Source organism: Heliconius melpomene, chromosome 4 (genome assembly GCF_056956725.1).
Source record: "Heliconius melpomene rosina isolate 202511_hmr_F chromosome 4, ASM5695672v1, whole genome shotgun sequence".
In the NCBI taxonomy this organism is placed as follows: Eukaryota; Metazoa; Arthropoda; class Insecta; order Lepidoptera; family Nymphalidae; genus Heliconius; species Heliconius melpomene.
Window position 1 is genome coordinate 9,231,492 of NC_140392.1, and position 72,089 is coordinate 9,303,580.

General features: G+C 33.8%; 1 protein-coding gene across 1 annotated transcript; it reads left to right on the forward strand.

The window, feature by feature from the left end:
• Positions 1-39,374: 39,374 nt before the first annotated feature.
• On the forward strand, positions 39,375-41,223 carry LOC146539675 (epithelial serine protease-like). Its single transcript, XM_085208223.1, has 5 exons — positions 39,375-39,638; positions 39,981-40,248; positions 40,380-40,478; positions 40,620-40,816; positions 41,056-41,223. Exons 1-5 carry the CDS (start codon positions 39,441-39,443, stop codon positions 41,158-41,160), a joined length of 867 nt encoding a protein of 288 aa, XP_085064349.1. The 5' UTR covers positions 39,375-39,440; the 3' UTR covers positions 41,161-41,223.
• The last annotated feature ends 30,866 nt before the right edge of the window (positions 41,224-72,089 follow it).

Here is a 72,089-nt window from a genome sequence, read left to right on the forward strand (position 1 = left end):
AACATATCGATGTGCCTTAATCTAGGTAAAAAAAGGATAACAAATTATCACAGCCTTCTTAGTTATATAAGTTTTAAAATATTACACTCAACGTAAACTGGATTTACTTAGCATTATCTTAGTAAATTCATTACGAGCTAGATAAGCCTTTCTGTGATAAATTACCACGGCTTAGGTTTTAAAGCATAAAGTGAATTTATTCTACAAGTATTTGGCAGTTTCCAGTAGTAAGTTGTAGTACACTGTTAAATTTACGAGGCCATATTATTTAGGTATTTTTTTTACAGTTTTACGGTTTATTTTGCACAGAGTAGGCAGTGGGAACCTAATATTAAGACACTCTGTTCCCTATTCTCAGTCTATTTTTCTAGATATTACATGTTGAGTGACGGAACTTAACGTGCTTTGTGTTGTTATTAGAGCAAGGAAATGAAAAAAAATCTCGTGTGGCGCTACGCCATGACAACCTTTGTCAATTTTATTATTTTATATTTTGCAAATTGTCTAATATATAAGTAAATACGATTATTATTATTATTATACGCTTGCATTATTATATAATTGCCTACTGAAAAGAAACGATTTAGAACATCTACTGACCATTATTTACCCTAAGTTCAATCTTTACCAATTTAATTTTCATATTCCTGCTTCGGAAGCACCAAACTCTACGCCGTGAGATTCGCTACCCAATACGCACATCTTGAATCCCAGAAAAATAAAAAGCATAGAATGAAGTGTTTTAACATATAATATTGAAGAACAGAGTAATTACTCTGCTATGCGAGATGCTAAAGATGCTAAAAGCGAGAAGCCACGGAGAAAAGAAAAAAGTTATAGCTAGATATAGCGGCGGGGTAAATGAAGTTCTTCAATAAATCATAATAAAGTGTAAAAAAAAACAAAGGAAAGTGAACGCAACATTCACCCATTACTCATTTTATTTTCTAAACGTAAATCAACGCGCACTAATGGATGCTTCACAAGGAAAAGTGGGAAAAGTGAAAAAAAATCTTTGCTTAAATATTTTTTATTCTTTTCATATAATGTGATTGGATGGAAGGCTCAGGTTGAAATTATTTTAGCTTCACGCAGTATTCCCTACATAGCAGGATAAGCAAAAAGAACCTAGGAACCTAGTACCTATTAAGGCACTTCGTTCAGCACTTTCCGCTGAATTCTTGAGGCATTCCTGTGGAAAGTGGGGAACGGAGTACGTTGACACTAGTATGCCTACTTTATGTTATATTTTAAATGCAAAATAATACGTTTTACAAAAAAAATGTATTCGCGGAAAGACCAACGGAATTAATAACCAAGGAAGTCTCTGGAGGCTCACTACTGGCGGCTCAACTGTGAGCGGCTAATTGTGTACTCGTATTTTCTTCACAATTTTATTAATGACATGGTTTTTTATCGAAGCACTTCCTCTTTAAGAACCAACGAGCAACCCCCGCGCGGCTCCGCCCGCTTCTTTTTTTATTTAATATTATTTAAGAGTATTTATTACCTTTAAAAGTAGTAAAAAGAAGTTATCGGCGCGCTTTGTCTTCTTGCGCTGTCAGATCAAGGAAATATAAATAATTATTTTCCTTTAGTGGGTGGAAATTGAATCAACAACCGTCACGTAGAGTCCGCCCTGCCGCTGCGCTACGACCACTTCGGGAAAATGTAAAAAAAACAATTGGAACACCTATATTTCATGACAAAACCAGGAAGAAAGAAAATCAAACTTCACGTGTTACATGCATTTGGAAAAGTCATCAATCTTTGGAAACACCAATTTGTTCTCTTGTAGAATTGGTTTTATAAGTAACCGTCACTTCTAGTTAGTATATTTTCTACGATATTCTAATATAAAATGATTTATATGATGCTATAAACAATTTTTACCTTTCTTTCTTTTAATTGTAACAGCTAAAAAAATATTATTCCCGAAAACTTTTAGCTTCCACCGAACCCTTTACAGCCACTTTCAGCTAAACTCAGCATTAACTACAAATCATTTCAGAGACACGCAGCGACACTTCCACATATTACCGCGAACATTTATTTTCGGCTTTGGTTCACATTGTCGTACTTTATTTCGTAGGACTATGAAAGTACTTTTAAGTATGAATTTATTTCCATGGACTTTATATTTTCTTTTTGCATATGGATCAACTTTTTATTAGTTAATTTTTTTCAGATTGCTGCTATGGTGCAGTTGCGGTGGTTGTGTTAGTTGTAGGTTCAATTTTTATAAGGAAATAATAGAAGGATTATCTCGGAGGAATGAATTATTTTCATTTCATCATTCTAATATACAAAATGCGAATGAATTCCGTTACTCAGTAAGCAATGTAGTGGATTCGAATCTCGTCTTTAACTTGATACTATACATTCTTAGCTTGTCCTATTATATACGGGACAAAATGTTACGCTAAATAAAGTATTCAAAGAAATATCGCATTTGGGGACTCGCTGTTAATAAATCAATGTTAAGTACTGACTTAACAAAATATCTTCTAGAGTACTTTAAGTCATTATGCACCGTCAACTTACTTTTTCTGGTTATTTTAAACGTAACTCGTTAAAGTGGAAATATTTCATTATAAATAGAACATTCTGTCAGTTAACGGGTTTCCACAGTTGCTGCAAACTAGAAAGTAATAAACACAGATATGATTTGTTTTTATTTTATTACGTAGTAAAAATTCAGGAGTAGTGGGGAATATCGTTACGAGTGGAACACACAGAATATATTGTGTTTTTACAAGCTTTTATTTAACTTGCTGTGTGTTAGTCTATTGGAATATTGCAATCTCAATTTGACCCATTTCTCAGTGCTTCGATTGAGCTGAAATTTAAATTACGAATTCGACACTGATGACAATTAAAATACATATAATCAATATTGTTGTTAATACAAAATGGCCGCTACGGCAAAATGGCGGATTTAAAATTTTTGCACAACCTGCCTAATATGTATATCAAATGGGCTTGATTATATTAAGTTCTTAAAATGTTTTTTGAATTAATATTTTTTTTCTTTGTTGCTCCGCATATCTTAAAAAACTTTAAACTTCACGCCATATTCACAAAAAATTAATTCTCATTATAATACTATGATTGAACATTTCATATAATGAAACGGCAACATTTTTAAACTCTCATCTCCCACAAAGTAAGGTAATTAGACTAATGTTGCCAGTAAAAGTGCATTTCGGTCTAAGCTTTTCAGTAATTTTTGCTTTTTTGACCGCCGCGTGAATTATTTAACACGCCTAATGACGCGTACATAAGTGTTACGAAAAGATATATTTAAATTTATTTGAGGCCAGTCGTGGTGCATGACACTGTAAACGCGAAAGTTTGTGGGTTCCTTTCCCACTCGAAGAAAAGAAATATTTAACAATCGTGGAGCTGTTTTTTAAAAGCTTTTATTTAACTTGCAATGTATGTATGTGGGTTCGGGTGAAATCTTAGAGCTCAATTTTGAAGTAGATATCGTCAACCGATTGAGCTGAAATTTTGTGTACACGTTTACTTTGGATGACAATGCACGATAAAATATGTGACGTCATTCTAAATGTAATATGGCGGACCATGCAAGATGGCGGAATTGTTATTTTTAATGTACTTCTACAATATGGGTATCAAATGAAAGGACTCGTTGAGAGCAACTCGAAAAATAATGTGATGTCACTCTAAATTCCATAAGGAGGATATCGAAGATATCCGAGTATCTATTTGGTCTACTTCTACAATATAGATATTAAATGAAATGGGTCGTTGACCGTAACTCTAAAAATAATATGACGTTATACTAAATCCAATATGGCGGAACATCTGTGATGGCGGAATAGTTATTATTTATGCACTTCTGCAATATGGGTATCAAATGAAAGATCTTGCCGAGAACAATTTCAAAGTCAAAGTCAAAATATCTTTATTCCATAAAAATGCTTAACATTCACTTGGACATGTCATAAAAGATAAAAAAAAAATGGAAAACAAAATAACCAAAAAAATGTGCAATTTTGACTTGAAAAAAGCCCGTTCAAATGGTTGAGCTCATGAGAAGATACAGGCAAAGAAACTCATGGCCACTCTTTTTAAATGCCAACATTTGTTATAAATCACAATTAACAATTTTAACTTAGAAATAGAGCAACTCATTTCCAAACATCTTTATCGCGAACATAATCTTTAACAGAGTAATAAGCTTTTTGGCAGAGCCTGTGCTTTACCACTTTTTTAAATTTGTTCAGTGATAAATTAACCACGTCGTTTGGAAGTTTGTTATAAAAGTGTATACTTTGACCTACGAATGAGTGAGACACTTTATGGAGCCTAGAGAAGGGCACAGCAAGCTTATTTTTATTTCTTAAATTATATTGATGGAGGTCACTGTTTTTATTAAATTTATTAATATTCTTATGCACATATACTAAGTTGTCGTAAATATATTGGGAGTGTAGTGTGAGGATGTTAAAGTCTTTAAATTTATTCCTTAGTGACTCCCGTGGACCCATTTTATAGACTGCTCGGACAAAACACCCCAAAGGCATCACGTGACTCCTCCCAAGCCGCGAATACACTCTCTAATAATTTGACCCCAGCATCAGATGTTGACCTTCCACGAGTGAAACCAAATTGACCTGTGTGCAGTAATTTATTTTTATTAAAATAAGTAAGAAGCTGACTGAGTATCAGCTTTTCAAAAATTTTACTAAACGTAGGTAGTACTGAAATCGGTCTGAAATTTGTGGGGTCTTGCGTACTACCTGATTTAAACAATGGAGTTATTTTACTATATTTCATCAAATCAGGAAACACTCCACAATCAATACATCTATTAAAAATTGTAACTAAATCAGGAATCAAAATATCAATTAAAGAATTTATGATATTAACTGAGACACCCCACAAGTCGGCTGTCTTTTTCATACTAATTGATTTGAAAGCTACACTAATGTCTGAATAATTTACATGACGGAAAACGAAACCATTATAAAATTCGGGAACATTGTCTTTAATTAACGATTCTGCAATAGTGGTGGAAGAACCTAAATCGTTTGTTAGACTGACTGGGAAAGTAGAGAAAAACTTTTCAAATGCAATGGCCACTTCCAAATCGGAATCAACAATGTGACCGTCAATACTAAGTTTAAAATTAGAATCTTTCACCCTAGTTCTCCCAGTCTCGGCATTAACAACCTTCCAAGTGGCTTCAATTTTATTATTACTATTTCTGATTTTTGTTTTAATAAATAAAGATTTAGCAATTTTGCAAACTCTTTTGAAAATTTTAGAGTAAGATTTTAAGTACTCTTTAAACTCTTCACCACTATTAAACTGTTTTTCATAATATAACATATACAGTGTCTCCCTACTCTTATAAATACCTGCTGTGGCCCAGTCTCCAAAGATAGGACTATCAGTAATTGTAATCTCTTTGGGAGTAAATATTGAATGAAATTTATTAATAAAAGAGTAAAAAAAAGAATTGTACAAAGAATTGGGAGGTAAAGTTATATCTAAAACTAGTAAATTAGTTAGTAAACTAACTCTCATACGTTCCAAACGACTAGCTGTGACAGGTACAACAGCAATTCTTTTCTTAGCCACCTGTTTTTTCTTACTATAGAATTCTACTAGCTGACCAGAGTGGTCAGAATCCAATTTATTAATAATGCTTTTGTAGCATGGAATAATGTCAGTAAATATGTTATCTATACAAGTACTAGTCGTAGGAGTTATTCTGGTTGGCTCCATAAATAAATTAAGTAAATTGTGTGACTTAAAAAGACTTAATAAATTAATGGTGGGACTAAAACTTTCCAAAATATTAACATTAAAGTCCCCACACACTAACAAAGGCTTACCCGACTTGGTAAGTTTGCTTAAGGCCTCATCCATTACTTCTAAAAATAATTTTAAATTGGCGGAGGGAGGTCTGTATACACATATAACAATGAATTGCTCTAATTGAACACACGCTAATTCGATAGAACATTCTACAGAAAGGGACACAATATCTTTCCGTTCCTTGAACTTAAGGTTCTTGTTAGAAATTAGAAAAATAATGAGACATCACTTGAAATCCAATAGAATTGACACGATTCAAGTTTTTTGTGCTTTCATATAATGAAAGGTATGTTCGTACGATTGAGCTGAAATTTTGTATACACGTTTGGTTTGGATGACAATGCACGATAAGGTTTGTGACTTCATTCTAAATACAATATGGCGGACCATCCAGGATGGCGGAATAGTTATATTTCATGAACTTCTATAATATGGGTATCAAATGAAAGGGCTTGTTGAGAGTAACTGGAAAAATAGTGTAACTTCATTCTAAATCCAATATGGCGAACCATCCAAAGTAACAGAATAGTTATTTTTGATGCACTTGTACATTACGGGTATCAAATGAAAGGGCTTCTTAAGAGCAACTTGAAAAATGATGTGACCTCATTCTAAATCCAATATGGGGGACCATCGAAGATGAACGAATAGTTATTATTTTTGCAATTCCGCAATATGGATATCAAATGAAAGGGCTCATTGAGAGCAACTCGAAAAATAATCTAACGTCATTCTAAATCCAATATGGCGGACCATCCGAGATTGCCGAATAGTTAATTTTAGTCTACTTCTACAATATGGATATCAAATGAAAGGGCTCATTGAGAGCAACTCGAAAAATAATCTAACGTCATTCTAAATCCAATATGGTGGACCATCCAAGATGACGGAATAGTTATTATTTATGCACATCTGCAATACGGGTATCAAATGAAAGGGCTTGCCGAGAATAATTAGAAAAATAATATGACATCTAGTATGAGAAACCTTCTTCCTCCTGGCATTAATCCCGGCTATTGCCAGGGTCTGCCTTCCTACTCAACCTACTCCACTTTGCGCGGTCTTTTGCGTCCTCGGTGGTTAGACCATTGGCTCTTATATCCGGCATCACGACATCCAACCAGCGCTTCCTTGGGCGTCCAGGAGGTCTCACTCCAGGAACTGATATAGCAAGGCACTTGCATGCGACATAGTTCTTAGACCGGCGCGTAACGTGGCCAAACCATCTCAGGCGGCGCTCTTGGAGCTTATCCGCTACGTCACGGACCCCAAGACTACCTCGAACGAATGTGTTGCGTATGCGGTCAGACCGCGTTACGCCGCACATCCACCTCAGCATCTTCATTTCCGTGACGTGATACGAGATAGTGCTGGCCAACTTATCCGGCCATGGACATCGTGATCGATGCCTCCAGACTCGTGCATAACGGATCCAAGGTACCTGAACTTTTTTGACTTAACGGCTGGCTCAGGACCTATAAGGATCGTGCTCGAGTCCGGGCTCCCGCAGGCCATGTACTCGGTCTTCGACACATTTAGTTTAAGACCGCCGTTCTCAAGCGTACCCTTCCAGAGGTTAACTTTACGCTCCAGCGTCAGTCGGTTCTCGTCAATGAGTGCTATATCGTTGGCATACATCATCAGCCATGGAGGCTGCACTACATTGAATAAGAACGGACTAAGAGTCGAGCCCTGGTGAACCCCCACTGTAATCGGGAAGGGTCTAGTGTCGCCAACAGCATTCCTAACCATAGAAGCGGAATCGTGGTACATGTCTCTAGTGTGAGAAACCTAGACAGTGGTAACTAAAAAGTAAAAAATAAATTATAAGCAAAAAATCATTTTTAAAAAAAGCTTTTATTTAAAAGCCCTAAAAAGGAGAAAATAAAATTTGTCTTTTAAATTTTAACTATCAACTCATAACCTCATTGTACACAATTTATATGATCATAAAAGCTTGTCGCGTTAATCAATATTTAATTAAATTCAAACTTTAAAAATTTAAACTTAGCAGATTTTACATAATTAAATTAGTACTAGTTTAGTTACACAAGTAAGTCGCGCGACAAGCTTTTATGATCATATAAATTGTGTATAATGAGGTTATGAGTTGATAGTTAAAATTTAAAAGACAAATTTTATTTTCTCCTTTTTAGGGCTTTTAAATAAAAGCTTTTTCTAAAAATGATTTTTTGCTTATAATTTATTTTTATTTCATGTATACAGTTTGTTGTTAAGTCATTTATTATTAGGAATGAGACATAGCGCTGGTCTTTTGTCATATTATATCAGAATACAGAAACTATTATATTTAATTTAAATATATTCGGAGATTCTTGAAGCAGCTATGTCCACTCGAAAAATATTCCTAGCTTCCACTCTGCGTGTTTTTTTATTTCGTGCTGAATGGGAGAAACATTCTTCACTTTATTTAACTAGACCAACGGACGTTCTATATAACAAAAATATGATCCACTATCAATATTAATATATCACGTAGACAACTCCATGTTGGCATTTACAAAACTATTTGAAGCCTCCTCAATTTCAACCATAGTTCAAGCAGGTTCTATCATACTCGGCTAAACTTCTGCCATAGACTATAAGCTGAACAATTTTATCGCGTTGATGTCGAGGCAAAGCACGGCGTTAAGTTCCGCCACTCAACACGTAAGGCCTCCAGAATTTGGCAGAAAATAGGAGACGAAGTGTCTTAACACTAGATTCCCTCGCGCCTTACCATGAGCGGAATACAGCGTGAAGACCGTTTTTTTTAATATAAAATTTAATTTAAAATGAAAACCTCGTTTTGTTTTAATATCTTTAAATTCCCGGCACGTTCCAAAGATTTTTTGCCTCAAATGTACATGACAGATCCGACCGAGGGCCATTTATTAGGACGTCCCATTTCGGCGGCCGATATTCCGAGAGAGGAGTGGAGAATAAATGAAGCGCACTTCATTCAGTCGATACTAGCAGAACTGTTGACTTAACTTTTCACTGTAAAATATTCAGAAATATTGAAAGTTTCAATATTTTATAGATCCATATTCTATAGTGGAATAGTTTTTAGTTTAATGCAATAAAATAATTGGGACTTTTTCGAGTGAAGCTATTTCAAAGTAAATAGCTTCACGCTGTATCTCGCATTTGGCAGCAATGCAAAGTAAACATTGTATTACCACTTTTTTTTACCAATTTTCGAGACTAATTAATTGCGTTAGCACTCATTTTATATGAAATAAATAATAAGTTTATTAATAACAGAATTTATGCGTTATTTTACAAATTATTATATTTATTTAGAGATATCACGCTAAATACGTTAAAGTCTCTCATATTTATATTTCCATACATATTTTTGTTTCAACATAGAACCTTATATTTCGAAATACTGATTCCAACAATGAGACTGTTCCTACAGTATGTACGTATATATACATGCAGGAATTACATTTTCCCTGTATTTCCTTTCAACTAGAGTTGGAATCGTTGGCTTTGGAATCGTTTGAATACAGTTCAGTGGGACGGATATTCGTGAATTATTCAATAGATAAGCCTTACATGAACGCCGTGCTCAGACCGAGCTGATAAAAACATTTATAGCTCTAAGAGATTACACGAGCTTGTAAGTGAGATTAACATTTAATTCAATGTCATCTTTTCTTATTTTGTCGCACGTTTCTATACCTTTTTAGTTGAGGAACGTTCACCTTTAAGTAATAGTTATTTTTTATAATTTCTTCTACTATACTAAGGTTGCTGTGGCAACTTTTGTCTGTAAACGGTGTAACGGGTGTGGGTTCGATTTCTACTCCTGTAAACAAATACTTTTTATTTTCTTTAAATAATATAATTTAGTTATTAGATGAAATAGCTATATTAATGTAAACGTAAATATAAATATCTACTAATATTCAAACCCAATTTCTCCTTATTTGTTTGTTTAACGAGCTCCAATAGACAGAATGTTAAATAATCATTAGTAACTAAAACAGTTGAACAACTGGTCAGCGCCGACACACAGTACGTCAATACGGTCATGGAATTTGATAAATGTATACTCTGTGCCAATTTGTTGTAACAAATAATTAATTAAAGTGTAATTTGCTGGATTGCGTCGTTGATGTTTGTGCGTGCAAATACTACTTGTGCTATAGCTAACTATATGTTTATATATAATGTTTATTAGGGAATCTAGCTTAATGTTTTTAGTCATTCTCCTTTACAGAGATTAATAGAAAAAAATATATTATAGCAGTATTTTTTTTGAAAATACGACCTACCCGTGGGCCTGCGTGGGTGGCACCATATTTTTACAGCAGAGTAGGCAGAGGCATTAGCTTAGGTCTAAGATATTCCGTTTGCCATTTTCCACCAAACTTTAGAGACATTGGATGGCCAAACCCGAAGCTACGCTTGACCCTCTGACCAGATCATGAAACTGAAAATACTAAAAACAAAATACTATACTAAAAATTTGAACTCACTACCATCACGTTAACGGGGGCTGTATCACGCGCTACGATTGCCGTTTTTTTTTCATATAATTTCTATTATAACCTTCAAAAGACATAGTAATTCATAAATTACAACTAAAATAAAGACGATGCGGCACTTATTACTATTTATGAAGGCGCCTCCATGACGCACACATTTTTCGAATGATTATTCCTCTGCAACAACGGCTTCATGATCGATTCTGTGAAAAAAAAATTAACTATTTCCACGATTTTTGTTCGTAACATTTCACTTTTCAATTTAATTTTATTAAAACAATAAAGCAGCCATTTATATGCTATCCCGTTAACAGAAAACCCACGGGATAACTGGAAACTGAATCAGTACTTAGCCATCACTATTATTCAGTTCTTTAGTCAATATTAAAAATACATTATATAGCGAGACAGCAATTTCCTGCGGGATAAGAATTGTCATGAACATTCGTTTATTCCTCCCAGTCGGGATTCGAGGAACATTAGATTGAAACGCTAGTAAAATAATAATATATTAGATGTCGATTCAAAGTGAACCTCGGTATTTACAGTCTACCACGTTTTATGACCATAGTAATATATTGGTGTCGGTTAAATCGTGTAATTGCCTTCATTTTTTTATATTGTCTCGAAAATAAAATAATTATATTATTTTATTCTCACTTTCTGAAAGAGTTCGGCGTTGAGTTCCGAATGTCTCGAAAATTAGATGGTGCGTGGTGATAAGGAAAAGTCGCTTCATCTCGCATATCATGACAGACAAAGCGAACCCAGTGCTAAAACACTCCGTTCGCTACAAAGAGGCGAGATATTACCTGTTGAGGAGCATAACTTAACGCCGCGCTCCACCTACTAGAGCGGAAAAGCGAAAATAAAAAACGTTTAACGAAACGTTTTCCCACTGCGTCACGACGGTGTTATACGCACACTTATACCTATGTTTATAAATATTCTCAACTTTCCAAGGAAAGTTTTTCAGATACATTTAAATATTATAACATAGAAATTACAAGGGTTTGACAAACTGTGATGGACATGACATAACCGTATTAACTCCTTGCCCTTTGGTTACGGGACCGGAAAAAGGTTACAAGTTTGTCAAACGCTTCTGATCTGTTACTTACTTATATATTTTTCTCTATGTTGGCATTTTTAAGTGATAAGGATAGAATTTCGAAATGAAGCTCTATTTTTTTTATGTACAAATTAATTTACAATTCAATTAAAATCAATTTGCAATTCCATTTCCAATCCCATTTACAGTTAATATTAAATTTACTTTATAATTATTTAATTACAATTTAATCTAAAAGATCAATTAAATCAAAGATAAATTTAGTTAAAGGTAAGTTGTTAAAGGTACATGTTCTCAACTTTCCAATTGAGTTGGAAGCGTTAGGTATTGAACGGCGAAACTTAACGCCGCAAATTGTCTTACCAGATCTGATATATGAAAAAAAAACAATTCCTTCGAGTGGCAGTTCAGAGACACTTCCATTGCACCACGATAGCCTCAACGATTATTTAAAATCTATGATGGCACTTTAACTAAAATATATCAATATAATCTCATTCACAAATAAATTGGCAATTACGTAAATCCTTTTATTTTGATTTTATTACTATTTTATTTAAGCCTGTTTTCAATGTATGACTAAATTCTGTTTGAAAATAAAGAGAATATTTTGTTTAATGGAAAATGGAAGACGAAATGAAAGACGAAGATGGACGGAAAGTGGAAAATAGAAGTGTCATAATGAGAATGGTGTTACTTAAGTCTGTGACTGCGGTCTGGTCTTTAGTTACTAGGTTCCAGTACTTCCTTCTGCTGATGCTAAAAAATAATAAAGTAGGTACCAAATCAATTTATAAATACAAATATTTATCAAGTTGGATTAGAACCTATAATATTTGGCTTCAGTCAACCCAATATTTTTATATCACAGAATACTCAATGGAGCTACCGATGATCTCTTAAGCTCTTAAGTATGACAGATGACTTTCTTAACAATTTCATTTTTCCTGTTATTTTTGTATTACAATAATTTATTCGTACGATAAAGCAATGAAATATTAAAAAACGACAGGAGAAAAGCATTGGTACGAAATTGTAAATGGCATATAAGTCTGTTTTTGATTTTTTTGTTCAAATCAGATATGGTAAATAGAGTTATAAGAGGCCGTTATATAAGCGGCACAGCGGGTCACTGTTATGGGTTCGATTCCCACTCGAGGACATGAATTATTTTCATTTATTACCTGTCTTAACAAGACAAATTGCAGCATTGAGTTCTCTCCGCCACTCAATGTTTCAATGTTTCGAAAATTGGGCGGAGAGTGGCGAACGGAATGTCTTAACAGTTCACTCTGTATATCCTGGTATTTGGGGGATGTCGTGTGATTAAGTTCCAGATTCAAAATAATATTATGTAAATAACGTATGAATACAAAAAATGTAGAAAAATAATAACGTAAACGCAAACAACACCAGAATAAAAAGCTACTCTCTTGGATGAGACAGAAACAATCAAGATACTCGAAAACCAAAGCACAATAGACTTAAGCTCGGGGCTTCTTGATTTCGTACAATAAATTGTTTATTATTCTCGCACTTTTGTAATTTAAGCAGTCTTTTGTAGGGGCTATGTAAGCCATATTTTCCTTTTCTCTTATTTAATTAAAGGGGTGGAATTAAAATGAATGTAAGACACTGGGATCAGGGCTACGGCTGTCAGAATAATTTATTTGATAATGCGAATAAATTAGACGTTGTCGTATAGTTTGATACTATGATTATTAAATACTTATATCTTTTTAAAGGGTTATCTGTTAAATTTAAATACCCCCATCATACGCAGTATATTACAAAAAACTATATTTACTGTATATTATATTTTTTTACTGAAAAAAGACTTTTTTTCAAATGTAATGACAAAATGAAATTTAATAAAATATTTCATATTTTACCATACATACTTACAAGGACTGGCGACCCTAGAAAGGCTTAGTGTTGGGTAATTGAAATATTTTCATCATCCCCGCGTATGTGTTAATAGTAGGTGCTTTTACATATTTCAAGAACTTCCTGTTCTTAATATTTTGTCAACAAATAATTATAACTGCTTCACAAACTCAGATGAAACGTGACTGGTCCGCGATAATTATGAGTTCGATGCCTTGGTAATTCTCATTTTCCCAATTTAATTGGTTAGATATATAGATATGGTGAAAAAGCGACAGATTGTGGATTCGATGCCCACTTAAAAATACAAAATATTTAATATTTTCATTTCTTCGCTCTGGTATAATGGCAAGCACGGCGTCGAGTTCCGCCACTCATCACGCAGTGCCTCCATAATTTGGCAGGAAATGTGAGTGTCTTGACACTAGGTTCTCTGATTCCCTATGCCTACCCTGCTGTGTGTAGGATACAGCGTTAAGCTAAAAGAAAAATATCGATCTTAATAATAATAATTCTTATAAAATCATACTAAAACCGTTCTATATCAACACTAGAAACATTCGACTCATTTCCTCAGTTTCTGGCATGCCACTTGTCTTTAAATCAAAAACATGACATTTATATCACATTTTATTTCCCGAATGGGCGAGACTATGTAAAATTTGTATTTGCAGAAGACCAAGTTTAGTTAAATTGGATTGAATCCAGAAAGTTTTCTGTATTGTCATGCCAAAATGTCGACCGTATTTCGATTAAAACTCAAGCGATCTGTTTACCTTTATAAATGTTATTGTGTTTTATAACTAAATTACGAGTATATAGTGTTTTGGAAAGATAATACTGAGACAAAAGTCACTTTTTATATACCCTATCCAAAAATGAGCAATATTTCCACTTATACCTCTGAAACTGCTGAATCGATTTGGATGAAACTTGGACCTTTCTCTGGATGGAAATATAGCACATGTTAATAAAAAAAGATGATCCTTATAACTAAGGGCCGAATTATCGAAATTTTATTATATTCATCTATCTTCATCTGGATGGATGCGAGAAGCCCAAGACCGGGTTGGTTGGCGCTTGATGAGGAAAGCCTACATTCAGCAGTGGACGGCGATAGGATATGAAAAAAATCTATTTTAAATCTAGAGGTTCCCTCTGCCTGCACTACTATATGGGGAATAAAACATTCAGCTAAAAAAAAACAACCAACAGGTGTGGCACAATGAAAAAACAATAAACTCCAGAGTAATTTCCATGTCATTACCTCACTAATATAGTAGAAATGTTCAATTTAAAAGCGCCAGTAATCGAATGAGAATTACAAAGTGGTATTTGTAGGTACAGTCCGCGTCTCCTATTTGCTGATGCTGATTGTAATCGATTATCGACGTCGGTGTTTGTTTTAACTATTGTTCGCGATTATTCAAATGGACGAAATGGCTGGTGTGGTTGAAAACTTAATTTGTGTTATTTAATTATTTTATAACATTCTTTTTTTGTTTTTAGTATTCCGTACCTCAAAAGGTCAATTGGAACCCTTATAAAATTTGTTGTTCGTCTCTCTGACAGCCAAGACCAAGAGCTCTCGTGGAGATATCAAGCTGAAATTACTAGTCTCATGTAGTACCTACAGAAAAATCAAACTTTTAATTCAACGCAATCCAAAAATATGAGGGGTATGGAGAGTCCTGACACTAGGTTACTATAATATAGTAACCTAACATCGGAAACAGTATGAAGGTAAAAAAACTTCATATTTTCTAATAACATAACAATTGTTAGCGGTAGTATTCATTATGAGTTTATAGTAAAAATATGAATATGATTAATTAGAATGAAACGAAATGTGTAAGTTGTGTATTTAAATAAAGAGAAGTTGTTATGATATTATTATGACTGAAGATAAAAATATAAATGAAGTACTTTTATTAATATATAATAATGTTAGCGGTAGAATTCATTATGAGTTTATAGTAAAAATGTGAATATGATTAATTAGAATGAAACGAAATGTGTAAGTTGTGTATTTAAATAAAGAGAAGTTGTTATGATGTTATTATGACTGAAGATAAAAATATAAATGAAGTACTTTTATTAATATATAATAATGTTAGCGGTAGAATTCATTGAGTTTATAGTAAAAATGTGAAAATGATTAATTAGAATGAAACGAAATGTATAATTTGTGTTGAAGTTACTATGTTATGTTATGTTATAAATGATGGCAGCACTGAAACTATCTTTATTGTGAATTATGAATATGAGATACATCCGGTAAGCTCAGTTTTGGAGGGAAATTGTAACCTATAAAAACACCCCAAAAACAGAAATGAGCACAGTCTTCCCGACGTTGTAATACTGCCAGCAAGCTCTAAGCAAACGTTATTAAGTGATAGTTTAAGTGCTGAGTGTTTAAGTGTCAGTGCTAAGTAGAAAGTGTTCATAATAAAGCGATTTAAAAAGTGAAGGTTTATAATTGATCTACCCAGTGAATAGATGTTTCTTTCACTTCAGAAGCGGGACGCAGGACTAAATAACGCCCATTAAAGACTGAAGGTTAGAAGTGTTATATATTGTATAATATTATTATTTTTTTTTCTATTGAATTTTGTTGTTCACAAGTGACTATTGTTCTTCTTATTATTTTTACTTTTGTGGTTACTTTTATTAAGTAATTGTTTCTTATTAGGGTATTTGTTATATTTAAATTTATATGCTGGTTTGAATCACTATAATACTACATTTGTAAAAACTATAGGATTTGCTTATACTTAAAATGGGGAAATCTAAAACGTAAGCGAAGTTGTACCGTTACCTACTAGTAATAATCATGTGCGAGATATTTACCCTCACAATAATTTTCCTGCTTTATGTAGTGTTTTAATCCTAAATATCATTAAGGCAAAAAAATGAACGACAAGTGGTTCAAAGGATTACCCACATTGTTATTTTCTTGGGAAGAATTGACACAAACATTAAAATTAGTGTTTTTATTAAATGAAATTACGGTGATCTTTTAACGGATATGCTAAAAATTAGGTGTAAAATTGGTCAATCTTTAGAGAATTATTATTATAATAAAATGATTTTAATAAAAAAAAAAACGTGTAATTAAGGATATTAAGGCGGTAGGATGTTAATACATGCCATGATAAATTTATAAGAATGGGAGCGGGAACTTGCACATTTGAAGAACCTGAACAAGTTTTATATTATTTAAGTACTTTATCTCAATGACTTTATATAGTATAACCGGTTGAAAAATATTGATAACAATACAAGTAACAGAGCTTCAAATTGTAGTAGTATGGGGAAATTTTCAAGGATTAAGGTGTTTTAATTGTAATAACATTTTCATTATCAAATGCTATATCAGTATCAAATGTAATCGACTAATTCAAACAAGTAACTATTATTTTAAATTAGGCCATGAAACAAGATTGCTATGAACGAAATTTAGTATATGATTCCAATAGTAGTATTAATAATGATACTTATGATAAATATTACAAACGTTCACGTTAATGGTGTCAATACAACAACCTACGTTGACTTAGAACTAAATGTTTTAATTTTATAGGTGAAGGTAGTACTTTGACTAGACTACTTCTTGACATGCATTCTCTTAATGTGTGATATAGTCTTTTTTTTATTGTACAATCTCCTTCGTGTGTTCTCCATACGTGACATTGACGATGTGATTGATCCTCAACTTTCACGCTCGAAGCGCCGTTAGGTAATTTTGTTGCAAGATTGCAAGTAAATAAGTGCGGACGTAAATTTGTTAGTAGTTGGTGTTTTCTATTTAAAAGTACCTACCTTAATTGGACATACTTTCTGTAAAAATGTATATAATGATTTACAAAACAAATAAAAATTTTATATTCATTGAAGTCCCTAATATAAATTGTGGACAGTGACAAATTTAAACTTCATACGGTAAAATATCGAATTATTGAACACAAGTGCCCGGTGGTATATTATAATGCAAGAATGTCGTCTTATTGTTGAACACCGTAATAGCCGAGCGGATGATGCATGTTGATGCTTTATCACGAAGTTCTATTTCAGAAGAGAAGTGTAGTTAAATTAGAGATATATTCCTAGCGGACTCGGACGCGGTTTCGCCTGCTTGAACTATACGAATATTTAGTAAATATATTTATGAAATTATTTTCAGTTAACGATAGACATAGTGAGAAAATATAAATAATCAAGAGAATAAATGGAGACATATTTGTATATTATATTATATTATAATATTCTCTTTCTAAAAACAAAACCTACAAAATAAACACTGTCATAGTAAAAATAGTGACGGGAACGAGAAATAAAGATAAGCTTGTTACGCCAAGTTTTCGCCTCCAAAAAATTAATAAAACTTTTCTGGGTCTGAGTATACGTGTATATAATAAAATTCCTCAGTGTATTCTAAGTTTGCCACTACCCAAATTTTAAGTAATTGTAAAAAAAAGGTCTAATAAGTAAAGCTTATTAAAGCACTGTACAAGAATATTTAGAGGATAAGCGTGTATGGAATTAATGTCTATTAAATGTCAGGCAGGATAGATGTCAGCTAATGTAACAGTAAACTATATCATTGACTTTGAAAAGAGCAACTATTGAGATTCTTGCCGGCTCTGCTTAGCAGAACTGCCTTCCGAACCGGTGGTAGCTTTGTGTCTATATGTTCAGTCGAAGATTCAAAAGTGCTTGTGATAGTAAATTTGAATAAAGAATATTTTGAATTTATTATTAGAATAAAAAATCTTGAAATTATTGGTTAGAAGTAGAAATAACTAAAGGATATTCTTAGTATTGGATAAAGTACCTAAATTCCGTGCGTGCGTACATATATATCGATTCTATGAAATAACTAAACATTTTTCTATATTAAATAGGATAATTTTTGTGAGCAATATCAGATAAAATAAGAAAACCAAAATGTAGATTAGATTAATTATAAACAGCGAATAATTACATACAAGTTAACAATAGTTCGAAAATGTATGAAAATTTATAAAACCGTCAACATCGTCTGCCCGTTTGCGTCGGTCATACCTAATGTGCCGCCAGAAAGTAATTTTTAATCAGTGACATCTCCTTAATTATTTATTAGAATGTTATACAGTAAACTATAATCTCGATTTAGATAAAATGCAAAAAGTGACTATTATATTTATTTTCATAAGGATGAATATCAAAATATAAAAAACTATACATTAACAAAAATCCAATTTTAAAGTAAATTAATCAAAATAGTTATTCAAGCTTCAGAGATAAACATTTAACATCGCGGAGTTTTTTTAAAAAAAAAAAAACATTATGTAGAACAATATTTTTGTTAAACATTGTTTGTATGCATCTCATAAGGTTGAGTCAGCACTCGCCATATATGAGTTAAGCAAGATCATTTTGGGTGACGTTTCCTTAAAAACAAACAAGCGTTGCAAACCGTTGCTTAGCAAAAGTCGCGTCGCGACGGTTATTAACATGGAGGAATAACTTACATGTCAAATTATAAAATATTTTAATATATTAGTATATATGTGTAATGTAATGTAGCCTATAGCACTTTGAAGAATGTTTTCGCAGCTTTCATACAAAAACAAAGTAAATCGGACTAGTAGATCCAGAGATCTTAGCGTTCAAACAAACAAACAAACTCTTCGCTTTATTATATTAGTATAGATTGTTATTAGACGAAAACACGTGGTTAAAGTCGTTACATAGTCAAGATTCTGAAATACAAGGTAAAGATTTAAAAACGAAAGATATTACAAAAGGTTATAAAAATGATTTAGAAAAGAATGGTAAATTATATAGAATTATAAACAAAAATGAACCCAGAGATTTAGTTCGTGTGGAAGAAGTTGTTCGATCAGAACCAGGTCAAAGTAGGAAGGTTGTGCCTAAATGTAGTGTGTAGACCTTTCTTTCGTGCGACTAGGGTACATAGGGTGATCGCCATTAAAAGAAGGGAGTTCTTCTTACAAAGGGATAATATATAAGTGGATAAATTCCACCCTTGGTTAGTTTTTAATAACGATGTAATATTTAGTGATTCGGATAATAATAAAATTCATAGGTGTATAAAATGGTGCTTTTTTCTAATTCATACTTGATATTGTATTTATGATATCGAAATGTTCATCAGATATTTTATTAGTTGTCAAATTTACATATTTTTAATGATTTATTGAAAGTAAATATAATATAATATTACATTAGGTTCTATACAGTGATGTTGAAATGTACTCGTATGAAATATACTTTTAGTGATTTATAAAAATAGAGAAAATAATAATGTTTTTCTAATTCATTTAAAATATTATACTTGATGTTGTACTTAGGGTATCGAAATGTTCATCAGATATTGTTTTTAGTGATCAAATTTACATATTTTTAATGATTTATTGAAAGTAAATATAATATAATATTACATTAGGTTCTATATAGTGATGTTGAAATGTATAAACATGTATTTGATTAATTGTACTCGTATGAAATATACTTTTAGTGATTTATAAAAATAGAGAAAATAATAATGTTTTTCTAATTCATTTAAAATATTATACTTGATGTTGGACTTAGGATATTGAAATGTTCATCAGATATTGTTTTTAGTGATCAAATTTACATATTTTTAATGATTTATTGAAAGTAAATATAATATAATATTACATTAGGTTCTATACAGTGATGTTGAAATGTATAAACATGTATTTGATTAATTGTACTCGTATGAAATATACTTTTAGTGATTTATAAAAATAGAGAAAATAATAATGTTTTTCTAATTCATTTAAAATATTATACTTGATGTTGTACTTATGATATGGAAATGTTCATCAGATATTGTTTTTAGTGATCAAAGTTACATATTTTTAATGATTTATTGAAAGTAAATATAATATAATATTACATTAGGTTCTATACAGTGATGTTGAAATGTATAAACATGCATTTGATTAATTGTACTCGTATGAAATATGCTTTTAGTGATTTATAAAAATAGAGAAAATAATAATGTATTATGGTGTTAATGTTATATTTATGTAGTGTAATATGAATGTAATGTGTCAAGTGAATTTTGTACAGTCAATTGTATTGAATAGTGAGTAAAAAGCGAGTCGTTTGCAGAAGTTGCACTCGATATAAGTGAATAGTGAGTCGTTTGCAGAGTTGCATTCGATATAAGTGAATAAGAGAGTCGTGTGCAGAGTTGCACTCGATATAAGTGAATAGTGAGTCGTTTGCAGAGTTGCATCCGATATAAGTGAATAGTGAGTCGTTTGCAGAGTTGCATTCGATATAAGTGAATAGTGAGTCGTTTGCAGAGTTGCATTCGATATAAGTGAATAGTGAGTCGTTTGCAGAGTTGCATTCGATATAAGTGAATAAGAGAGTCGTGTGCAGAGTTGCACTCGATATAAGTGAATAGTGAGTCGTTTGCAGAGTTGCATCCGATATAAGTGAATAGTGAGTCGTTTGCAGAGTTGCATTCGATATAAGTGAATAAGAGAGTCGTGTGCAGAGTTGCACTCGATATAAGTGAATAGTGAGTCGTTTGCAGGGTTGCATTCGATAAGTGAGTCGTTTGCAGAGTTGCATTCGATATAAGTGAATAAGAGAGTCGTGTGCAAAGTTGCACTCGATATAAGTGAATAATGAGTCTTTTTCAGGGTTACATTCGATGGTCGGTGCCGGCCGAGTGGGTCGGTTGCAGTGATCTGCAATCGATATTAGTGCGTTGATTGCAAAGCATGCAATCGGCGTACATTCATCAAAACCAGGGAAAAGTGAAAGCCTTGCAGAAGGCTTCAAGTCGGTGAAGAGTCAGTGTTAGTAGTCAGTGTTAGTAGAGTCAGTGTTAGTGAAGAGTCAGTGTTAGTGAAGAGTCAGTGTTAGTGAAGAGTCAGTGTTAGTAAAGAGTCAGTGTTAGTAAAGAGTCAGTGTTAGTAGGTACGTATGGCGGTTAAAAATAGTAATAAAAATAGTAAAAGTGATGAAAACTAGTGATTTGACTATAAAACTTAAAAACTCTAGTGTTTATATTATTTTATGTTTAAATTATGTATTATGTATTAATTATTAGTTTTGTTTAATCGCTACTAAACGCGAGGGCGCGTTTACGTCAGGATTGGCCGAATGTTAGCGGTAGTATTCATTATGAGTTTATAGTAAAAATATGAATATGATTAATTAGAATGAAACGAAATGTGTAAGTTGTGTATTTAAATAAAGAGAAGTTGTTATGATATTATTATGACTGAAGATAAAAATATAAATGAAGTACTTTTATTAATATATAATAATGTTAGCGGTAGAATTCATTATGAGTTTATAGTAAAAATGTGAATATGATTAATTAGAATGAAACGAAATGTGTAAGTTGTGTATTTAAATAAAGAGAAGTTGTTATGATGTTATTATGACTGAAGATAAAAATATAAATGAAGTACTTTTATTAATATATAATAATGTTAGCGGTAGAATTCATTGAGTTTATAGTAAAAATGTGAAAATGATTAATTAGAATGAAACGAAATGTATAATTTGTGTTGAAGTTACTATGTTATGTTATGTTATAAATGATGGCAGCACTGAAACTATCTTTATTGTGAATTATGAATATGAGATACATCCGGTAAGCTCAGTTTTGGAGGGAAATTGTAACCTATAAAAACACCCCAAAAACAGAAATGAGCACAGTCTTCCCGACGTTGTAATACTGCCAGCAAGCTCTAAGCAAACGTTATTAAGTGATAGTTTAAGTGCTGAGTGTTTAAGTGTCAGTGCTAAGTAGAAAGTGTTCATAATAAAGCGATTTAAAAAGTGAAGGTTTATAATTGATCTACCCAGTGAATAGATGTTTCTTTCACAATATTACAATCCATCAAACAATACACACAAATATTTATTCTGAACTGAAAATATAAACGATTATATTTGATTGTCCGTCCCCGTCCGGGGCCAATGAAATCATAATTAAATGCTTAAACCTACATTATTGTTTATATTTAAACATTAATATATATTTTGTTTTCCCAATTCTATTTCTTTTGTACAAACAATTATGAAGATAATAAATTTGTATTACTGACGACTTTATAATATATAGGGGTCTCTTTAGTTCATCTTATGAGAGGACAAAGGATAAAAGATGGATGTAAATATCAGCTTCACGCTGTATCCCGCATATAGCAGGGTAGGCAAAGAGAACATAGTGTTAACACACTCCGCCAAATTTTGGCGACATTGCGTGTTGAGTGGCGAAACTCAACGCCGCGCGTTATCCTCGATACCAGAACGAAGAAACGGAAATATAAATTTAATTAAATATAAATAATAGGGGAAAGTAAAAACCCCTAGGTAACTGTATCCTGCCCATAAATATATAAGCATGATAAAATAGTAAAACGACCACAAAACTCATTAAGTCCACTGCAACAAATATTAAACAAGTTTCCTTCAATAAAGGAACGACTTCACCACCCTTAAATCATCAGAAGGCTTTAGTTAATTTATACGACCTATTTTAATAGACATAGCCATAAAAAGGTTTTAAGTTAAGAGTTGAAAGATATAATTATTTATATACCCAGGAATAACTTTGACTAGACTCGATCTGCCTGTTCTGCTATATGAGGAATACAGGGTGAAATTCATAAAAAAATATTGACTGATTAATCTATTAGCCAGTATCTAACGTATGATAAAGCTCAGTCCTGTACGTTTTTTCTGCTGCACTCTTTATCCCACTCACGAGGGCGGAGGAAATGATCATTGCCCCTAGTAAAAATCGAATCGACAACCATTGCCACTTATAATCAGTGTACAACACAGTACTATACAACATTTTATTAGCTTCACGCTGCAATGGAACTTTAAATAGGGAACCTAGTGTTAAGACATTTCGTTCCTCACTTTTAGCCAAATTTTTGAGACATTGTGGTTTGAATGATGAAACTCAACGACGCGCCTTGTCAGAGCGAATAAATATATAAAAAACTGTCACGTTAAGAGTATGACAATTGTTTCATTAAATTATCCTTTATTAAGAAAAAGTAGTAAATTCCGTTACAAGAAATGATTTTCAATAATATCTCTCCTAACTTGGACAACACTTAATTAACTCCTTTTATTTTTTAGTAGCTCTAAGACATTTCAAACTCTTGTAATTAGATACTTAAAGATTTAGGATCTTTAAGGACAGCGACATCTGATGCTTCATCCATGTCATTAAGTTTGAAAGTTAAATTGTTTTGTCACAATTTAACGTATTTGTTTCAAATTTTACACATAGTCTATTATATTTACCAGCGAGATTAGTGTTTGAACTCTCCGATCTTCAATTATATAAGTTCAAACCTGACTATATATCAATCAGAGTAAGCCATAAAGCGACTCTTTGTAGGCTTCCTTTAACTTTTTAAGGTGGTAATTTTAGTTAACCTGCGAAATTTGGAGGAAAATGAGCGGAAGTGCCCTAAAAAAAACTAACTATTATAACAAAAACTTCCCTTTGCCAACTCAAAAAAATAAAAATTCACATATTTAGAGGCTATTGTAGCACAACGTGAGAACATCTGTCCGTAAACGCGATGATTGAAGCCTTGTAAAAAAATTATATTTAAATCATTTTAATTCTCCTGCTTTATCAGACAAAACTAATGTTTCAAAAATTGTGTAGAAAGTGGTAAGCAGAGTGTCCTAACACTAGATTCATTCTGCCTACATTGCTACACGGAAAAAAGTAGCACATTTTAATTTTTATATAACTTTTAATTCTTTAAAGTGTTTCAAGTTGTGAGATTATGATTTTAATAACGTTGTATCGCGGCAGAGATTTTCCCGGCGCCCACAAATCCTAAAGAGAAGAGCTCCATCTCAGGGCTTATTTCTGCAAAATAAAACTGCATTTTACTGTTTACTTTCCACTATAAGCTCTTTTTATAAATGTCTCGAGTTAAATATTATAAGAATAATGTAGAATAACAGGTATTATAATCAAAGGCTAAATATAAATATTGTTTTGGAATATATTTTAATGTTAAAAAATATACTAAATCATTTTTAAATAAACCTCGATGCTTGTAGATCCCATTTCTCGGGAAACGACTATATAGTCGACTAGACTAGATAGACTAAATATTTAAATTAGGTATTCATCAGTGAATGTTATTTTTATTTAAATTCACACTATATTCCACATGGAGCAGAGTAGGCAGAGGGGGCCTGGGAATCTACTATACTTCCGTTCTCCATTTACCGCCGAATTCTCAAGGCATTGCGTGTTGAAAGGCGGTACTCAACGCCGCGCTTCGCCACGTTGCTAGAGCAACGAAATGAAAATATTTAATATTTAATTTCCCCGAATGGTAATCGAATGCACATCAATACGTTTACTGTCGCATACTTCTGCCTCTGCGCTACGACGGACTCGCAAATCGATAACAATTAAATTCCTTTTAAAACAAAATGTATGGCAATAAAACAATAAGAGAACAAAGCTATTTTTGCAAGACTTCCGAATGAAGTAATTGCCTCAAAGTTCAAACGTTGGCAGTTCGAGAAATTGTTTTAGAGCGTAAGTGCGCTCGAAGTGCAATAATAAAGGAAAGGTTTATTTTTTTCATTATTTTTGCTAATATTTAGAATGAGTTTGAAGAATAATAGTTATTTAGACCACTGGTCTGTTTACAAAGCAAGAACGCCGCCGTCATGTTAAGACAGTCCGTTCTCCACTTTCCGTCAAATTCTTGAAGCATTGTGTGTTGAGTACCAGAACTTAACGCCGTACTTTGCCTGATTATCAAAGCGAAGAAATATTCCTCGAGTGGAAATCGAACCCACAACCGTCGCATTTACAGTTCCACGCTTATAACCCAACGGTACAATGACGGCCTTAGTTCTCTGTTCTCTGTTCCCACTGGGGAAATCATATGTTTAAAATTATTCCTTGCTATGGTATGAGTCAAAGCACGGTGTTCAGTTCCGCAAATTCGGTGGAAAATAGGGACCGTAAGTCTTAATGATGAATAGTGTTTTAGCACCAGGTTTCGTCTGCCAACCCTGCCATTTTCGGGACACAGAGCAAGCTTAAATCTAAAAGTAAAGCTGCCCACATGCGTTAAATTTTAAACTTTTTCTTCGTTCCCATTTGTAGATATAGCGATAGTACCGAGTGACCTGGTTGCCAGCGGAACGCGTTTGTTCAAAAACGTAGATCCAAGCCGGTAACTAAATGGGTGATTGACTGCGATGGAAATGAATATCGGCATTTTCAAACCGGACGCTCTGGACGTTCGGGTTGACTGTGTTTGTGCTTTATAATGGATTTTTTTTTATTTTCCTGTAATTTGCGTTGACTAAATGTGGTTTTAGAATTTTTCTTTTCATATACTTAACTATATGTAATAGTTTTTAAACTTTAAAATATATTCGAGTAGGTATATACGTAATTTAGGTTGTCACCTATGCTATCATCGAGCTGATGTGGTGATGAAGCCAGGATCTGAATAGTGGAACTCCTTAAAGGTTACTCGTAAACCCTCGAATTTACCCTCATAACTTGCTTTGGGTGCTTTATAGCACTTAGTGTAGAAAAGCGTATGTTTAGTCCATATATTTTTAGGCTAGACATTGCGTGTTGAATGGCAGATCTCAACAACGCGCTTGCATTGTTATAGAAGAAGAAAAAAGATATCTAAATTGAAATATAAAAAAACTATCAACATATATTATTAACTAACAAAGACAATTTATAAATAAAACCTTTTATATTCTATTGACCATTACCGTATGAAAGGCTCATGCATAAACAAAACAACGCTGTTTGTTTGTCATATATTGTATATCTACGGAACAGAGGGTAAAATAAATACAGCGTTGAATGGATAGTTTGTATGGACGCTGATAAATGTATTGAAATTTGTAATCCATTGGATTAGTCTGAGTGTATAAATGTATGAACGATGACGTATTTGTATTTTATTCCTCTTTGCTAATTGTATGGGTAAAATATTGTATTATGACAAAAAATATCATATTTTTTATTTTATTTTTAGCCACGCTGTATCTCGCACATCTCGCGCACAGTACGCAGAGGGAACCTAAAAATCTTTTGGTAAGACATTAAGGCACCACAGCGAAACTCAACCGCGTTGTACCTCGTTCAAACCGAGGAGATGAAAATATAGATGAGAGCCGGTGGTAGCTTTATGTTCATTTGAGGAATCAAAAGTTTTTTTATTAAATATTTCCGTTCCCCCGAGTGGGAATCGAACCCATACCCACAACCGTCGCATGCTTGACCCCTACGCCACTGGAACCTCAATAATATTCATTCAAAATGTATATTTGGAATAGTCTGTCAAAATGGATAAGTCAATTTGCCTACAATCAGCTGTCGGAAGAGATTAGCATGGTGACAAGTTAAAAGCTTTCGTGAAATAGATGTCAGTGAGGCAATGCGATTCTAACGCCCTAAAGGAAGTCACTTAAGAAAATAAATAATTTCTTTTTTTATTTGAATATTTGTATTTTGTTGATATAACGTTTTATATATAAATTAATTTTTAACAAAAAGAAAAACCGACTTCTAAGAACGAACTAAAAAGTGAAAAAGAATTTTACAAAGATTTTATAATTTTGAAATTTAATTTTGAATGGGACCACTCGGGAAGCTTCACCTTTCAAATAAAAAAAAAATCAAAATCGGTTCACCCAGTCAAAAGTTATGAGGTAACAAAAATAAAAAAAAAACAGTTGAATTGATAACCTCCTTTTCTTACAGAAGTCGGTTAAAAATTGAGAAGTGACAACACGTTGCTATGGGAACTTGTATTACTATATATAGGCACAGATGGTGTTTAGTAGGTACAGTTAGTTTAGCTTAGTACATTTAGTCCCGATAATTGAACAAAGCGTGGGGATCGGACTGTTTTAATACTTACCTAGCTATATGTATCCCATACAGCGTGAAGGTAAAGAGGCTTAAAACAATATTATTTTATTAATTTATAATGACGATGGTAAAAATCTGTTTTATATAGAATTATCTTTCTTAATGCGGTTAAAACCAGGGCACGGGATGTCCACATTACTTCTATAGAAGATTTGTGTATATGACGACGTGAAGCATTAAATTTTAAGCCACAATCAGTATACAAATCATATAATCCACATCCTTTTCAAACAATATACTCATAATCTTCATATAATATCGTAAATATTTGTATCATGTTATAGAATTTTTAAAATAAGTGTGAATTTTATAAAATATTAGAATTCTCGCCAACACAGCCGTAATGTTGATCTGTTGTCCAAAGTAGGTGCAAGTTCAAGCTCACCTATAATTTAAAGCTGTTCCTATTGGAAGAGAAAGATGTTGAGTACAAGTAACATATTCACCATTCAAAACGGAATGTTTCGAAAACTGTGCAATGGGGAACATAGTGTCTTTACACTGGGTTCTCTCTGCTTACTTTAATATTGAAGAAGAATTGCAATGTCTTATCACTAGGCTCCATCTGTCTACCCTCCTATATATATGCGGGATACAGCGTAAAACTGAAAAGAAATGAAAATACATAAAAAGCAGCAATGGTCACTGTGATATATGATACACATACTGTTCCAAATCTCTTATGACATCAGCAGATTGTGACATAAATTGGGTTACTCTATGAAACTGTCATTGTCCATACCATACTACGTAATAAAGAAAAAAAGCTGTATAATACATTTTGTTGCCAAAAAAGTCCACCGACAAGATTCCAACCGATGCTCAAATAATTACAGCGAGCATTTGGAACGGAGCCAGACCCTTCAGAGATTTACCTAAGCGTTTACTTTGGTAAATCATTCGTACTTACGTTGATAGTGTTGTAAATATTCTTATAGTTATGCCTTCTCTAATAAAATGTTATGATTATGCCTCTTTATTACGCTGGTGATAGCGTGTTAAAATCTTGGAAAAATGCTATATTTGAGATAATGTTTTTTTCATTTTTTTTAGATAATCACGACATTTGTTCCGTCTGTTTCGGTTTCGTCAGTTTCCTCTACTAAATTTTAATAACTCTACTAAATTAATTTATTTGCAAGTGAGAAGGTCGCATATAAACATAAGAAGAGATAAACCTTCCGTAGAATTCTGGAGGTATTGCCAGTTGAGTGGAGAAACTCAACATCGCGCTTTGTCTCCTTTCAGTTTCTGAAAATATTGAATGTTTTTCTACCCCAAGTTAAAAAGAGAACCCGAAAACTGTTGTCTACTTAGATAAAGAATATTTAGAATATCTGTACAAACCAGTGAAATAACCGGAAAGTTTAAAAAAATATAAGGGGGAAACGTAAAACTAACTTCGTTGTATATTTATTTATAAGTCTAAAAATGTTTAACAGATGACATAAAGGCTGAGGCATAACGGTTTCTCACATCAACTTTTACTATGGCGCCGCAATGTCGCTTACTTTTTATATTGCTTTTCCTCAATAGAATACTAGATAGCGATGGGTTTTCATTTTGCCCAAGTACAAAGGAAATGAAAGGTTTAAGGGCGTCCTGAATCAGTTAAATCGATTCTACGGGTTTATGATATAGGCCTCTTATAGGCCAGTAATGGCACAGGGGTACAAGAGTTTGATAGCAAACGCGACAGGTTGTCGGTTTGTTTCCCAATCGATAGTTAAGCAACTCAAAACGCAACGTCTCCAGAATCCGGCGGATAGTGGATACGTAAGTACATGAAATGGAACTGTCTAAACACTAGGTTCCCAGGTTCCTTATAAAAAAGTATAGCATTTAATTTTAACCCACAATCAGTATACAAATCACATAATCCCCCATCCTCTTCAAACAAGCCTCCATCATCTTTACAAACCTCAATAAATTCAGTACATTTAAGACGTGAGCTGACAACTACGAAAACACAAGCACGACCACTCCACAGCAGTCCTATGTACACTTTAGATTCGGAGCTCTCTTAGAACTTGGAAATGTCTCCAGGACACAATTAGTTCAAGGGCACTCCTGTGAAAATATGTGTGGGCGATGTCAACAGATAGTCTAAATAAACTTTTGGTAGGTTAGCGTTATTAAGAGAGTTTTGGTATCTGTGTTTTCTTTGGGAATGTCTCAAAATATATAAAATTAGAAACGTTTAGTATTTTAGTTTTAGTTTGAGTAACTATGTTAAAATGACCATATCAGCTTCACTCTGTATCGAGCACACAGCAGGGTAGACAGAGGAAACCTAGAGTTAACACACTCTATTCTCCATTTTTCGCAAAATTCTGGAGGCATTGCGTGTTAAATGGCTGAACTTAACGCCGGGCTTTTGCCTTGTTGCCACAACGGAGAAATGAAATTATATAATTCCTAGTTTTTATATAATATAGCCGATATTTTTATTCTGAAATATCTTCTTACCCACTGAATTAAAACCAATACGTAAGTACACAGGTGATGGATCGGACTTAGATGTATAGCAATATAGAATAAAGTTATAGAAGATAGATTTTGCAGCATCTGGTTTATTAGAAACCCATCTTTGAAATTTAAAGAGAATTTACTCGTACGTCGTACGTTGTATATAAGTCCAATATTTTTTATAAAAAATAAATTATAATAAACTATAATACCATAATAAATAGGTTTATCTCTCTCTCTCTCTCTCTCTCTATCTTTCTCCGCGCTTCGCCTAGAGCTTTGCATCGTTTTTTTTTTTCACTAAAAATAAAAAAACAATACACGAACTCAAAACAAAACGCAGAAGTGTTCAATTGAAAGTATAATCATGTTGTAATCTCATAAGACGGGGACAAAAGTCCAAATTGAAAGTTAAATTGAAGCAGCATTGCAATCAATAAGGGTTGCGGACTTGCGGCCGAGGCGGGTGCGAAAACAGAAAACTCTCTTACACCGGATAAATGTGGAGCCATTAATCTCTGGTCTTATCCTGATTGTTAAGACTGTTCCATATGATGAGGGATGTTTTTTTTATTTAAGAAATATGTAGAAATTTAATAAAAAATCCAAATTCAATATTGAAATTAATTAAGGAGGACAGTGGTTGGCAAGGGGCACAAGCGTGCGACTGTAAATGTAACAGGTTCTAGTCCCACGAGAGGAAAAGAAATATTTTATATTTTTATTTCCTTGGTCGGCAACGAGACAGAGTACGGGGTTGCGTTCCGCCCTTCAACATATCTTTAGAATTCAACGGAAAGTGGGGAACGGAAGTGTCTTCATGGGAACGGAGGGATATCTTAATAATAATTTCTCAGGATCCCTCTGGGTACTCTATCCTGTATATGGAGTAGCTCCTGAGAAATCAGCAAACAAATACGAGTAAATAGTAGCAAAATGAAGCAATTTTTCAATGTTATTATAAAATAAACCTTCGTATTATATGAAACAGCTCTAACAAATGCGGTTTATATTTGATGTATGAAAGTTATTCAATATACATTCTGATTTTGATGTTCTGGAAAATAAAATGTTTAATATTTCACTTGGTAGTTGTTTATTCGTAGATAGAACATTTTTGTACGTTAATATCAAAGTAGGCATTTTCATTTACTACATTATGGTAGGTATTTCAAAAAAATATTCTGGTTATAACAATATTTTACGGAAAGAATAGTTGGCTTACTTAGCTTCACGCTTTACCCTTAGCGGAGCAAATCAGAGAGAACGGAGAGTACGGTGTCTACATACTTCTTTTGCCACCACTGTCATCAATACATGAATGCATGTTTTTTACGTGACCTTCCTCCAGTATCTTTGATACTCTGTTTTCCAAGGTCAAACGAAGTCTCCCCCTACCTTTCTTACCACTCACTTTTCCATCATAAATCTTTTTGCCATTCTTTCATCACTTATTCGTTCGACGTGCCCCAAACAGCTGAACACGTCCTTTTTGATTCTCACCGTAACATCTTCGCTAGTACCTGCCATTCTGTGTATCTCGTCATTACGGATTCGATCAGCTAAGCTGAACTAAGCCACGATGACCTCTGTAACCTATAAACATATTAAATTATTATAAAGACACATAGCCACTGTACCATATGGTATTTTAAAATTAAATTAAATTTGAACAAAAATTCAAACCTTATAAAGCTTTTAAAATAAGCTCGACTGGATCTGAATAAAATACGATACTCTTGGAGGCCATTTTCGGAAATTATGAAAGTATAACTCCGTAATTAAACGTAATATGAAACTTGAAATTAATTTATGTAACGCCTATATAATGCCGTTTTTAACTGCGTATTTAAATTGAAATTAGGTTACAATTTTGTCATTGTATTGTGATTATTAAACTTTAAGTATAGGTTGGGCTTATAACATACGTTTAGGCTTATAGGTTGAAATAAAATTTTTATAAACAAAATCTTTTTTTCTGTTTTTCTTTTAATTTCACCTCTTATCCATTGTAGGTAGAGGGGAACTAGTGTTAGGAGACTTCGTTCCCATTAAGACACTTAAATTCCCCACTTTCCACCGGATTCTGGAGGCACCACACTGATTACAAGCACAAATGATTGTGGGTTCGATTCTCACTCAGCACCGCGCATTCTGGCTTAACAGATCGACGAAATGAAAATATTAACAAATAATAATTCGTTCTCCCGAGTGGGAATCGAATCCAGTACCGTCACCTGACAGTCCAACGCTAGTGCCCCTGTGCCACGGCCTCAGTTGATATAAATATATTTTAGACCATAATAATCAAAGCTTATTCGATTTTTATGTCATCCTAAAATATCCTCTTATTTTGTTACTATATTATAACTGCTAACAAGAAAAGTGCATAAAATTTCACAACTTCAGTGGAAAAATTATATTAATACCGAGTTCGATACACCCGGTCTGATGTTAAGAAGTCCGTTTTGTATGTAGGGGAGAGCGGGGCCAAAAGTTCCGATTTTTTTTTAACCTCAAATATTGCTACGAATACTTGATTTTAGTATTTATACAATATAATCAAATTAAACTTACATATCTAGACTTGCAATTAAAACAGTAATTTGGGGTATTCTTTGTAAGACTTTTTTATTATGAATTTTTTTATGACTGAAGTCGGAAAGTAACAACTTACCCCGACTTGGGGCAAGTTGTTAACAGACCGGGGTAAATTGTTACCATATTTTTAAAGCTATTATTTGCAAAATAAAAAACAATAAATAATAGAACAAAGCCTGTTTGTTTAAGGAATAATCAACAGTATCATAATAATTACCAGGCTTAAAAACAAATCTTTTTTAACCGACTTCTGTAAGAAAAGAAGATTATCAATTTGACTGTTTCTTTTTTTTATGTATGTTACTTCATAACTTTTGATTAGGTGAACCGATTTTGATGTTTTTTTTTTATTTGAAAGGTAGTACTTCCCATGTGGGAAGCAATTTTTTTTTGGTCTATTTTTGACAATGGTATCTATGAGAAAATCACATAAGTATTAAATTTGTATTGGTACGTGTGCGACAAAATGACGAATAACTCAATATCACGCCAACCGATTCTAATGATTCTTTTCTTATTTGAAAGAATACACTTCAAGGATAGTTTGATGAAAGTTTGGTTAGGTTCTGATTATAAAATCCGGTCAAAATTGAGAAAATTTGTTTTTGTTTTGGTAAATATTACTTATACTGGAATAGTTACAAAGGAAAACTTTGTTAAAATTATTGTCAGAAGTAAGATTCCCCATTTCATTTCCCCATTTGGCATTTCTTTTCAACCAACCTTAAAAAAAGAAGTTTTCATTTTCAACCGACTTCAAAAAAAGAGAGGTTCCCAATTCGCCCGAATATTTTTTATGTATTTTCTTGTTAATATACCAAAATGTTAGTTTCCACAAAAATAATACCTAATTGAGTCAAGTTTTACATATCACAACAGATGCCACTCGTTAACAACCACTACCACCACAACCAACACTCGTTTAAGAAGTATTCTTTTAAGGTTACTTATCACTTAAAATCGTGAAAGAATTAATTTTGAACAAAAAAAAACCGAGCCGAAAAACAACGGAAGTAAAAAGTAAAAGATAATTTTACATAAAATAAAACTTATTTTGATTTTGTTAAACCAAAATAATAAACAAAAAATTTATACCTTTAGGTTTTCGCACTTAATATGTATATGTAATTCTTTGGTAACAGTTTTTATCTTATTCCTGCAATCTTTGAAAACTACATCCGCTGCTTTTTGCATCAACTCATATGACACATAACCTCGAGTTGATTTCCGAGCATAAGTCCGCATGTTACTAAATTGCAATATTTTTTAGTATGAAAAATTACAATATTTACATCCCATTATTGGTACAAATGAATTGGCGAAAGTTTTTCGTCACAACAATAGGTCACAACATGCCCCAAACAAAGGGAACATCTAGCCCCAAAAACACGTGTTAAAAAAAAAGAAATATAAATAAGATATAGAAAACATAAATAATTTACAAATAGTGTTCCGAAATAGTAGGTAATATAATGTTAAAAAAACACTAACATACTCGAGGCTAATCGTTAAAATTTGTGAGATAGACCAAAAATATGAAATGCAAAAATATTTACAATCGTGCACCAACGACACCCGTGTGCTATTCCATTGGTTTCGGGTGCCACTGGATTGTTCAATATGCTGGCCATGGGTGCGCTATCACATTGCATTTCACTATATGTTTACTAAATATTCCTATAACTTTTCTCCGCGAAATTCTTTCCATCGGAACAACTTACCTCGGTAACTTTTAGCCCCGCTCTCCCCTATATATTGGTGATAAAATGTAAATAGATATAGCGATCCTATCTTAGTATATTCCTCTTAAAGCAGCCATGGTAAAAGCTTGTATGGCACAGTTGTTAGCCACAAAAAGCTAAAAATAATAGTATTTAAAGTAAGTTGAAACTGAAATTACTGTTAGAAAGTGAAGAAAGCAACCAAAATTGGCGTAGTGACTTAACTCAATCTCTTTTTTAAAATTCAGCCAAGTAATGTAGTGTCAAGACTCTGCGGAAATTAGAAATATTACGGGTTGAGTGAAGTAACTGAACGACACACTACGTTTATACAGTCAAATTCCTCATTGAGAAACGTTTATACTATTGTAGTTTCACGCTTCATCCCGCAAATGGTAGGCAGAGGGTACCTAGTGTTAGGACACTCTGTTCCCGACACCCAACCCTAATTTCCAGAAATTCCATATACACTTGGTACAACTCTACACTGTATATTCTAAAATGTGATGAGAAACAAAAAACCCCCAATATCACTAACAAGGTTTAACAACATAAAATATACAAAAAACAACATAATAAAAGTAAATCTGCATACAAAATGGCCAGTTCCAAAGGCAGCTACCATCGTTGCCGTTACGAGACCGTTGACTGTCTGCCCCGGATGCAACGTGAGAATGTACTTCTTATAATATATATTTAAACTTAAAGTGTAGTACTTGATCTCTTTGTTTACTCTCGCATTGTAATTTGAAGTTTGGCAATTTGAAAGAAAAACTTTTAAATTTTTTATTTACTTTTTTATGATCTGATACAATAGAATATATTAAGAAGATACATATAATAGGAGGCTGTCATGGCGCTATGGTGGCACTGTGGTTTGTCTAGACAGTAAATGCCATTTTGACCACCACCACAATGATTGTGGTGGTTTCCGGCCAGGAGAATGATAATTTAAATAATTATTATTTTCCTGCTTCTAATTATTGGGATCACTTGAATGTTCGATTTGAACGCCACTCCTTGTCTAATTAACAAAGCGAGCAAAACGAAAAATATATTTTTTCCGAATGAAAATCAAATCCACAACCTTCGAGTTTACAGTAAAATAGTTAACCACTGCACCAAGAAGTCCTCAATACTACCTCCATTTAGATAAAACGAGCGCCACTTCCGAAATTGTCAAAGAGTGTTTACACATTATGCAAAGTGTTGCTTTAGAATTTGTTAGACACATATATTTGGGGAAGGATTTTGATGAAGATTTTAATTAGGCATTTCAGCGACGAATGCCGCATACATCTCTGTGAGAGCCGTGCGGGGCCTCGTAATGTTGCTTTATTAAAAACTGGTACGAAACTTCAATGTTTCTGGATATGGCTTCTTTTTTTATGGTAAGGCAGAGGAAACTTAGTGGTAAAACACTTCGTATCGTATTTTCGAGGCATTGCGTGTTGAGTGGAGGAACTGGCTTTGTCTTGTTACCGGAGCAATAAAATTAAAATATTAAATATTCCTCCAAGTGGGAATGGAACCCACAAACATGTGCCACTAAGTCACAACGACCTTAATAGTAAAATTAATTGATATACAATTTTGTACCTACTCGAGTTTCATTTCATCATAATTTTATTCTTTCAAAATTTCCTAAACAATAAACATATATACAAAAAAGACATTCAATCACCTCCTCCTTTTTGAAGTCGGTTTTAACCAACCTCTAAAGATGGTAAAATGACATAACATAGGTTTCTTTATCTTTGATGTAAGCAGTGTTGTTTTCCAACGACTTGCAAGTACTCGACTTACAGCGAGTTATGACCACTCATTTACATCTCTTGCGCACTTGATTAAACTGTTTTTATATTTCATTTCAGAATATTATTTTATAGGTACTTAGTCAAATCCAATCAACTTCACACTGTATCCCGCACACAGCAAAGTACGCAGAGGGAACCTTGTGTTACGACTCCGTTCCCCACTTTTCACTCGAATTCGAGATATTAAGATCAAAAATCGCATATACATGAGAGTAATAGACTAAAATAATGTACATTTTCAAGTGAAAAGACAAAAACAGAGTGTCTTATTAATACATTCATTCCACCCACCCTCCTATATGCCGAACAGGTTAATCATTCTCCAGAGTTGGGGTCTAATCTATCGACAATAATCTACCATTTAACAATTCAAACATTAGTTCCCAATTAACGGTAGTCTCAGAATAAATAATATCTAAAGTAAGTATTAAATACATACAAAATTCTTGATTGAAACATTAAAAGTAATCCAGTTTCCAGTTCACTGGCATCAAAGATAAATCAATTACGGGCAAGGAAGTACGGAGGTGGCAAAAGAAATTACCTTTTAAGATACCGAATTGATGATGCGTAAAAATGTTGAATTAATTTTTAAAATTGAAATATCGTTCATGTGAAATCATTTTGTAAGAAAAACTGGCAGGAAGTTTAATATTAAATATATATATATTTAATTAAATATATATAAAAATTTGAATTATTCCCTTGACTGATGTCTTATAAAACTTTTCGGAGTACCTAATCATTAATTTCTACTTTTTCAGCAACTTCCAATGGAATAGATAAATGGATAATACATTTTTTTTTCCTTTTTTTTATATTATATACTGCACATATAGAAGAGTTGGCAGTGGAAACCTGGAAACTTAATGCTACGCTGAAAAAAACGGGTCCTACTCACTTATAAATAGCATTGTATAAGAATTATCTATTGATTAAATCTATACACATTCCACTAATTACCGAAAACAAAGGAAACTTGGATAATAAGTATTAACAAACTCTTAACTAAATTAAGCTTTTAAAAGCTTATTTATACTAAAATGTATACAAAAACAAGTGGATTTCAAATTTGGCTAATACAAGAGGGCAGCAGGGTAAAAGGGCCCAAAGTGGTTTTATCAAACAAATCATTTGAACTAAGAAATAATTGATAACGACCGCGTCGGCCGCAGCACCTTTAATTAACTTCATCACACCTTTGACACGCGTCTAATTTGATTTGGAAATTGTTAGCAGAGTGAAACAATTTAGTCATACTATTATATAATTGATATCGGAATTTAGATGTTGCCGTAGGCGTAGTAGCATAACGTCTGTACGCGAGGGTTGCAGATTTGATTCCCACTCGGGAGATTCAAATACTTATATATCTTCGCTCTAATAACAAAGAAAAAAAAGGCAGAGCGTAGCGTTAAGTTCCATCACTCAACGCAATGTCTCAAAAATTAGGCAGTGCGCAGGAAATGAAAATAGAAGATAAGAAGTAAATATTTTATTTCATCGAGTGGGAAACGAACCCACAAACGTCGCGTTTACCGTTATAGATGCCTAAAAAATCAGCTGAAGAACTTTATTTGTTATAATGTTTTAATCTCAGGAAATAATGATTTGAATTGAATATTTTTAATCGGTCACGATAATTCCCCTTCGATGTAACCCACAATACTTGCGGTCAGTATGAGATTTCCATTCGACCACGCAAGAGAAATCGCATGTAAAAAGCTAATTAAAAATAATTGAAATATTAAAACAGGCAACTAATAATATAATCCTACAAAATGTTCATACAAAAGGATTTGTATGAAAATTGATGAGATTATTGTGTTATATCTGGTTTAATACGCAAAGTACTTTTTACATCGAAACATCAATAGATTCCCACAGGATGTTGATCGTTGATATCAAAATTAATATGTGAGTTAGTACATACACTCAGATTTTAAAATTTGGAGATAAAATTTAAAGATCAACAAAAAACAGACAAGTCGTGATGCAGGGACTCAAGATATGATTGTAAACGCGACAGATTGTAGGTTCGATTCTCACTCGAGGAAATTTAATACTTTCATTTCTTCGCTGTGGTACCGAGAAGAGAATGCCATATGTAGAATATAGCCTCATAATTCACAGGCACTTCTCTAAATACCTTACTACGCAACACGAGGAACGAACATCCATATAGTGAATTTACGAAATACATATTTAACATATTATAGTAAGTAGTAAGTCATAATATATTATATTATATTAATACTTACTTACTAATAATAAGTAAGTTTCTTTCCATTTCCAGACATAAAAAAACCAGATCGACTTTAAATTATATCTATTTCTCGTATTAAAGCATTAATTGTGAGATAAAAAAATTGAAATTATCGTCGCCTATTCAAAGTGAACGACCGGCTAAAGCCCGTTTACACCTTCCGGCTTCCCGCCGCGATAGCACCTGTCAACTTATTAATACTTTCACGCTGAAAAAACGACGAATCCTGACCACAACGACTTCCGGTTAGATAGCACGGCTTGTATCCTGCTTGGAATATTCGTAGGAAGGGATGGCTTTAGGTTAGGTCTAAAGAAAAGTATGTTTTTTTGTATGTGTTTTTTTTTTATGGAAAAAGACAAGGCAAACGAGCATCCGGGTCACCTGATGGTAAGTGATCTGCGCCGCCCACGACCCCGTGCAACACCAGAGGAGCGTTACCGGCCTTGGCCTTCGTCAACTACTAAGTTGGATACAGCGTGAAGCTATGTATAGTAAATAAGTTCACCTGTATTTAAAAAATCTTAAACATTTTTTTTATTGGGTGACGGAACCCGTCTTGGGTTCCGTTTTTTGAAACCATGTAAGAAACATATGTGTCACAGAAATGGTAGGTAACTAATACTAGTATAACAGCGCCGTAACGATTTGTTAGAACTATGTCGGCGTTTGAAAATTCAATTAAATAGTTTTGATTGCCACAGAAGTAAGTTTCTTTCCATTTCCAGGTTCTACTGAAATGAATAAAGTTTATTTAATACTAATAAAAAAAATAATCCTGGCCTCTCAGTTAAATGTGCCAAAATAATTTTAATTAAGTTTAAATCGTAATCTTGATTATAACAAAACATCAGTATATTAATACATTTTGCTAAATAACTATTTACAGGCTATTCAAATAACTACTAACTATTTACAGTGGCGACTGTAAACGCGATGGTTGAGAGTTCGATTCCCACGCGGGGGAATTAAATAAAAATAATCCATTCTCTACAATTCCAATATTAAAAATATTTAATATTTTCATTTCTTTGCGTAACTGAACCCCACATTTTGTCTTTTATCTTGGCAAGATGTGTTATCTCATGACGTGTGTGTGCAATTGCAGCACAGTGACGTAACCATTTCTTTTAATTATTAATCTTATCATATAAAAAAATATCTCTATCTAATATCTATAGATAATTACTACATTATCAGAATACACTCACAATATAAACTATATACAATATTTATTGATACTTCACATCTGCTAGGATTGTAGACAAAGGACTAAGAAAATGAAGATTATTATAGTGCTTACAGTTTTTATTTTGAAAATACAAGTTTTTTCCATAGAAGCCCTAACGTTATCTAATTATGGATACCACTACGCCACCGGGATAAAGACGGCCTTCGATTTGATGAATTCGGAAAATAGTGTATCGAGGATAATTGGTGGAACTCAAGCTCCTAGCATCACGTCATATCCTTATCAGGTTAGAAACAAATGTATTTTGAAGACATTTTTAATATTTTTCAAAGTGCCAATCTGCATTAGCCTGTTGTTTTATTTAAGTGTCTACAAATAGTAGTACGCCAGTTTTTCGTGATTCTCTTTTTTCCTGCTACCTCTTAAGCCTCTATTAACTAATTCAATATAATACAAATGTACAGAGTGTATCAAATCTTAATTAATTTCTGATCGTAATTAACGATGACGACAGTAAATTAACGCGCTTTCAATGGAATGTTGATAATATAGACTAAACTATAAATGTCTAATATAATAAATCTGAAGAGTTTATTTGGCTGAAAGCAGGTTTGGTCGAAATTCACAGGCAGGTTTAGATATTAAACTGAAATCAGGATGGCCATCCGTCTGTGGAGGTGCATTAATATCAAATACCCGAGTCATAACTGCAGCGCACTGCTGGTGGGATGGACAGAACCAAGCTGCTCAATTCACGGTAGTGCTGGGTTCACTTCTCTTGTACTCTGGAGGAACAAGGATCATCACCACTGATGTTGTGGTACATTCTAGTTGGAATCCAAATGACATTACTCATGATATAGCAATGGCGAGGATTTCTAAAGTGGAGTATAACAGTAAGTATTTAAATGAAAGGAATTAATATTTTAATAAGGTTTAAATGTTATCAGTTTCTTTTTTACAAGTTTAACAAGTTTATTTAAATTTATACAAAAATTCTAAATATACATATGTTATACTGTTTCAGATAATATTCAAGCTGTACCGCTACCAAGCATGGCAGATGTGAATCAGAACTTTGCTGGACAGACAGCCATTGCAACGGGATATGGAAAAACTAGCGACGGTAATTCTACTATGTCTACGGTTATACCTAAATAGAATTATTCAAACTTGTTTTTTTAAATATTTTAACGTTTTTCGTCTTCACTTAAGGGAAAACTGAAAATTACATTTTGTAGTGCACTCATAAAAATACATGTTTCAGCTCAAAATAGTTTTCCATCTACAACCAGCCTTCATCATATCGATTTAAAAATCATGACGAACACTGAATGTCAGAAAAGCTTCGATGTGTCTCTACACGGCAGCCATCTTTGTACTAGCGGAGAGAATAGAGTTGGTACTTGTGATGGAGACTCGGGCGGTCCTCTAACTGTAGTTTGGAATAATAAAAGGACATTGGTAAGTTTTTTGTGTTATATCTTTTTTTCGCACTCCGAATTTTCTACTCGAAAGTAGCGAGAAAAATATTGTGATTATTTCTATAGAAATGCTAACAATATATAAATTAGCAATATGCTAAATATATAAATTAGCAATAGTATAAGAATTTTTATTTAGCTTGATAAGAAGGAAGAATTTTCCTTAAAATTGTTAAGTGAAAATCTGTATAATCTTTACTTTCATTTTTTTTCCTTTAGGTTGGTATTGTATCTTTCGGATTGGACAACAGTTGCCAATCCGGCTTCCCATCTGTTTATACCAGAGTGACAGCTTTCCTTACATGGATTAACGCGAATTTGTAAAGAAAATTATCATTAAATATAAAGAAAAGATTAAAGATAAGATTAAATAAATATACTAATATAAATAAACTGTTTTATTTCAATATATTATGACCTCATGACCGTATGATTCCGATCCCTACTTGGAAGAATAAATTATTATTTATTAATATTATTATCATTTCTTCACTTTGGTGCCTAGGTAGTCGACGTTGAGTTCCGCCATTCAACACCAAAAATTCGGCAGAAAGTGGGGAACATAGTGTGTTAACACTAGATCCCTTCTGCCTACACTACTATACTTTTTTTAAAGTATTTCTCACTCACAACAGTAAGTGATTCGATAATATAATAATGTAAAGATATATTTTTCTTTACATTATTATATTAGCATAGTATTCAATTTGAAATTTGAATAATGGTACGAATCGGCACGTATATAAATCTTTGCACACAAGTTCCCCTGAAACAGACGATCGGCAAAGTATGAAAGATTGGAAAACGTGATTTTCATGGCACCTCGTTCAGTCGCACCACAAACAATATTAACCATTGTCCTGAAATTTACGATAGTTTCATGACTGTGAACATAATTTATCGTAAAATATTATTTTAATAGATTAAGGCCACAGTCCGGTGGGACAAGGGTGTAACTGTAGGCGCGACGGTTGTGTGTTGCCTGGCGGAACCCAACGCCACGTTTTGCCTCGTTACCAGACGCGTAGGCATCGAATAGACAACCGTCGCGTACAATCACATGCTGCCCCTGCACCACGGTAGCCCCACTAGAATAAGAATTAAACATTATCAATTCTATGAACAAAAATAGAATATAGATCGTACTTCTCAGTTACAATACATATATGTTCAAACTCGTATCCTCAGAGGTGATCTCACCAACTTTGTTAAACAACTCTCAACAAGTAGTATAAAACAACAGCACCTGGAGAGCTGCTGGATCTACTTACAACTGCTGGTTACTACGCCAATGTATTATACGAGTATGTTAACTTGTACACTTGTATTGTGTTGCTTGGAAACACTTTCAATTGTTATTGTACGTAGATAAATAATATTATTTATAACAATAAACTATGTTTTTATTAAAATTTATATTTCCATTTCTTCGCTTTGAGGTCGAGGCAAAGAACGGCGTTGAATTCCGCCACTTAACACGCAATGCCTCCATAATTCCGCGGAAAATGGGAAACAGAGTATCTTAACACTAGGTCCCCCTGCTTACCTATGGGAGATATAGCAGGAAGCTGAAATAAAGAAACTGACAAAAAGCTTCACGTGCACATTAAAATTTTTTGAGGATTATCCACAAACTTTTAATATACGTCAAAAAAAATTGCTAGCATCCCTTCCTATAGTTTAATTTCGTTAAAGTTACAGATACAGTTAACGGAGGCAAAGGGGAGAGGGGGGGGGGGACTAAATAACGACGTCTATAACTTTGAACAACTTATACAGACAGAACTATATCTATTTGGACGCATTCCAAACTGGTATATTCATCAATTAAGCTTTGCTATCTTAACGTCGGATGTGATCTCTAGCTATTGCAGCATCTTAGATGAGATTGGGGGTGTTTCTCATCATTTGTTATATTATAGCAGTTGTAAGATCAAATGTACACGTTACAGGTTGTGAGTTCTATTTCGACCCGAGAATACGAAATATTTAATATTTTCAGTAATTGGTCAAGTTACAGCACTTAACACACTAAAATCAAAGATCTTAAAAATAAAACCTTTACTCAAATAAGAATAGAACCTAAAACCACCGTGAAAAAAAAGACTTACATCCACCAAATTGAAAATACTCAGGAAATACTCAAAATTGTATAGAAATGTAAAAACACCAATATTTTTTTATTCCCAACAAATCCCACACAAGTATTGAGTATAACGGAACGACCATATAACTTAACTCACTTTACTCAAAAGCACTCGCCTATATATTTTAACTGCAGTGCGTGCTCGGTGTGCGGAGTGATGTAGTACTAACGTTTCAAGAATAACTATTTCTCAATCAAGTTAAATGGCCGTCGAATGGGTGAGGCCGTCATGGCGCAGCGACACAAGAGTGTGACTAACACGACGATTGTGGGTTCAATTTCCACTCGTGGAAGTGAAATATTTAATATTTTCATTAACTCGCTCGTTGAATTAAGCCACTCAACACACAATGTCTCGGAAATTGGGTAGGCTAAAAATTCAAAAGAATATTTATATTTTCCATTAAGTTAAATATCGCAATGAATAAATAAAAATGCCAAAGTAAAATCTATATCAATCCGTAGATTCTATAGAGATTACTTTTAGTACGAAACCAGCAAGCATTGTACTAACAACGGAGAGATAATGCTCCGGAGTTTACGAGCGATCAGAATTAACCGCTTGCCGTTGTGCATTAAGACAAAGTGGGTATAAATGTTGCCAATAGGATACTAGTACTATAAAATCCATGAAATTCGATATAAGCGGTTTTGAAATAGTATGGAGTTGTTATGTTTTATATAGATAAGTAGTGCAGGACGCCCAGCACGATGGACAGACGATTTAAAGAAGGTGTCTGGCATCGGATGGATGCGAGAAGCCCAAGAACGGGATGGTTGGCGCTTGATGAGGGAGGCCTACTTTTAGCAGTGGAAGGCGATAGTTAGTTTTTTTCATTCTGTACCCGCATATGGCAGAATGGTGAGAAGCAACCCAATGCTTATTAATGAATTACTATAATTGAGAATCGAACCCACAACCATCAAGTTATAATCACACGCATGTGCCCATGGAACACGATGGCATCCTATTTGTAATATTTCAGAAGAGTGTTATTTCACTTATAGGACTTTTGTAGTCTTCTCTGGTTTTTCTTTAAGTATTCCACGTAATACAGAATCAACTTGGTTATAATTAAAAACATATTTTTTTACAATTCTAGTTAATTGACTTTCTGTTATTACAATGGAATAAGATGAGTGAACTGTAAGTGGTTTGCTTTGCTAGCAAAGTGTACTTATGAAATTGGATATTCATATTAATATATCCCCAACTCCGAGAAATGTTTGTATGTTCATTATTACTCCATTCTGGAAGCCAAAACACGGCGTTGAGTTCCGCAAATCAATACACAATATCTCAAGAATTAAGCACAATGAAGAGAACGAAGTGTTGAAACTTCTCTCTGCCTATCCCGCTAAAAGGGAAAAAGCGTGAAGCAGCTATAAATAACTCATCAACATGAGCATAGAACAATGTACGAAGATAAAAACGTCTATGAGAGTGACATTTCCTACTCCACTCCCTGTACGAGTGTAGCGCGCTTTAACAAGGCAGTATGAGAATTGACAGTTTAAACGTTATCACGCTATAGTAATGTAGAGACTAGCGATGTCGAAGCTGGATTAATATGTATGTAGGTGATGGTTTTAAGTTCGATTTCTGAGTTGAGTAATTAACGAAAAGATTGAAAGACAAGACAATATAATCGTGCAGACAAATATACGAATATATCAATTCCCAATGACTTCACAATTACCTTGAGGAACTTAGTGATTTTAGCGTCTGACTGTACAAGCGACAGTTATGGGTTATGGATTCCCACACGGGGGAATTCATTAGTTTCATTTCTTCTGGTAAGGACCCACCCAACCTAACCTATCCAAATCTCATTTCAAGCTTCTTTCCTTTCAACATTTTTTATTTAGTCACTTAATAATTCCTTTAAGAAACTTTCTTAAAACAGTAAGTACCCAAAGTTCCGAGCTTACAGAAACCATTCTGCTATGAGTTTTATGTATTTTTCATTTTCGTATTTTATATTGATACAGCAATGATTTTTGGTTACAGTTTGCTAGAGTAGGGAACCGAGTCTTAACACTGGGTTCCCAAGTTTCCCACTTCATAACTGGTATGTGAGGAATATAACTTTTCTTTTTGTAACATATGATCCATGTATTTGCACCACTTTGGTATCGAGGCAAAGCACGGCGTTGAGCTTGAGAGAAATTAGTAATAAAGTTAAAATTGTAAATGAAAATAATTCCCCCCGAGGGAATATATAACCTACAGTCGCGTTCACACTTCACAACGAGTCTAATTTTCCAACACTATATTTTTTTTTAACTTCAAAATAGCCGAAAAGTCAAATATCTATACAATTTATTATAACCCGCTAAGTAGTTGGCCGGTAGCCATTTCAAATGTACCTAAAATAATATTAATTTAGCAAATAAATGGTAATAAGTTATACATTTTTTCCACATCGTAAATATTTACTTTACGGTTCGCTTGGTTCACAAACCCGAGTTGCAAAACTGCGAAATATTTAAAGAAATAAATCTGCTGTGGTATTTTCGAAGTGCACTATATTTTTTGAATGCATTATACTTATTTAAATATATATTAATCTGTACTTCTATTCTATTCTATTATAAAAATGGAGAATATGTATGAAGCTGAATGTGTTTGGTTGAACGCGCTAATCTCACGAACTACTCGACCAAAATGTAATTATTTTTCGCTTCACGCTGTACATAGCAGGGTAGGCAAAGGCAACCTAATGTTAAGACATTCCGTTCCCCATTTTCTACCGAATTCGACAGGCATTGCGCATTGAGTAGCGGAACTTAACGCTGCGCATTACGTCGACACCAGAACGAAAAAATGAAAATATTAAATATTATATTTCTTCGAGTAGTAATCTAACCTACAGTCACACGCTTCTGCTACGACTGGCCTCAATTTACTTATTAAACCATATTCAATGAAATACTAAATATCGTTGGCATCAAGTTGCAGTAATTGAAAATTTACAAATGTAATTTGTAAAATTATGTGAATGTATTATACAAAGTTTCGGTTACAATTTCAGCCAATTTTCGTAAGGAAAAAAATTAATATTTTTGTCATATATACGGCCCAATACATGTGCCAAAACCCATATTTGACGTACTAGCGTCTATACGAAAAAAGAAAAACCTCACTTACACCATATTTACTAAGTTCCGTGTTTTTATTGGTTAGAACATTTATTATATTGTTGTCAACATAATACCTATCGCAAATTACTGCAAAAAACCTTAGAAGGGGAACTTGTGCCAGAAATTGTCACTGCGGACACCCATCAATCACGCGAAGGCCACGAATGAAGAATGAAGTAATTTTGGACCTTACTAGTACTTAACTTTATACGGAATATCATCGCTGAATAGAAAAGGTTTTATTAATTAGGTTTCTTGCTATAGAATGATTTTGTAATAGTATAGCTTCAAATAAGTTTAATTTTATTTAAAAAAAAAAAGGTATTACAACGTACATATATATTATAATTAAGGCGGTCGTGGCGCAGGGGCCCAAGCGTAAACGCGAAGGTTATGGGTTTGATTCCCACCTGGGGGAATGAAATATTTATTCTTATCTCCTACCTCGCTGTGATTAAGCTCGTTAAAGCTAAGCACGTTTTTAGCTTTACGCTGTATCCCGCACATAAAAGTGTATGTAGAGGGAACCTAGTGCTAACATACTCAGTTCCCATTGGGAAACTTACATTCCTCACTTTCCGTCAAATTCTTGAGAACAGCAGTATATCAAAATATGTTTTTATTTATTAAACTTGAAACAAACAAATCTGTATAATATTTTTATACATATTTTGTAGAGACGAACGCAAACATTATATTTCTAAGCTTCTTCTGACCTTTCCATATTTTATGTGAGATAATAGATAACAGCTGTACGACAGTCTCCTATAATATAAACATATAATAAATAAGAATAACTTTATTTATTACTTTTATATATGACACCACTTTTGGGCAGTTAGGTTGCAATCTTTAGTTGACTTTCAGTTCAAATCCTACATATGTAAATCTTTTATATTAATCATAAGTAAATAAGTATCATAAATGTTTTCTTCCGAATTATTAGTAAAAAATTGATCAAGTGCGAGTCGGCCTCGTATAGTTTTAATTCCCGTTGATATACAATTTTTAAATTGTATTTATACTAAGTTCTTAGCAGGCGTATGCTCTCAATTTACGTGGAGTGAACTATTATATATATGTAATTAAGTTTTTCTATGAAATACTTCAAATAAATTTCAAATATGTAATGTAATGTGAAAAAGTCCAAAACTATTAGATAACCATAAAACTATTTCGTAGTGTTATTTAAGTATTAAATTAAAAGGTTTAGAAATTATGGACATTTTCAATATTTTTTTTTCATTCTTTCAACCCTATCGTAGATGTATTTTATTTTCCCTTTTTACTTGATTGTGTATTGTTGATATAAGTTTATAGCGTTATGGGAGATTTTATGGCGGAACTTGGGTCATCATAAACATGGCATATTTTGTTCTGGACTAAGTACCATCGTAAAAGTAGCCGATATTGTTTAAGTCTAAATTTTGTATAAATAAATAAATATTATATGAATATATTTGTTGATGTATCTCTATTGGTGTAATTGAGAAAATTATTATATTCATCGGTATTTAAGCTTCAAATACACAACCATTTTCCTATTTTTGATGTTTTGATGTAACACGGAGATCTAATTTCTACCTAATTTTCAAGACTTCCGTGATGACACTTCGTCTCACTAAACCAAAACCAAAATTAATTGTCCTGACTGGGAATCCAACCCACAATCGTTGTTTAAGTCACACGCTTGCGCCATTGGGCTAGAGCGCCTTTAATATATATTATTTTAAAGTAAAATCATTCCGTAATCTCTATAAATATTTAAACAAACCAATTTGTACTGCAACAAGTAACATAAACAAGGAGACGTTCGTGAAATAAAATAAACTCATCTAATACAATATTAACGCATAATACTGCGGAACGTTGTGAACAGTCTCCGGGGGGTTTGTAATGAGATTGGTTGAATATTTTTAGTTTTAAATGTATATTATAGAAGTTAATAACTTAAATTTCTTGGAAAAATGCTATAATAAACGTCTCACTCACTGGAATAGATTATTTTTATTTTCCCGTTCTCATTTCTCGTTTTGGTAACAAGATAAAACGCAGTGTTGATTTCCGCAACTCAACACATACATAGTGAGTGGTGGAACTAAACGCCACGCTGTAGCTCGTTACCAGAACGTGGAAATAAAAATTGTGCCCCTACACCACGACTGGCCCCAATATTGAATGATTTGTCTTTATGAAATAATCATTCCTCCAAATGGGAAGGAACCAACACCAATCGCGTTTAAAATCAACCACTGCGCCACAATGACCACAATCTATCATTAAAATCGCTTAATATCATTTCAACGTCGATAATCAATAAATTGTAAGAAACACGCCATTACTTGATTGAACAACACCTTTAATTTCCGTTGTTTGAAACTTAGCAGCGCCGCCGTCGTGAACCTCCTCCGACGATATAGGCTCATTTCCTTTAGCTATCTTTAGGCCTAAAGTTAGATGTAAAGTATTTCAATTTGAGAGAGTAGTTCTGTATTTTATGTTAGCTATGTGGGTCTTATACAAAAATTGCGTTTTTTAGATATTGAAACTGTTTTGATGATGTTCTAATAAAGTGAGATTATGCCAAGATAAATATTTGGTAGTGGGACTCGAACCTGCGCCTCTTGAAAACAATCCAATCGCACCAATCACTAAGCCATACATTCTTACCAGTCTACGTCGATATCCTTAAACGCTTCTGACAACTTACTTTTGTTATTTAAATTAGTCAATGCTTAGTGGTTAAGGTTTGCACGGTTTCCTCGAGTTCTACTTCAAATTTTACAAGGTTTTTCAAACATTTTGTTATCCTAAGTCTGAAAAAACCTTTTAAAATGTTAAAAGTGGGTAGCTTACATGTAAGAAGAATCTCAATCTCAAAGAAACTTAGCGAGGCCAGTCTGGGAGTAGGGGCTCAAGCGTACGTCTGTAAACGCGACAGGTTGTGGGTTCATTTTCATTCAAGGGATTCCTCACTATGGTAACGGGACAAAGCGTAGCGTGGAGATCCACCACTCAACACGCAATGCCTCCAGAACACTAAGTTCCCAGGTTCCTTCTACCTACCATACAACGTGAACGTAAATAAAAGACAATATATCAAACATAACCGAGATCGTATACAAGCGGCCGCACGCTACACTCGTGACTGGATAACGTAATACCACCTACTTACTACCCTTTGTAATTTCTACGCAATTCCACCCCAGCTAATTGCCCATGGCCGTGCTGATATAGTTAATAGGACATAAAAGCTCATTTATTATGCACTTGTAAGTAATTATGGGGAAATGAAATATTTATTCAAATTTATATTTTCATTTCTCCGCTCTGGTGTCAAGGCAAAGTGCAGCGTTGAGTTACGTTACTCAAGATAGAGGAAAACCTGTGATGGCAGTAATCGGTTGTTATATTCTGAATATTTATAATTTTGTGGTAGAAATAGAATTAGAGGCCATCATGGTACAGTTGAACATCGTTTGACTGGTAACGCGACGGTTGTGAGTTCAATTCCTACTTATGAGAACGTCTTTCCTTACTCGTTTTGTAATAAAACAAAACGTTACGTCGAACTCAGCCATTCAACACTCATTGTCTCAAAAATTGAGCGGAGAGTGGATTACGGAATATTATAACACTAAATTCCTTCTGCCTAACCATGGCTGATGTTTTGGAGAAAAAACATTACCCAAAACTCAACTAAACCGACATGACCCTGCGCCACGACTGGCTTCTTCACATTTTTATATACAAAAATACTTGACATTTCAAAAAGAAAATAAACTACTCTAGAATTAGATCTAAATAAACTCGCCTCCCACATTTTGTTTGTTTTGTATTCACGCAACGTTTTTATCTCATCTATCCTATAATAATACTCCGCAGATATATCTTTATACGTCATATAAGAGAACGGAAGTCATTTGCTTCCTTTTCCCCGCCCGCTTTGTGCTTCCTCTGTGAATACTTTAGCCCAGTAAGTTCTGCTAGTTATATTATTTACTATGATGCTAGTAGTCGCTTTTATGTGGACTATATAATATATAACTATATAGATTCTTTTTGGACTTTATTTTAAAACCCAATAATTAGTAATTTTGGGAAATTCTCAGAGCTCTCTTACATTCCCCAAAGAACCTAAAATATATTATGCTAAATTTAAGTTCTCTCTGCATTTCGGACGTGTGTTGTTTGCCCGTCACTCACTGATGGAAGAGTTTTATATATTCTTATATCGATATAAACTGCTTTTAACTAAAAACAAAATGATAGTATCATTTAAAATATGCCATAAAATACGTCTTTAGAATATTTCAGTAATCTATACAGTCAAATTTCCATTTTAATTGTCTCCAAATGTCCTTTTCTTTTATCCAGTAATTTATTTCTTAACTATGTTATGAAAATATTTTATATTATTAAATAAATATAAATTATTTTTAAGTTTTTGATTCACTCTGAATGATTTAACTATGCTTCTATAAATAATACTATGTCTACAGGATCGGGGAAATGAAAATAATTTAAATATAATCATTCCTCGAGTCTGAATTCTGTCATAAATTTTACAAGTGTTAAAATCAATTACAAAAGCAATACAAAATAAACAAATTAATAAACTAATAGTAATTTAAGTTGAACACTAAGTACTAGTAAGTACTTCGTTACACAAAACAAGTTGCGCGAGAAATTAAAATGTCACAACCATTAGGAATCCACTCCTGATTGAGATACCGCCAACTTTTCCCATTTCATCGGAGCACTGTGTATAACTTCTGCCAGGAAATCTAGATTTTTTTATTATTATTTACTAGCGACCTTCTTGCGGCTTCGCCCGCTTTTACTACTGGATTATTCATATAATGTATGTTTGCAAAGCGCTTAAGATAATGTGAAAATTAATTAAACCCTACGCAACCCGTTCGTAGTTTCAATAAGGATTTTCCAATTGTTTTACACAGCAAGGATTTTTAAGTAGGTACCGTAATTTGAAATCTGTGCTAATCTTTTGAAGTATTTATTAAAATATATTTAAACTACTTTTTTTAGATAGTTAAATGACTATTTTTAAACGGAAGAAATTATAAACAAAAACCTACCTACTAATAACTAATACAAAAAATATGAAACAAAATATATCGCGCTGAAACATTCAACTCCAATTATCCAATACGTGCAAACGCATCTAAATCTTCGTTGCTATAAAGGCAGGCGGGTTTTTTTTTCGAGCTTGTGGTTAATGCTGAAGAGGGTATTCTGTCTCTGGTGAAAAGCAAGCACTACGTGGCTGCCTGTGAGGAATATTAAATAGAATGCATCGGCCGGGAATCGAACCCGAGCCGCCCACGTGGCAGGCGAGCATTCTACCACTGGACCACCGATGCGTGTAAGGCAGGCGGGCGCGGCGGACGCATGGCGAGTGGCGAGCCGTTTCGCAGCAAGGATTTTTTGATATTGTAACAACTTCTAAAGTACTTATTAAAATGAAAAACAGTAAAAGACAGTTTTGATCTACATTAAATGGCCAACGTAACTAATATACTTATTTATATGCTGAGAGTAAGGGATAAGTGAAACATAACTCGATACAGTTGATGTTTAAACGGCGTCGGCGTTTTTCTCTAAAACTATTCGCAATTTCGAAATAGTGTAAAAAGCAAATTTTATCTTCGTTTAACGTAGAAAATTAATAAAGTATTTTAAAAGATAAGGATTAATACCATTATCTATATATATAAAATCGAAAGGTCACTCACTCTCACTCACGAAATCTCATAAACTACATGTGCTAGGAATCTGAAATTTTGCATAGGAGTTATTTATAGGACGTAGGTGCTCGCTAAGACGGGAATTTGCAATATTCGACTTCTAAGGGGTTGTTTTTGTTGAAAGTATGTATGAAACTTCGTTACTACAAATGCTAGAAGTCTCAAATTTTGCATGGACGTCATTTATAGGACGTAGGTACTCATGGAGACAGAAATTAGTAATAAGGTAGTTCACGCAGGCGAAGCCGCGGTCGGGCCGCTGTTACTCGTAGAAAAATATGACTTACAATAAAAAATATATCGAAATTATTATTTTTAGACAGAAAAATGATCACTACACGTTATTCTTAAAAGATACGAATATGCCGTTACGGACTTTTTTATAGATCTTATTAAGAGGAACAATACTCCAGTACATTTTTTTTATGTAGTACTTACCATTAAAGCAGAGCATGCGCGAAAGTGTCTCAACGGGTAGGACTTTATACACATTTATCGTATTTATGTTAATTTACATAAGAATATACAAATAATAAATTATATATAAACCTTTTATGAAAAATACTCGACCTAATGGTGAAAACCGAATCAAAATCCGTTGGGTGGTTTAGAAGAAGAAGAGTTAGAAACAACAGACAGACACGAAAAGCGACTTTGTTTTATAAGATATAGGATATCTTTTTTGTTGTTTTATCAGCTTCACGCTTTATCCCGCAAACAGCAGGGTAGGCAGAGGGAGCCTACTGTTAAGACACTCCGTTCCCCACTTTCTGCTGAATATTGGAGGCATTGTGTCTTCCGTGGCAGAACTCAACACCGCACTTTGCCTCGACACAAGGGCGGAGAAATGGAAATATAAATTTAAATAAATATTTCATCTACATAATTTCCTTTAAAATAAAAAGGCTAAGCTGCGTTAAACTGCCACTATTTGTATTCCATAAGAAACCGTCCTCACATAAACCTCTATAACCCTTTGATAGATGACAGTAATGTCCCATTAAGAGTCATCGTTACCTGGCGGATGTGTTACCCATAATGGAAGATAAACGCCTTGTAGCCACTATTTATTCTCCGTACGTACTTAATGTCTGGGGGGGTCAAATTGACCGTAGATTGTATTTTTACGAAATATACACATTTTAGATCATTTTGTAGCAAAATGTGTTTTTTTGTTGAAGAAAAATATCTATTTGGGCTGTCGTAGCGCAGGTGCAAAAGCGTACGAGTAAACGCGGTTTTAGGTTCGATTCTCAATTGGGGCAATAAAATATTTTCATTTACTCTCTCTGGTAAGGTTTGGTTCCGTAACACTTAATGCCTCCAGAACACACTAAGTTTCCAGATTCCCTCTGCCTACCCTAATTTGTGCGAGAAACAGCGTAAATAAATAAAACAAATAAAATTGTTGGTTATGTCTATATGGACTATAGGAGCACAGTCACATGTGAAAAAGGGGAAACTAATATAACGTTGTTCTTCAACTAACAATTTATATGTAAGAACAGTAGCTTATTATTTTCTAACACATCTGTATCGCAAGCTCAAACTTTTCTCAACAATATGTGCTTTCAAACTTTTTAAAAAGTTTAATTTATTACGAGTATTTCACAGCTTCCATGTAGAAGTCACGAATTTAGATTCACGATTCACTTCAACAAAATATTTTTTTTAAATTAATAGACTAGATCGGTCGAGACTGTTTTAGATTTTTTTTAAACCCACCGGCCCCTGCCGGCAAATTTCTTCTTAGAAATTTATGATAATACAGGGGAGGGCCCCTTTCCGTTAAATTAAATATTGCGAGTTGAGAGGTGAAACTTAACACCGCGCTATATCTAAGGTTTCTTTTAGGTCAGTCCGGTCCGTATCCAGCACACAACAAGGTAGGCAGATAGAACCTGGAAATCCAGTGTTAAGATATTCCATTCTCATGAAGGCGCTTCTGTTCCCCATTTTCAGAGTAAAGAAATGGACATCGAACCAACCATCTATCTCGTTTTACAAGTTTGTGCACCTGCGCCACGCCAGGCTTCGTCTAAGGTAAACAAAGAAATCAAAATAATTCAATCCTTTGAGTGTGTGACACTGTCCCATTGCATCAAAAAGAAACAAAAAAGCGATATAATTTCATAGCTTTAGCATATAACAAGATTTATATGGTCGTTAGTGTTTGTCTTCCTTTGATTAATGAGCTCATCAAGGATTACCTACAACATTTCTATTAAGTTAATGTCTATATTGTATTCATATTCATATATTTACTTAACAATAAGTGTTGTTAATGGGAACGGAGTGTCATATCACTAGGTTCCCAGGTTCCTACTGACTACCCTGCCATTAGCATACATCCTGAAACTGAATAGTAAGTATAGAATATTATAATGGTGTAACTTGATATAGTTCAAAGTACACGCTAATGTTATAGTTTCATTCTTTTTAACTCAATTTTTTTGGGTATTACGTTTATTTTATGCCTGTTGCTATGTCTCCTTCACCTCGTCCACAGTCATTAATCATCTCTTCATTGAGGGTTTCTCATGCTTTTTGCGTGATCATTCTACAGTATCATCGATTTTCTTTTTTCTTTTTACATTGGATAAGAGAAAAGATCCATTTTTTACTGAACTGTAATATAAAACTTCTAGTCTACTCGAACATATAATATAATTTCGATTATAAAACATTTTTTTTTTTTAATATTTTATGACTTGATGTTTTGTCCTGCAAAGGCGCTAAGCTGAGGGAAAATTTTGTAGACATGATACTCCGTTCCCAATTTCCACCAATTTTTGAGATATTGATGTTGAGTAGAGGATCTCACTGTCGCCCTTTGTCTTGTTACCAATGTAATGTAAGTAGAAATAGAATACATTACCGTCTGATTTAACCTAACCTCTATACTGTAATTATAAAATCAAATATAAAATAAAAAAACAAAATAAAAAATAAGATTATAATGCAAAAAAGGAAATTGACCACATAAATGGATAAGAGCATAGCACACCTCGAACTGTGGGAGCAAGTTGAGCGTAAAATTAAAACGTCATGAACATTAAACCAGACCCCAAGTTTTCGCATTTAGGCTGGAAACTTGGAAATTTCACTCCGATAATTGATTTACTTGACCTTTACTTATTTGTTTATAGTTTTTATATTATGTTTTAGCGTCAGATTAGGTAGAGGGGACCTGGGAACTTCGTTCCCATTAAGACACTTCCATTCCCTACTTTTCACTTGGGGTAAATGAAATATTTCATATTTTCATTTCTCGTTCTGGTAAGGAGGAAAAGTTGTCGAAACGTTGAGTTCCACCACTTAACACACTATATCTCCAGATTTCAGTCTCTTAACACTAGGTTCCCAGTTTCCCTTAACAGTATGAAGCTAAATAAGTATAAAGAAAATCTGACGTATAAATTGAACCTACAACCATCACGTGTCGCCTAGATAATACTACTTTAACTATCTTTGTAGCATTTCCACGACGTGATTTAACTGGCACTATATACATTTTAAAATCTAATTAGGCTAGTTTATTTGAATTGCAGAAAATCTTTTCGAGACCTATTTCATGTATCGATCCAACCTGTTGGCTTTCTTCGGGAGGCTAATGGTAGAATTAGTTATGTTCGCTTCTTTGCCAAGAAGTTGCTTTGAAGAAATATTTCTTAACCGACCGAGAACTTCATATTTAGCGTGTGCTAATGGTTGGTATGTAAATATGTTTTACAAATGGCTTATTAAATTCTTATAATAGAGCTAGTTGGTATTAGGCTAATGTGGTTTTTAAATGTTTTATGTTTTTAATTTAGTTATATATTTTACGTTTTTTAAAATATTTTTATAACTCAATTTTAAATGCGACTCTTCCCTAAATCCCGTGAACAGTGTCGCAATATTCTTAAAGCGGGTTCCAGCGTCACAGAGTGTATTATATTTGCATGCAACAAGATGCACTTTATAAGCTTCCGAGGGACCTCATTTCAAGAACATAAAGCCAAACATAAATAGCTATTTTAAATCTTCTCATCGCAAATATCATAGGGAGTTCTGTATGAAATTGCAATTCGTACTTAGGTAGTTTATTTTTCAAAAGTAGCAAGTTCGATTATTGCTATACGCCATTGAAGATGTTGTTTTATTACATTTCATTATAAAAAAATTAAGACCTACTTGATGCACCATTGCATATCTGTTGTTATGTTGTTAATAAATTGATAAATATAATTTTGTGGATATATATTTCAATAATTTTAATTTTAAAATTTTCTCCATCATATTTTTTCTATTCTAAAATGACAAATGTATTTTCAAGCAACTAGTAACGTTACGCATAAACAAGAACAAAAATCTCCTAAACTTTCTTTCCAAATAAAAACAAGTTTTAGAAGCAAAGAAAACAAGATCAAATTTTCATGTTAATTAAAAAAACCTCAGTTGGTCTCGTGAGATGATGAAAACCGCTGGATATAAGAGCACGCGCGCCTCAGAGCTCGTGCCCCGTGCTAGGGACGTGACGCCCGCCTTCACTATAACTAATTTAGAGTGCACGAAAGCAGCTATTTCAAGGAAAATATTGTTCGTTTTATTGCATCACTCGTTTCTGTATGCGGTTTTGTATATTATATATCTATGATGTATAAAATACATTAAATTATTTTGGCCAAGGTGGCTCATCGGCACAGTGTCTGCCTGTTAACGTGATAGTTTTGGGTTCGATATTCGATATTATGATGTATGTCTGTTGCCCCAACTAACAACAAATACAACAAAAAAATAAATAAATAAATATATACGGGAGCTCCCATACAGACATGCCAATAACTACACCATTCGTGCGCGAGTCCAACTCGCACTTGATCGGTTTTTTTATTGAAAATGTGAACTAAATGACCATATTTTGTAGACAATTCAACTTTTTAGGTAGCATGTGTGGTAGGCCACAACGGCAATCAGCGGCGTAATCTCCTTCCTAAACAAGACTTTGGATAAAGCATATTTTATTCCTTTCTATAATAGACGAATAATAAAAAAATGAAATTATTTTTTTCTCAACTTTTAAAGGGAATCTGGTGACGTTAACCAAAATGATTAAACATTTTAAACATATATATGTTAAACACATAAACATGTATTCTACATAATACAGGCACCTGCAGAGTACATAAATCTCAGCAGTGCGATACTTAATTAGCATTACACGAGCTATATTAGTACCCGCGCCCTACACTACTATACTCGTAGAGGTAACTCGTATGGTCGTTACGGTCCACCGCCCTATGACGTGGGTCGTTTAGCACGGTATTAGTTGAAACGTTGTTATTTGTAATGATAGTTTAAAATAGTTTCTTTTTTAACATATTTTTATAAACTTCAGTCCTATTTATCTATGTTTGTAATGGGAGCTTTGAACGTCATTTTGACCGATTTTAATACGTAGATTTTGCTAAATAAATCGTGAAAACTTGCTCTCTATGAAATTCATACTACGACGACGACGACGACGATAACGTTTTTTATAGTTACATCCATTACTTTTTATATATAAAAACCGTAGCGGTATTCTAGCTTGACCATTACTCAACTCTTCACTATTTTCACACATTTTGCACATATGCTTAACTTAAATAACGCAATCTAACGCCAATTGTTGGTAAAAACGGGCAAGCGTTGTGTTCCGCCACTAAGTCATGCGAATATTGTATTTGAGATTGGGTTGAATAGGCTCACTGTATTCCGCACACAGAAGGGAAGGAAACCTGAAAATCTAGTGTTAAAACACTCCGTTTCCATTACGACATTTAAAAAAACCAATTAAAGTGGAAAAGTTAATCTACGTTCCCTGTTATATGCAGGATACAGGAAGCAAAATAAGGAACAATGAAACAGCTATAATCGTGTAGACCACGTGGCACAAATAGAACTAACTAGTTACAAATTGTGAAATATAAAATTTATTCTAATTCCTTTTTTTTAATATAATAAGTTTCATATGAATTTCAAAACTATAAAAAATTATAAAACGTCCACCAGACCGGCTCTCGCTAAGCCAGCACAGCCAGCACTGTGGCTGTGGACGTAAATTTTAATCCTTGATGACATAGCGTGAGAGATAGCGAGCTCGTAGACCGAGAAATTCGCACAGCATGGCGCACGAGATGTATGACCATTTATATTATTAGTACATTTACTTTTGAGAAAATATGTTATGAAATTAGTACTAGAACTGTTTTAGTGGATATTCGAAACGGGAGACGAAGGTTTTTAATGTCAATAGTGGCGCAGGATCACAAGTGTGTGACTGTGAAGTCGACTGGTTGAAGGTTCGATCCCCACTCGAGGAATATTTACTTAAATTTATATTTTTCATTTTTTCGATCTGGTGCTGAGGCAAAGCGCGGCGTTGAGTTCCGCCACTCGACACGCGATATATATCAAAAAATTGACGTCAACACATAAAGTAAATAATTTAAAGTTAGTTCCAACACAAAGTCAAGGTATTTAAACTTTGCAAGGACGCTTTAGCTCCGCAGAGTTGGTGAAAGCTTAAAAACCAGACTAAGGGATAATAATATATTAAAACAGCTAGTGCGTAAAATTAACATGTCAACCAAGTTTTACTTCTATTATTATGTTCATTATTTTCTTAATGTATAATAGAGGGCGTCTTGGCGCAGTGGCACAACTGTGTGACTGTAACGCGACGGTTGTGGGGTCGATTCCTACTTTGGGAAATTAATTATTATTTATTAATATTTTCATTTTTTCGCTCTGATATAAAGGCACAAGCGTGAGGTTGAATACCGCCACTCCAATTTACAAATCCTATTTACAAAGAATATTATAAATCCTTATCCAAATCAATAATTTAACATTTGAGGCTGTCTCTGAACGAGTAAATTAAATTATTCATTGACATCAACACGTTTGACTGTCAGTGAATTCTGTTTATTAAATTAATAATCATATAGTTCAAGCGGGCGAAGCCGCGGGCGGGCCACTAGTTATAAATATACTTACTAAAACCAACTCCTCTCGCAATTACAATCACTTCACACAAATAAAGCACAACATACAGCACTAGTATCGCTGAACCCTCACACAATCCGCTTCCCGCTTCCCGCTTCCCGCTTCAAGGATGAACGAGCGAGAGTAATTACAAATACGTGAAACACGTGTTAGGTAACAGAGGGGATTTGAAAAGCTAACTTTGTAGGTCACAAGTCACGTGACGTCGACGTGACAGCCTGTTGTACAAATGAAATAGGCCTTTGACATTATATGCCCTACATTCTAGTTGCTTAAGGAATATTTATTACTTTGTGGAGAATAATTCTCATAGCGTTTGTCCCGTTGTTGAAGAGACGAAAAATAAATTATATTTTGGGGGAATCTCTTACTGTAAACGGTGGTTACGGATTCGATCCCCAATTGGAGGGAATAAATCGCGGTGTTGAGTTCCGCTGGACAATAAAATTACATTAAGAAAAAGCTGTATGTAGGCAAAGAACATTTTCATTATTCTCTAACATTATAGTATGAGAGGAGGTGGAGCAATTTAAAGTAAGACACTTGCAATTTCAGTGAAACAAATCTAATTTCAGAGCCGCGTGCGAGTGAAGGCGGAACAGGGGTCCTTAAGTTTTATTTCTCTTGCGGCTTAGTTCGAGATAATAACTAAACTAAAACATGAATGCTTCATGCCACGAACGTAGCGCGATGCAACTGTTAGCCTGTTAGCCTTTTAGCCTGTTAGCCTGTTACATATGCCCTAGATCCAATTTTCTTAGAAAATAGCAGTTCCTTGCGTGAAAAGAACTCTTTCAGTGCAATTTTCGAGACGTTACGTGTTGGGTGTGACATTCTTTTACCAGATTGTCTTTTTACCAGATAGAGAAGGAAAGTAATTAATTACTCCGAGCGGGAATTGAACTTACAACTACTTCGCCACGATAGGCCTACATCTTACATACATATTATATCTTATAGGTTAAATACTTTCCTTAAATTAAATATGTAGGGAACTAAGGAAGTCACATATGGTCATATTGGCAAGACCAAAACACTTGTTAGTATTAACTTTTAGAAGCCGTATTTAATGTCCTGCTTGAGTTAAATGTAAGACTTTTCTGACAATTGCCCTTGGTTTTCATGATATTGATTTATTTTACTCTATATACCACACATAGTACCACTCCGTTCAAATTAAGAGAGAACGAACTCAACACCGCGCGTTGCCTCGTAGCCGGAGAGAGGATACGACAATAACAATAATAAATATTTCCCTTCCCCAAGTGAGAATCGAACCCACAGCATTGGCCCACAACCTGTGACATTTACAGCCCCACGTTTGTGCCCCTGTGCCTCGGCGGCGTCAATTATTTCTCATCTTAATATATATATCGGATTAATAATAGCAAATGTTTTAAAATTTGTTTTTTTCAACTACAGTCCTAGTAGAAATATAAAATGGAGGCAAAATCTATATATATAAAAGGACTTGTCCTCACTGACTGAGGTAAGACGCACGCACAGCCGTAACCGCTGTCCGTAGAAACGTTTAATTTGGACAGATGTTTACTTTCGTAATCTGGACATCCACTAAGAAGGGATTTTGAAAAATATTAACCCTAAAGGGGTGAAATAGGGGTTCAAAGTTTGTATGGAAAAAAAATCGGCACCAATTTTTATAAAATTTGAAATTTAGATTTTTAAAAGTATTTAATTGAACACATGTTTCGTGGTTTATTAGAATTCACCCCTAATTACGCAAGCGAAGCTGCGCGCGTCCGCTAGTTTAATATATTCCTCCGAGTAAGAAGCGAACCCACCGCGCCCCGATGGATAATATTTATGCAAGACATATAAGATAGGGAACAATGTATTTACTACAATCTGTTTCTAAGTATTGTTGTTATACGACAACAATGATGCAATTTCTAAGGATGAATTTCTGAAATATCAGGATATATACATGGAACTTTGCAGCTTATATACCTGTTGATATAGTAGCTTATATTACGTGGTTTTTTTATTAGGTAAAGTACCTACAGAAGATTAATTTCATCAGAGCTACTTTTTAAATGCGCATATATTCACATATTTATGTTAAGTTTCAGTAGTAAGTCTCTTATCTATTGAGTCTATTCTCCATATTCATGGCCATAAACTCGACTGTTGTGGATTCGATTCCCACTTGGGCAAATGAAATATGTTATATTTTTATTTTCTCGCTCAGATAACGAAGCAAAGCGTGACGTTGAGTACCGCCACTCAACACGCAGCCTTGTGGATTTAGTGGGAAATGGGGAACTTAATTGTCTTAATGGGAGCACATTGTCTTAGCTTCACTTTGTCTTTCTAATCGTAGCGAGGGACAACGTAGAGCCAACTGCTACGCATATGTCTTCCGCCTCGTCCACCACCAGTTTCCCTCTACTTCCCTTACACTCCCTCCAGTTTTGCTTAATAAATCTATAGTTTTATATATAAATTATCACTTTTTTTCACTTTTTCATATACTTATATAGTTATTAACACAAAACGCACATAAAAACCAACATTTTAAATATAAAATATTTAAAGGAGTGATTTTAAAGAAGTGTAAAAGCCTTGGCCTAAAACAATATACTTAAAAAAAATTAAAAAGTACACCACGTAACATTTCCGTTTCGTAACGTTACAGCCTACACTTGAAAACCGTTTAAACTATATGGACTTTAAATTTATAGAGGAATTTGGACTTTAATTTGTAAGTATAAAGTTACTTTTCCTTTGGCAATTATCGCTGCTATTTCGGGCCGGCATCACGTAGGGAACGCTTCATTTTTAATTGTTATTTGTTTTCTGGTGATGAAAACATGCCACCCTCTTATTTTAACTTGCTTTTATATTGACTTATATATTTGTTTCTTTTGTTTTTTTTAAGCAGAGGGAACCTGGGAACATCACTATGTTTAACACTTTAAGACACTCGACTAAGCCACTTTTGTTTCTCCGTTTATACGTGTTGGTCCTGTGTTCAATTCTAACTATATAAATACTAGCCTTTACCTATTCCTTTGCCGAGACCAAATGGAAATAGCTAAGTGTTGAGTGCAATATGACTTGACGTATTCTAAGGGCACAATTCTACTTTAATTGTAGGTTAACTCCGATAGGATTAGCATGATGGAATATAGCAAGTAGTCTTCCTCGACAAATGAATCCAGCTCAAAAAATATTCAATTTGAACCCCTACCTACGAAATTTCTATTTTTGACATAGATATTGCTTTCTTACTAAATCCGGCGTTGAGTTTCGCCCACCTCGCAATGTTAAGGCGGATTATACTTAAGAGTCAAGGCTGTTTTGACAATATACGAGAATGTATACTAAAAAACACAATCGTACTATTATAACACTTTTTTCAGTTTCTCGCCTATAGCAAGATAAGCAGAGGGAACGTGTTAAGTGTTAAGAAAGTTTCTGGACCCGTGCTGGATGAAGTTTTACATGCTAAGTGGCGGAACTCAACGCCGGGACCAGGAGTCGAACCCACAGCCGTCGTGTTTACAGTCAACGATTGTTTGATTCCCACTGATTTTAATTTTTTAAATAAAAGGTAAGTTTTCGATTGGGAATAATTTTAAGCGTAATTTAAATATTTACCCGATATACATAAAATAATACATACTCATTATTATCATAGTGAAATGAGAAAAATAAAAATTGGACTCAAAATTTCTCAATTTAATTTAAATCCCACGAAACAATAAGTCCTCATAATAGTAATTCGTGCCCAATAGTTATCTTTGCGTGAACACAATGACTGTTGAAGCGTGAAGGACTTCCGCTGGGCAAGATAAAGCCAGTTAACGTTTTAACCAAAATAAATAAGTATTATTAACTAACTAATAAGGACTGTTTCTACGAGTATTTATTGATACTGTAACTGTGTGTAACTGTGTACATTAATCCAAAATTCCCGCCGATACAAAAAAGCCGGATTACATTTTTTTGCACATTTCCCCTAATATGAGTTACATAAAGGTTCTGATTTGTAAAATACAAAACACCTTGAAAAATCTACAAAAATTGACTTTAAAAAGATTTTTTAATTAATTTTATTTACTTTTCACTAGATTCCACTCAGTCTCACCTAATTACTTAACGGCCGAACCAGAAATTGAATATATTGTAGTTGGCGCTGCATTCGCGAACTTTTGCGAAACTATTTGGATACGATCCAGCTCTTGGGAGGCCTCGAAGATACAAACCCGCTAGAACTTCGAAATGGCCAATGAATCTCCCACTTTGATTTAATGTCTGCCAACATCGTCATAAATATATACGAGGGAAAGAGTTATTTTATACTGACATATTAGTTGAAACTAAACTGAAATCTATATTAATAAAACTCTTTAATCTATATCTATATTAAGTCTATATTAATAAGACTATTTTTTTAAGTCATTTTTTTCCAGAAGTAGTTTTAAAAACTTGTAGTATTTTTGTAAAATAATCCCTGAAAGTTTTATAGGACTAGCATGTAGTAAAAATTGTTCTCATAATGATAATTGACTATCTTATAGTCGATTTCTTTGGGTATCTACCGAAATTTTTGCTTTTACACCAGCCAACTGAAGTGTTTCCTCAATTCCTGAGAAATAAAGAAATCAAGTCGAACAGGCAGTAAATCTATTAGTACTACACTATAACAAAATTTACCTTTGACTCTGCATTACACCCACTGCTTTGCTCGGAGTGGAACAGACGTCCAGGATCATCCAGATATTCCATATCTAAAATATCTTCTGTCATAGCCATCTGAAATGTTCGATATTTTTTAATATATATTTTTTTTTAATTTGAGGCTAGTCGTGGCGCAGGGGCACAAAGTGTGACTGTAAAATCGACTGGTTCGATACTAAATTGAGGAGAAGAAAAATTTATTTGTATATCTACAATCGAAAGACATGGCATGAGACTTCACCCACCTAGTGGTAAGTAGCATGTGTCGTGCCCCACGATTTTATTTTAGTAATCATAATTTCTATAAATTTATTTTTTACCTTTAATACATTTATCTACAATATAAAACCGTTTAACTTAATTTTTTTTTTTACTTTTTTATTTTTAAGTTTTTAGTTTTTATTTCTCATTCTATTCAATTCGTTGAGTTCCTCATTATTGCAAGGTTAATGGATAATGTTACGACCGACCCCCCCAGAGTTACAATAGAGGGGCAAGGCTATATACAACAAGATGTGCCTGAATCTTGAGAGGAAAACGCTAACGACATATCATTTTTATCCACCCTAATGCCATACAGTTCTCGGCGCGCTTTTACCTTTTACCTTAACTTGGGTGGTGACCCCTAGCGAGGTATCATTTTTAGCCACCGTAACGCCACACAGTCCTCGACAGGATACCAGTTCTTGACATGGGTGGGAGATTCATATTGTAATTTTGTATACTATACTGTATTATACTTACCGAGCCCTTTATTTTGATACCCATACTGATGGGATTGAAAACTACATTATCCGCCATTTTGTAGCATTCTTTTATTTTGATTTTGTATAGTGCCCTGAATTCTACTTAACAAGCCCTTTCATTTGATACCCATATTGATGGGATTGAAAAAAACTAAGTGGTCCGCCATCTTGTAGCGGCGGCCATCTTGGATTCACAATAATATTGAATATGGATAATTGTATTGTCACCAGAATCAAAAGCGTATACCAAATTTCAGATCAATCGGTTAACGGGAAGAGGGTTAAATTTCAATTACTAAATTTGACCCAAACAAATATACAAATAAATAAACAAACGGGGTGAGCTAAATAAAACCATTTAAAAACACATACCGTCTATATGTTTCCAACGTACTCGGACAGAGGTTCCACCTAAATATAATAAGTGACATGTATCACTCAATAACAACACTACACACTAGATACTTCCCAATCAGGGCGTCCGTACAAGCAACTGTCCGTTTGACACAATTCAACTGCTTTTATTGTCTTTTCACCTAAAACTACCCACATTTACACTTGTACGCTAACAATATTGTAAATTTTCATTTTTTAATATTAGTAGGTAGGTATTGATTATGATTTAAAATTTACCCTCAAAGTTGTTGTTGTTGTGATTAGTGGCGGTACTCAACGCCACATTTTCTTTTTGTGTTGAATACATTCAATGCTTTTACTAAAACTAGATTTTGAAACCCAAAAAAAAGAACTAAAGTGTTAAAGTGAATATTATAAACCGATACAATTTAGTAGTTGTTTAGCGGTTTGCACACATATTTGCTCAATATATTCAATATCGACAGGTCGTGTTTAAATATTTATATTCATAAAATATTGGCATCATTTACGTCATATAAAACGAGATTAATTTTAAAGCTAGCGTTATTTTGATTTATTATAAACTAGTGGACCCGGACGCGGCTACACCTGCTTGAACTATAAGAATATTGTCGCATCGGTCATACTCATACTATGCCGCCCGAAGGCTACGTCATTGACATCTCCTTAATTATTTATTAGAATGTTATACAGTAAACTATAATTTCAATCTAGATAAAATACTAAAAGTTACTCTTATATTTATTTTCATAAGGATGAATATCAAAATGTCGCGGTAACGGTTGCGTAGCGACGCGACGGTTGTTATTAACATGGCAGAATAAATTGCATGTCAAATTAGAATGTACTTTAAAATATATTAGTTTATATGTGTAATGTAATGCTATATAGCCTATAGCGCTTCTGAAGAATACAGTTTTCATACAAAACAAAAACAAAGTAAATCGGACCAGTAGATCCAACAAACAAACAAACTCTTCCGCTTTATTATATTAGTATAGATATTTCCGTTGAATTTATTATGAGTGTATTTTGTAATACCTAGCGTATAATTCAAATTAGCCATATTGTGGTGCAGTCAATAGTCAGGATGGTGCTTAAATTTTTAATATTAAGGAGACAATTAAAAGAAGTTTCTTCACTTAACACGTGTATATGTAAATTATATACTAAACTAGGTACCAGCTCGCGGCTTCGATCGCTTATACTTATGAATTATTTGTTCCTTCCTTCAATCCTTATCCAAATCAATAATTTAACATTTGAGGCTGTCTCTGAACGAGTAAATTAAATTATTCATTGACATCAACACGTTTGACTGTCAGTGAATTCTGTTTATTAAATTAATAATCATATAGTTCAAGCGGGCGAAGCCGCGGGCGGGCCACTAGTTATAAATATACTTACTAAAACCAACTCCTCTTGCAATTACAATCACTTCACACAAATAAAGCACAACATACAGCACTAGTATCGCTGAACCCTCACACAATCCGCTTCCCGCTTCCCGCTTCCCGCTTCAAGGATGAACGAGCGAGAGTAATTACAAATACGTGAAACACGTGTTAGGTAACAGAGGGGATTTGAAAAGCTAACTTTGTAGGTCACAAGTCACGTGACGTCGACGTGACAGCCTGTTGTACAAATGAAATAGGCCTTTGACATTATATGCCCTACATTCTAGTTGCTTAAGGAATATTTATTACTTTGTGGAGAATAATTCTCATAGCGTTTGTCCCGTTGTTGAAGAGACGAAAAATAAATTATATTTTGGGGGAATCTCTTACTGTAAACGGTGGTTACGGATTCGATCCCCAATTGGAGGGAATAAATCGCGGTGTTGAGTTCCGCTGGACAATAAAATTACATTAAGAAAAAGCTGTATGTAGGCAAAGAACATTTTCATTATTCTCTAACATTATAGTATGAGAGGAGGTGGAGCAATTTAAAGTAAGACACTTGCAATTTCAGTGAAACAAATCTAATTTCAGAGCCGCGTGCGAGTGAAGGCGGAACAGGGGTCCTTAAGTTTTATTTCTCTTGCGGCTTAGTTCGAGATAATAACTAAACTAAAACATGAATGCTTCATGCCACGAACGTAGCGCGATGCAACTGTTAGCCTGTTAGCCTTTTAGCCTGTTAGCCTGTTACATATGCCCTAGATCCAATTTTCTTAGAAAATAGCAGTTCCTTGCGTGAAAAGAACTCTTTCAGTGCAATTTTCGAGACGTTACGTGTTGGGTGTGACATTCTTTTACCAGATTGTCTTTTTACCAGATAGAGAAGGAAAGTAATTAATTACTCCGAGCGGGAATTGAACTTACAACTACTTCGCCACGATAGGCCTACATCTTACATACATATTATATCTTATAGGTTAAATACTTTCCTTAAATTAAATATGTAGGGAACTAAGGAAGTCACATATGGTCATATTGGCAAGACCAAAACACTTGTTAGTATTAACTTTTAGAAGCCGTATTTAATGTCCTGCTTGAGTTAAATGTAAGACTTTTCTGACAATTGCCCTTGGTTTTCATGATATTGATTTATTTTACTCTATATACCACACATAGTACCACTCCGTTCAAATTAAGAGAGAACGAACTCAACACCGCGCGTTGCCTCGTAGCCGGAGAGAGGATACGACAATAACAATAATAAATATTTCCCTTCCCCAAGTGAGAATCGAACCCACAGCATTGGCCCACAACCTGTGACATTTACAGCCCCACGTTTGTGCCCCTGTGCCTCGGCGGCGTCAATTATTTCTCATCTTAATATATATATCGGATTAATAATAGCAAATGTTTTAAAATTTGTTTTTTTCAACTACAGTCCTAGTAGAAATATAAAATGGAGGCAAAATCTATATATATAAAAGGACTTGTCCTCACTGACTGAGGTAAGACGCACGCACAGCCGTAACCGCTGTCCGTAGAAACGTTTAATTTGGACAGATGTTTACTTTCGTAATCTGGACATCCACTAAGAAGGGATTTTGAAAAATATTAACCCTAAAGGGGTGAAATAGGGGTTCAAAGTTTGTATGGAAAAAAAATCGGCACCAATTTTTATAAAATTTGAAATTTAGATTTTTAAAAGTATTTAATTGAACACATGTTTCGTGGTTTATTAGAATTCACCCCTAATTACGCAAGCGAAGCTGCGCGCGTCCGCTAGTTTAATATATTCCTCCGAGTAAGAAGCGAACCCACCGCGCCCCGATGGATAATATTTATGCAAGACATATAAGATAGGGAACAATGTATTTACTACAATCTGTTTCTAAGTATTGTTGTTATACGACAACAATGATGCAATTTCTAAGGATGAATTTCTGAAATATCAGGATATATACATGGAACTTTGCAGCTTATATACCTGTTGATATAGTAGCTTATATTACGTGGTTTTTTTATTAGGTAAAGTACCTACAGAAGATTAATTTCATCAGAGCTACTTTTTAAATGCGCATATATTCACATATTTATGTTAAGTTTCAGTAGTAAGTCTCTTATCTATTGAGTCTATTCTCCATATTCATGGCCATAAACTCGACTGTTGTGGATTCGATTCCCACTTGGGCAAATGAAATATGTTATATTTTTATTTTCTCGCTCAGATAACGAAGCAAAGCGTGACGTTGAGTACCGCCACTCAACACGCAGCCTTGTGGATTTAGTGGGAAATGGGGAACTTAATTGTCTTAATGGGAGCACATTGTCTTAGCTTCACTTTGTCTTTCTAATCGTAGCGAGGGACAACGTAGAGCCAACTGCTACGCATATGTCTTCCGCCTCGTCCACCACCAGTTTCCCTCTACTTCCCTTACACTCCCTCCAGTTTTGCTTAATAAATCTATAGTTTTATATATAAATTATCACTTTTTTTCACTTTTTCATATACTTATATAGTTATTAACACAAAACGCACATAAAAACCAACATTTTAAATATAAAATATTTAAAGGAGTGATTTTAAAGAAGTGTAAAAGCCTTGGCCTAAAACAATATACTTAAAAAAAATTAAAAAGTACACCACGTAACATTTCCGTTTCGTAACGTTACAGCCTACACTTGAAAACCGTTTAAACTATATGGACTTTAAATTTATAGAGGAATTTGGACTTTAATTTGTAAGTATAAAGTTACTTTTCCTTTGGCAATTATCGCTGCTATTTCGGGCCGGCATCACGTAGGGAACGCTTCATTTTTAATTGTTATTTGTTTTCTGGTGATGAAAACATGCCACCCTGGTATTTTAACTTGCTTTTATATTGACTTATATATTTGTTTCTTTTGTTTTTTTTAAGCAGAGGGAACCTGGGAACATCACTATGTTTAACACTTTAAGACACTCGACTAAGCCACTTTTGTTTCTCCGTTTATACGTGTTGGTCCTGTGTTCAATTCTAACTATATAAATACTAGCTTTTACCTATTCCTTTGCCGAGACCAAATGGAAATAGCTAAGTGTTGAGTGCAATATGACTTGACGTATTCTAAGGGCACAATTCTACTTTAATTGTAGGTTAACTCCGATAGGATTAGCATGATGGAATATAGCAAGTAGTCTTCCTCGACAAATGAATCCAGCTCAAAAAATATTCAATTTGAACCCCTACCTACGAAATTTCTATTTTTGACATAGATATTGCTTTCTTACTAAATCCGGCGTTGAGTTTCGCCCACCTCGCAATGTTAAGGCGGATTATACTTAAGAGTCAAGGCTGTTTTGACAATATACGAGAATGTATACTAAAAAACACAATCGTACTATTATAACACTTTTTTCAGTTTCTCGCCTATAGCAAGATAAGCAGAGGGAACGTGTTAAGTGTTAAGAAAGTTTCTGGACCCGTGCTGGATGAAGTTTTACATGCTAAGTGGCGGAACTCAACGCCGGGACCAGGAGTCGAACCCACAGCCGTCGTGTTTACAGTCAACGATTGTTTGATTCCCACTGATTTTAATTTTTAAAATAAAAGGTAAGTTTTCGATTGGGAATAATTTTAAGCGTAATTTAAATATTTACCCGATATACATAAAATAATACATACTCATTATTATCATAGTGAAATGAGAAAAATAAAAATTGGACTCAAAATTTCTCAATTTAATTTAAATCCCACGAAACAATAAGTCCTCATAATAGTAATTCGTGCCCAATAGTTATCTTTGCGTGAACACAATGACTGTTGAAGCGTGAAGGACTTCCGCTGGGCAAGATAAAGCCAGTTAACGTTTTAACCAAAATAAATAAGTATTATTAACTAACTAATAAGGACTGTTTCTACGAGTATTTATTGATACTGTAACTGTGTGTAACTGTGTACATTAATCCAAAATTCCCGCCGATACAAAAAAGCCGGATTACATTTTTTTGCACATTTCCCCTAATATGAGTTACATAAAGGTTCTGATTTGTAAAATACAAAACACCTTGAAAAATCTACAAAAATTGACTTTAAAAAGATTTTTTAATTAATTTTATTTACTTTTCACTAGATTCCACTCAGTCTCACCTAATTACTTAACGGCCGAACCAGAAATTGAATATATTGTAGTTGGCGCTGCATTCGCGAACTTTTGCGAAACTATTTGGATACGATCCAGCTCTTGGGAGGCCTCGAAGATACAAACCCGCTAGAACTTCGAAATGGCCAATGAATCTCCCACTTTGATTTAATGTCTGCCAACATCGTCATAAATATATACGAGGGAAAGAGTTATTTTATACTGACATATTAGTTGAAACTAAACTGAAATCTATATTAATAAAACTCTTTAATCTATATCTATATTAAGTCTATATTAATAAGACTATTTTTTTAAGTCATTTTTTTCCAGAAGTAGTTTTAAAAACTTGTAGTATTTTTGTAAAATAATCCCTGAAAGTTTTATAGGACTAGCATGTAGTAAAAATTGTTCTCATAATGATAATTGACTATCTTATAGTCGATTTCTTTGGGTATCTACCGAAATTTTTGCTTTTACACCAGCCAACTGAAGTGTTTCCTCAATTCCTGAGAAATAAAGAAATCAAGTCGAACAGGCAGTAAATCTATTAGTACTACACTATAACAAAATTTACCTTTGGCTCTGCATTACACCCACTGCTTTGCTCGGAGTGGAACAGACGTCCAGGATCATCCAGATATTCCATATCTAAAATATCTTCTGTCATAGCCATCTGAAATGTTCGATATTTTTTAATATATATATTTTTTTAATTTGAGGCTAGTCGTGGCGCAGGGGCACAAAGTGTGACTGTAAAATCGACTGGTTCGATACTAAATTGAGGAGAAGAAAAATTTATTTGTATATCTACAATCGAAAGACATGGCATGAGACTTCACCCACCTAGTGGTAAGTAGCATGTGTCGTGCCCCACGATTTTATTTTAGTAATCATAATTTCTATAAATTTATTTTTTACCTTTAATACATTTATCTACAATATAAAACCGTTTAACTTAATTTTTTTTTTTACTTTTTTATTTTTAAGTTTTTAGTTTTTATTTCTCATTCTATTCAATTCGTTGAGTTCCTCATTATTGCAAGGTTAATGGATAATGTTACGACCGACCCCCCCAGAGTTACAATAGAGGGGCAAGGCTATATACAACAAGATGTGCCTGAATCTTGAGAGGAAAACGCTAACGACATATCATTTTTATCCACCCTAATGCCATACAGTTCTCGGCGCGCTTTTACCTTTTACCTTAACTTGGGTGGTGACCCCTAGCGAGGTATCATTTTTAGCCACCGTAACGCCACACAGTCCTCGACAGGATACCAGTTCTTGACATGGGTGGGAGATTCATATTGTAATTTTGTATACTATACTGTATTATACTTACCGAGCCCTTTATTTTGATACCCATACTGATGGGATTGAAAACTACATTATCCGCCATTTTGTAGCATTCTTTTATTTTGATTTTGTATAGTGCCCTGAATTCTACTTAACAAGCCCTTTCATTTGATACCCATATTGATGGGATTGAAAAAAACTAAGTGGTCCGCCATCTTGTAGCGGCGGCCATCTTGGATTCACAATAATATTGAATATGGATAATTGTATTGTCACCAGAATCAAAAGCGTATACCAAATTTCAGATCAATCGGTTAACGGGAAGAGGGTTAAATTTCAATTACTAAATTTGACCCAAACAAATATACAAATAAATAAACAAACGGGGTGAGCTAAATAAAACCATTTAAAAACACATACCGTCTATATGTTTCCAACGTACTCGGACAGAGGTTCCACCTAAATATAATAAGTGACATGTATCACTCAATAACAACACTACACACTAGATACTTCC

Coding starts and splice junctions, on each gene's coding strand:
- LOC146539675 (XM_085208223.1), top strand. CDS start 39,441: ATGAAGATTATTATAGTGCTTACAGTTTTTATTTTGAAAATACAAGTT. Junction 40,479..40,619: donor ATATGGAAAAACTAGCGACG/GTAATTCTACTA, acceptor TACATGTTTCAG/CTCAAAATAGTTTTCCATCT. Junction 40,817..41,055: donor GGAATAATAAAAGGACATTG/GTAAGTTTTTTG, acceptor TTTTTCCTTTAG/GTTGGTATTGTATCTTTCGG.